The sequence below is a fragment of the Bombina bombina genome, chromosome 3 (assembly GCF_027579735.1).
Source record: "Bombina bombina isolate aBomBom1 chromosome 3, aBomBom1.pri, whole genome shotgun sequence".
Classification (NCBI taxonomy): Eukaryota; Metazoa; Chordata; class Amphibia; order Anura; family Bombinatoridae; genus Bombina; species Bombina bombina.
Genome location: NC_069501.1, coordinates 872,490,946 through 872,563,034, shown reverse-complemented (window position 1 = coordinate 872,563,034; position 72,089 = coordinate 872,490,946).

The following is a 72,089-nucleotide window of genomic DNA, read 5'->3' as shown; positions in this document are numbered from 1 at the left end:
AATTAAAATTTTTGGTTGGTTAAATTTAAACTAATGTTGTTAGGGAGATATCAGTGGTGGCAGTAATCACAGCATATGGTGTGAGCCTTAAACACACAGGCTGAAAGCCAAGTAAAATGCTAATAAAAATACGGAAAAAAAAATGGCTTGAATTATAGCCCTAAAAAGGGCTTTTTGGGTGCTGTCCTTGCAGCAGAGATGAGTGGAGTCCTTCTGGACTGTAGTGGACACTAAATACACTAGGCTAGCTATGTATTTCCCTATAATGTAAGCAGCACAAACACAACACTTCCTCTCACTAAGAAAGCAAGGTCGTTATGAGTCTAAAATGGCGGCTTCCGAGTAGCTGGGAGGGTCTGTGAGGGAGTGTCTGATGTTAATTGGCTCTAATGTGTCAGACGGCTGTGACATACAGGGTCAAAGTTTCCTCAATGATGACACATAGGGGGCGGATCGAACATCGCATGTGTTCGCCGGCAGCCGCGAACAAGCTATATTCGCTGTGAACCGTTCGAGCGTGAACAGTTCGGGACATCACTACCTGGATTGTTCTTGCTGATTGGTGGATAAATTCACCCACCAATAAACAAGTGCTGTACAGTGTTCTGAACCAGAAAATAGCTTAGATGCCTTCTTTTGCAAATAAATATAGCAAGAGAACGAAGAAACATTGATAATAGGAGTAAATTAGAAAGTTGCTTGAAATTGCATACTCTATCTGAAAAATCTTTGTCCGAAGTAGATCTTTCAAATAAACACAAGGTTACATTAATCTGGATATATTTTGAAGGATGCATAAACACGTGACACTTTACTTTAATAGATGTTTATTTAATATATTGATATAAAATCAAAGACTCTAAGGGCTAGATTACAAGTGGACTAATCTTTACAAGTGAGCGATATTGCCATTTTTGGCTTTTATCACATGTCAAAAAGAGTGTATGTATTAAAAGTTGTAAATGTGTTCACTCATGCACAATCGGGATTTACTCTCGTCGGGTTAGTGCGTCTGAAGGATGTCTGAAGTTATATGGTATGATGTGTTTGACATAAAAAGGGTTATAATATATATATATATATATTTATATCTACATACATAGACAAGTCTAAATATGTGTGTGAATGTATGTATATATACTATATATGTGTGTGTCTACAGATGTATTTATATGTGTGTATATATATATTGGAGCCCTATAGCAGTCAAATACCTGAATCCATGAAAAACCATTTGTATTCAATTTAATAGTGAATAATGAAATAATGAAAGTTCTGTTCTGTTCTCAATCCTGTTAGGGTTTGCATAGTATATATCCAAAAAGTCTCCCTTTTTCTTAGTTGAAGTTGCCTATTTCCCCCTCTCTTGTTTCTTGGAATATATTCTAAGATAGTACCTCTTAAACAAGATGGGTTTTATTGTGGTGTTCTCTATAGTGTTCAGGTTATGTGTCTTCTCCCGATTTTCAATATTTGTGATGTTTTCTGCCAGTCTTTTCTTGTAGGGCCTAGTAGTGTGCCCTACATATTGAAGTCCACAGCCCCATTGCAGAAGATAGACTACATTGTCCGTTTTGCAAATGCAAATTGAATTTATTTCATATTTTTTGTTTGTGAAGCTAGATACTATTTCTCTAGTAGGTTTACTTCTGTTATAATGATGTGAACAGGCTAGACAATTCAGTCTGTTACATTTAAAAAAACATTTTGTTGTTTTTCCTAGCCAATTAGTATCCATTTTTTTCTGTTTATTTCTTAGTTGGCTTGGGGCAAATATGTTTTTTAAATTCTTATTCTTCTTAAATATAATCTTTGGTTCTTTAGTGATTTTATCTTTCAAAAGTTCATATTTTCTTTGCAGATGCCAATGTTTTTTTAAGAATTTATTTAATCTCTTTAGCCCCTTCATTGTAAGTTGTTATAAAATTAGTAGTATGCATTATTCCTTTCTTATCTTTTATTTTGCTCTTTTTATTTCCAAAAGACCTTGTTCTGCTTCTTGGGGATGGTAGAATATTCTCCCAATTGTATGTTCCATATCACATGCAGTGGAAATAAGAAAGCAAAAATAGTGCAATACCGTAATTTTATTGACACTTAAGCACAAACAAACACTCACTTACAATATTCAACCTCAATCTGTTATGAGGTAATGTACAAGCTCTATTAAAAACCAGTTGAACTGGTAAATTCTAAATGAAAGTTCCAATATAATTCAAAGTTCATTTGGCTATAACAGAAAGACGTTCTGTTCTCAATCCTGTTAGGGTATGCATGATATATATTTAAAAAAAGTCTCATTTTTCTTAGTTGAAGTCCCCTATTTTCCCCTCTCTTGTTTCTTGGAATATATTCTAAGATAGTACCTCTTAAGTAAAATGTATTTTTATTGTGGTGTTCTCTATATTGTGCTCTATAATGATGTGAACAGGCTAGACAATTCAGTCTGTTACATTAAAAAAAAAAAAAACCTTTTGTTGTTTTTCCTAGCCAATGGTATCTGATGAAGGGATGGTATCTGATGAAGTTGAATTACTGATTCCCACAGGGCTAAAGCCACCATCAACTTTTTTCCCCATTCATTCAAAAGGAAATCTAATCCCGGTATTCGGGAACCTAGTACAATAAAAAGATTTAGATCAAATGTGTAAAAATTATAGAATAAAAAAGGATAATATGAGTAAAACAGAAAAAACAATTCTAAAAAATTTAGAAGAAGATTTAAATATAATAATTTGTGAGGCGGACAAAAGAGGAAGCATAGTGATTCAAGATAAAAAGGACTACCTTTTAGAAGTGATGAATTTATTACAAGATATCACAACATATAAGAAATTACAAGGAGATCCCACCTCCCAGTTCACCAAAGAGTATAAAGATCTTTTGGATGATGCTAAGGAAATTCGAATTCTAAATGAAAATGAAGAGATGTACCTGAGAAATAATACTCCAACAACAGCAATATTTTATCATCTCCCTAAAATACATAAGAACACCACAAAACCACCAGGGAGACCCATTGTCTCAGGTATTAACTCGTTAACATCAAAATTGTCAGAATATATTGGCACATATTTACAACCCCCTGTACAATAACTTGAATCCTATTTAAGAGACACTCCGGATACAATTGAAAAATTCTCAAAACTCGAATGGAAACCGGGTGCTTTCTGGGTTACCTTGGACGTAAGTGCGTTGTATACCAATATCCATCATAATAAAGGAATTTTGGGTATAGAATATTGGCTTAAGAGAAGAACTAATTTAACAGAAACCCATAGAAAATGTATTAGTGAAGCTATCAAATTCACTTTGGAAAATAATTATTTTCTATTTGAGGATGAATTCTACCTTCAAACAAATGGCACAGCTATGGGGACACGTTTTGCCCATCGCTATGCTAATTTATACATGGGATGGTGGGAAGAACTCCATGTTTTGAATAATAACCCCTATATAGAGAACATAAAAAAAATGGGGAAGATTTATAGATGACATCATCTTGATATGGGAAGGAACTGAATTTGATTTGAAGAATTTTATTACAGCCATCAATCAAAATTATTTTAACTTATCCTTCACTAGTCATATAATTCAAACAGAAATAGAATTTCTTGATGTGATATTTTTCCAGGAGAGCACTACCATACAGATGAGATTGTACAAGAAAGAGACAGATAACAATGGATACCTACACGCTAAAAACAATCATAACGAACAATGGATATCTAACATTCCATATGGTCAATTTCAGCATGTTAGAAGAAATTGTTTAAAGATTGATGATTTCAATAAAGAAGCTGCCGAATTGGAGAAAAAAAATTGTAACAAGGGAGTATCACCGCAGAAAAAGTTAAAACAGCTTTGAATAAAGTGAAAGCTAGTGATAGAAATGACTTACTCAAGGCAGGGATGAGGTCTATGAACAATCAGAGCAAAATAAAAGATAAGAAAGGAATAATGCATACTACTAATTTTATAACAACTTACAATGAAGGGGCTAAAGAGATTAAAAATATTCTTAAAAAAACATTGGCATCTGCTTAGAAAAGAAGAACCAACGATTATATTTAAGAAGAATAAGAATTTAAAAAACATATTAGCCCCAAGCCCCATAAAAGAAAAAAAATGGATACTAATTGGCTAGGAAAAATAACAAATGTTTTTTAAATGTAACAGACTGAATTGTCTAGCCTGTTCACATCATTATAACAGAAGTAAACCTACTAGAGAAATAGTATCTAACTTCACAAACAAAAAATATGAAATACATTCAATTTGCAATTGCAAAACGGACCATGTAGTCCATCTTCTGCAATGGAGCTGTGGACTTCAATATGTAGGGTGCACGACTAGGCCCTACAAGAAAAGACTGGCAGAACACATCACAAATATTGAAAATGACACATAACCTGAACACTATAGAGAACACCAAAATAAAAACCCATCTTGTTTAAGAGGTACTATCTTAGAATATATTCCAAGAAACAAGAGAGGGGGAAATAGGTAACTTCAACTAAGAAAAAGGGAGACTTTTTGGATATATACTATGCATACCCTAACAGGATAGAGAACAGAATGTCTTTCTGTGATAACCAAATGAACTTTGAATTATATTGGAACTTTCATTTCAAATTTATCAGTTGAATTGGTTTTTAATTGAGCTTGTACATTACCTCATAACAGATTGAGGTTGAATATTGTAAGCAGTTTTCTTTTAGAGTTTGCTTGTGCTTAAGTGTCAATAAAATTACGGTATTGCACTATTTTTGCTTTCTTCTTATTTCCACTGCATGTGATCTGGAACATACAATTGGAAGAATATTCTACCATCTCCCAAAAAGCAGAACAAGGACTTTTGGAAATCCTTGGGATTTATCCTTCTTATGGTGCGGAAGTTACCTCATAAGATTGGGGTCAAGGAATGTAAGTAGGAACCCCGATGTGGACTGTCACTCTTTACTCCTATCCGACTTTGGATTATTACAACAAACTGTACATTACAATAATATTTCAATATCAGATTGTTTGGTGTTTGCAAAATAATTGGAAAATTATTTATCTATAAGGAGGTTAACCATCCCTTATAAGAGTTTTTCTAATATTATTTGGGAGTATACATTTATATACACATTTTATTCTAGACAATATTTGACTATAAAACAGGATATATAGACAATAGACATATGGTTTTTTGCTAAATCAATTCATCATAAGACTTAGGTATTTTCTAACATAGCGCTGTACCCTCACTTGCAACACATTTTTTCCTTAGTATTGAGAGTACCGTAGAGGGCTTGTACACAATATACTCCATAAGTAATAGCTGCTGTTGGAAATACCGGGTCTTTTCAAGTTATTATTACTAAGAATACACTATCCAGCGTTCTTTATATCTCTTGGTGCTTATATATATATAATGGTAACAAGAACTTGAACTCGCTGGACTTTTTCAAACACCAAAAAAAATTTAATGTGACGTTTCAGAGACAAAGTATCCCCTTCCTCAAGTTCTTGTTACCATTATCTACTACCTACTAGCACCCTGGCAGATGAAAAGTGAGAGTGCTCATCCTGGAATTACACACACACAGTTCTGTCTTTCACAAAGGAAAACTTTGCTGAAGCATATCAGTCTGATCCCGCCAAGTAAGGTCAACCCAGCCCCGAAATACCAGACAATTCTTCTTTGAACAAGGAACATAACAACCCCAGACAATTATTTTGGGGCCTCCTATGAGCCTCTCAGTGAGGTGCAGCCATAGTTCTCTTAGTTTCACTGGGCAAGGAGTCAGTATTATCTATAAGAAACATGTTTTGACCTTTTCCTGGGATGTGATGTGTACATTGTCTTTTTTGGATGCCAAATAAATACCTTTGCTTTTATCTGATCTAAGAGTCCTGTGATTGTTGGAGACCACTATAACAAGGATGAGAAGAGGTGCACAAATGTGTGTATCTGAAAGCACAGCGTGAGGACGAACTACAGATGATCTTTACACAGGATACTCACAATAGTTCAAAGCACACCAGTGTGCTTGTGGATATGAGCTGGTAATCAGAGCTGACCAGCTGGCTCTCTCCGGTCTGCAGTCAGCGTCTGGTAGTGAGGCTGCTTGTCGTATGTGAATCAAAGGCACCAATTATAATAAAAACAACTTTTTATTGCAAGCTCTGCAAATTGAGCCTTAGCAAAGATAAAAATAACAAGCATATGATTTGGTATATAACAATTGCAACGCGTTTCTCGGCTCTCCTGGCCGTTTCATCAGGCATACTTAACACAGTTTAAAAACTGGCTTTTATTGCCGCCACTACCAGACTGAATATGACACACCTCTAAGAAGGTGTGTACCAACTAACCAATGTGAATGTAGGACTCCAGGGAAGTATGCAATACCAGATGTGACAGATTACAATATCCAAAAGAAATGAGGGGTTCATATACTACAAAATTTACTGTTATTAAATGCTTATTTTTCTACATATAAGCACAACCCCAGCATTCGCTATATGAGATTGCAAACTACTCCGGTGCATAATATAAACTCTGTAACATTACCATTGGGATAAACAATTTTGTACACAATTTTATACAACTAATGTCGGATCTAACCCGATGTTGGGATATTAATGACTTTAAAAGTAAAATATCGGGTACTTTTAAAGTCATTAATTTCCCAACATCGGGTTAGATCCGACATTTAGGGTTCAAGTTCAGTTATCAAACAGTACTAGTTTATAGTAGAGCATCGTAAGGTTATAATTTTTAACGGCCATTGAGTATGGTATTTTATATTCAATATAGTGTAGTCTATAATGTTGTCTTAATATATACATGATCTGTGTATAAAATTGTGTACAAAATTGTTTATCCCAATGGGAATGTTACAGAGTTTATATTATGCACCGGAGTAGTGTGCAATCTCATATAGCGAATGCTGGGGTTGTGCTTATAGGTAGAAAAATAAGCATTTAATAACAGTAAATTTTGTAGTATATGAACCCCTCATTTGTTTTGGATATTGTAATCTGTCACATCTGGTATTGCACACTCCCCTGGAGTCCTACATTCACATTGGTTAGTTGGTACACACCTTCTTAGAGGTGTGTAATATTCAGTCTGGTAGTGGCGGCAATAAAAGCCGGTTTTTAAACTGTGTTAAGTATGTCTGATGAAATGGCCAGGAGAGCCGAGAAACGCGTTGCAATTGTTATATACCAAATCATATGCTTGTTATTTTTATCTTTGCTAAGGCTCAATTTGCAGAGCTTGCAATAAAAAGTTGTTTTTATTATAATTGTGCCTTTGATTCACATACAACAAGTAGCCTCACTACCAGACGCTGAATTCTATCCAGGATAGCTGCAGACCGGAGAGAGCCAGCTGGTCAGCTCTGATTACCAGCTCGTATCCACAAGCACACTGGTGTGCTTTGAACTATTGTGAGTACCCTGTGTAAAGATCATCTGTAGTTCGTCCTCACACTGTGCTTTCAGATACACACATTTGTGCGCCTCTTCTCATCCTTGTTATAGAAGTGTTGTTCCTGCTGGACAAAATATGGAGGGTGCGGCTGAATTAAGTGCATTAACTGAATAGTTAATCTGGAACTTGGGACACAACAATCTGATATCGGAACGTTTACACGTTGGAGTCTAATGGACTTATCTCACTGATGCTTTTAAACATCCAGCTTTAATGAGGTTCCATTTTGTATTATTACAAACAATAGAAGTGTAATTTCTTGATATTTTGTTTCAATATATATCCCGATACACTTAGGTATACAATATCCAGTCAATTGTTGTATGTTTATCTGCACAACAGCGCCCTCTGGTGACTGAGGTCAATTTGTTTTATTGTTGGAGACCAGGTGCCTTTCCACCTTATTATTTGTTTTTGTTTTTCCAGTTTGCACGCTCCATTAAAGTCTATGGGGAGAAGAAGTTAATGCAGTTGCAATATCCGAAGTCCAACTCTTTTTGCACATGTTTCACGTGCATGATAACTTTTTACTTTCAACTTGTAATACGCAGCCAACCTGATGCATGCCTAAAGTTAACTTCTAGGGTAGTTAACACACAAGTGGGAGCAATAAATAACGCACCACTTGTAATCTAGCCCTAAATAGGGTGCATTTTAAAAGCATTCTAAAAGCTATAATTGTAGGTAAGATGATAAAATTTAAAAACATCCATATGTGTGGCTAAAACCATATGCGTTGTTAAAATATATAATAACATCCAGGTAAACGTTTTCATTAAGATTTGTTCTTTGCCAGGATTTAAAAACAATTTCATAAACAGAAATTTTTACAAGGTTAATGAAACCACACAATGCACTAGAAGGGTACAATGATTAAAGAAGGAGTAATGAACACCTAAGGAGTTTCTACATATCTATGAATGGAACAGAGAATAGAAAAGTCATATGAATAACACAAATACACTCATAACAGAATTGCTTAATCAGCAACCATTAATGAGGGTATTGGCTCACCTCAAACTTTCCATGGACGGCAGAGTGATGCAATATATTTTAATCATGGGCAATTACAGTGGAATCTGCACAGACATAAAATAATATGTCTGAAGTGATCTGCAAACATATACATACTGATAGATTGAAGCTACTTGACTTTCCTTTAAAGTGCCAGAATTTCTTGTGGTACCCTGAATGCAGCATGGGTGTAATGAATTGCTTTCAAGTGATACAACTTTCCACACTTTGCAGAAAAGCTCCTCTTTAGGATGTAGAGTGAAAAAAGACCTCTGGTGGTGTTCCTTCAAACCTGTCAGGAAATCATTTAGAAACATTAAAAAACTGGGAAATGTTGTTGACACTATTATTGGTCAACAAAAAGCTGCCAGTGGCAGGAAAATCACTACAGCCCAACCCCGTTACAGCCCTGTTAGCTTACAATATTGGTTCTATGTCATGTTTTAATAGATTAAGCAGGTAATATTTGAACTGGTCAGGCAATATATATATTTACATTCCCCAGACCCAGAAGCAGAACCCTTTGATTGAGTATTTTTGTAGTTTTTTTTTTACCTAATGTACCTCTTATTTGCCTGGTATGGTTCTTCTCCAGCATACATTAAAGGGACAGCAGAATTTGTGTTGTTTAAAAAGAAAGATAATCCCTTTATTACCCATTCCCCAGTTTTGCATATCCAACACAGTTATAATAATACATGTTTTACCTCTGTAATTATCTTGTATCTAAGCCTATGCTGACTGCCCTCTTATTTCATTTATTTTGACAGACATGCAGTTTAGCCAATCAATGCTCACTCCTAGGTCACTTTACATGAATGAGCTCAATGTTATCTATATCAAACATGTGAACTAATGCCCTCTAGTGGTCAAAATGTATTCAGATTAGAGGCAGTCTTCAAGGTCTAAGAAATTAGCATTCGAACCTCCTAGGTTTAGCTTTCAACTAAGAATACCAAGAGAACAAAGGAAAATTGGTGATAAAAGTAAATTGGGAAATTGTTTAAAATTGCATGCCCTATTTAAATCATGAAAGTTTTTTTTGGACTTGACTGTCCCTTTAATGTTGTATGTCCACCCACCAAAGATGAATTCACTGAAGATTTACATTTTTAGAAGCATGCCATCCCTCACCCAGTACATAAATTCTAATCAAATAATCTTGTCTTTGAGCTGTATGATAACTTGCCTGACAAAGTAATTTAATAATATTATAGATGATGATATCATTTACCTGAATATTTGATCTATGTCAATTTCATGAGGATGAAATTAAACAACAATTAAAGGGACAGTCTAGGCCGAAATAAACTTTCATGATTCAGATAAAGCATGTAGTTTTAAACAATTTTCCAATGTACTTTAATCACCAATTTTGCTTTGTATCTTGGTATTCTTAGTTGAAAACTTAACCTAGGAGGTTCATATGCTAATTTCTTAGACCTTGAAGCCCACCTCTTTCAGATTGCATTTTAACAGTTTTTCACCACTAGAGGGTGTTAGTTCACGTATTTCATATAGATAACACTGTGCTTGTGCACGTGAAGTTATCTGGGAGCCATCACTGATTGGCTAGACTGCAAGTCTGTCAAAAGAACTGAAAAAGGGGCAGTTTGCAGAGGCTTAGATACAAGGTAATCACAGAGGTTAAAAGTATATTATTATAAATGTGTTAGTTATGCAAAACTGGGGACTGGATAATAAAGGGATTATCTATCTTTTAAAACAATAAAAAATCTGGTGTAGACTGTCCCTTTAATTGTATTTGGGACTTCTAGCAAGCAGTGTAGGTGTGAGGTCAAGTAAATTGATAGAATTCTAACATCTCTTTACAAATATAGGTCATGGGTAAATAAGTTGTTTAATATATATTTATATAAACACTATATATATATATATATATATATATATATATATATATATATATATATATATAGATAGACAGACAGACAGACAGACAGACAGACAGACAGACAGACAGACAGACAGACAGACAGACAGACAGATAGATAGATAGATAGATAGATAGATAGATAGATAGATAGATAGATAGATATACAAAATAATGAAGAGTGCACTCGCCAGGACGTTTTAGAATTTTATTCCAAATATGTGAACGTTTTCGGGGGATTAGCCCCTTCCTCAGACATACAAAAATACAATGTGAACAATCCCACACCGGACACCCTTAAGAAGGTAGGCCAGCCAATCACACGCTCTCCAGTGTAAGGTGCCACCCACTAATGAAGTCACCCCACTGGCAACGAATGAGGCTGGCTAAACATAAATATATGAATGTGAACAGCAGGAAATTAAGGCATATATATACACAGAGATACACAAGAAAAGTCAGGCCCATGTTATGTGTGTACCTAGCAATAGCTAAATGGCACATACTAAATGAATATAACATGATAAAATAAAATACAAGGTCAAAAAATAAAAAAATAAAAAAATCAGAACAAGGTTAAACACATAGTAAACACATAGGTAAAGAACAGCATTATTGGTGAATGTTAAACACAGAATAGCCAAACATAATGAATGTACATGTGTCAAAAAAGTGTGTATATGTAGTACTGGCATTGCAATAAGATTCACAAAGTAACGCAATAAGTTGGGATATAGCAATGTAACCAGAAACGTATAACAGTGTAATGCAGTCAAATGATAAAATGGGCAAACAAAGGCTGAATAATCACATAAACGAACCGGCATATCAGATCAATCAGTTGAAACTTCAAAGGGGTCAATCAGCTTACAGAAAAGAACCGGGAACATTAGTATATTCAAAAATAGAGTGCAAACTGAACGGTTGCCATGGCAACCTGGTATACACAAGGAAATATGTGAAAATTCAAAGGGCTGAGGCATAAAAACGAGCGGCATATGTACAGACTACCAAGGGAGACAACAACTAGATCACATCAAAAAGCCAGTGTATAACACAAATAGAGGCGAGTGCATATAACAGTGTCACTAATTATCCGTGAGCGCTGTCAAGTGTATGTGTGTAGCAAACAGCAACATAATAGCAGCAGAGACAGCACGAATCATGTAGCATATAAGGAAAGCCCTGTCCCACATTTCAAACTAGGGGGAAGAAGCCTCTAAGGCAAGCCACAAAGAAAACAAAGGCATCAGCAATAATCCTAGTGTGTATGGGAAGAGAGGCATCATATATGTAGCCACTAGGGAGCCCACCTTGTTAACCCGAAAAAGCAAAGAGACCGGTAAATAAAAGAACAACTGGGACATGTAGCATATAAGTGTAACTGACCGGCTGTTATGGAAACCCGGTCAATCATACAGCGCAGGTATTGAGCATGTACAAAAATAGTGTGTGCCAAATGTATGCGTACTGGAAAAACGATGTAAAAAAAGAGGTATAGGCCAGATGAGCCAAAAAATACAAAATTAGACCGGTTACTGCGTAGCCAAAAGATGCACTAAATTTTGTAAAAAATGCAAAAAATATGCAAAAAAATTATTCAAGAAATTATTAATAAAGTAGTAGGGGAGCAAGACTAGCACCAAATGAGCGCAAGTATAGAAAAAACTGAGTAGCCAAGTGTGTAAAAACATGGTGTGAGGGGATCCTATAACAAAAAAAGCAAAAGGAACACTGAGTAAATAATATAGCATAGCAATTCTGTAGCAATAGTATACTACTACCAAGCACAACCTGGTAATCACAAAAAGGTAATGGTGGTACAAAATAGGAAGCAAGTACATAAGTAGTGCTCAGTCATATGAGGACAAGTTAAGGATGTAATATGATAGGTAACATGTAGGAGTCTATTAGTCACAAGGCTTGTATCACAAACACACCTGCCAGTCTAGGTGTGCGTTGAGCCCTTTTGGTATGAGGGTCTCCAAGACAAAAGTCCAACGGGCTTCCTTCCTCAGTAGAAGGGTATTTCTGTCTCCTCCCCTACTGAGTGGGTGTACATGGTCAATAATAGTATACCTGAGGTCTTTGACCGTATGGTTGTTGTTAACAAAATGGCATGCCACCGGTTGCTCTGAAGTCCCATTTTTGATAGACATTCTGATGGCCGACCGATGGTTGGCCATTCTTGTGTGGAGGTCATCAGTAGATTTGCCCACGTAAAAAAGGCCACAAATACAGTGTAACAGATAGATTATGTGGGTAGTTGTACAAGTCAATCTGTATTTGTGGAAGTAATTTTTCCTTTTGTGTGGATGCGTAAAGTAATTGCCGGTTATTAAAGCGCTGCATGTGGTGCAGCCAATCCACCTGAATACTCATTTCTTCTCTAAATTGAGCCAAGTACCTTTATTGTAACTTCTTACCGGATCGTTTTTTACTGAAATATCCCTTAAGGATCTGGATCTCCTAAAGCCAATCCTTGGAGGGGGCATCTGTTGGAACGGCAAGGCAGGATCTGTGTTAACAACATGCAAATTATCCTGTAAATGTTTGTTGATTCTTTGTTTATCCCCAGTATATGTAGTCACAAATAGTCATCCTAGGGATATTTTTGTCTTCCCTGCTGGTGTCCTGGTGTCCTGGTCAGCCAGTAGTTGTGATTTTTGTTGTTTCAACAGTTTTGGAGGATAGCCCTGTTTTGCAAATCTATTTTCCATTTCTACAAGTTGTTTGTCTTTATGTGAGTCCAGTGTGTTATTTCTAATGACTCGTTGTAGTTGTGATTTAGGCAGAGCACTTTTAAGCGCTGGAGGATGGCAGGATGTATAGGATAAAAGAAAGTTCCTGTCGGTTTCCTCTCTGAATAATGTGGACTGGAGTCATTCAGAATCCTTAAATAAGCGTACATCCAGGAAATCTATTGTAGCAATTGAGTAATTCATTTTGAATTTGAGAGCCATAGATGCGCTGTTAAGCTGTTGGAACCAGATAAGTAGTTCCTGTTCTGATCCGCTCCACACCAGCAGCAGGTCATCAATGTAGCGTTTGTAAAACATGATCCTCTGGTCTTTAAATAGGTCTGTGTCCTTAGTCTCAAATTGTGCCATGTAAAGGGTGGCATATGAGGGTGCCACATTAGACCCCATGGCGGTCCCCTGTTTTTGTAGGAAAAAATGTTTTTCAAACTTGAAATAGTTGGTTTTTAGGCAGAATTCCAGTAGATGGATTAATATCTCCACCGGTGGCCCCACAAAGGGGTAATGGAGCAGATGCTGTCTCATAGCTTCTATACCTTCATGGTGGGGTATTACAGTATAAAGGCTGGTGAAATCCAAGGTCACCAGCAGGTCCTCATCGGTACATGATATGGTGGATAAGCAATCCAAAAGCATTGATGAGTCCCGTAGGAAACTCTCCATATCTCTGACCATAGGCTGCAAGAAGTAATCCACAAATTGTGTGATGGGTTGAAGAATAGAGCCCATAGCGGAGACAATGGGTCTGCCAGGAGGGATCTTGGGGATTGGAATAATGGGGTGACTCACTAGTAAGAAATCCAAAGTGGTCTGGGAGATGATATTACGCTCCAAAAGTTCCAAAAGATAGGAGTCGATTTCCACCTTGTAGGTGCTAGTAGGGTCCCCGGGTAACCTGGAGTATGTACGTGTATCACTTAATTGGCCAATAATTTCGGTCCTATAGTCGTTGTAATTCAAGAGTACCAGGGTAACACCCTTGTCCGCTTCTCTAATGATTATAGAGTCATCCTCAGTGAGGAGTTTGAGAGCCAGTCTTTCCTCTTTGTTTAAGTTGTGAAAGGTGCTGTATTTGTGTTCAGCAATGGATTTTTCCATACCGGAATATGCCAGGTGTGCATAGGTCTATATACTTGCATTCTGTGAGCCAGGATCATAGGTAGATTTTTTGCGAAAGGGTTCTATTTCAGATTCCTGTCCCTGGAATCTTTCTTTGAAGCGAAGTTGTCTCTGGAACCTTTGTTGATACACAAATAAGTCAAAACTGTTAGATTGGCATGTTGGGATAAATGAGAGTCCTTTATTAAGCACACAGTGTTCTGTTGCAGTCAGTATGTGGTTGCTAAGGTTAACCACTATGTCTTCTGCTAATATCTCTGTTGCCGTGGGGGTCTTCTGTAAGAAACCCCCCTGCCTTGTATGGGCCCTCGGATTAGCCCATTTTTTTACTGTGTCTGCACCCCACTAGGCACTTCCAGGGTATCCCTGCTGGGGCCTGCTGGCTGTTCTCCTTCTGAGCCTGTGCCAGAGCTGTCCACTGTGTTTAGATTGCGTGGTCTTTGGTAACGTTGTCGTCTTGGCCTTGAGTAATGGTCCCTCTGCCTTTCTTGAACAGTCTGCATCCATCGATACACGCTTTTGTCATGATAGTCCTCGATCACGATCTCCAATTTCTTATTCTTAAAGTCCAATAATTCGGTCTCATACTTGGTAAGATCCTCTTTCAGTGTATTCATCCATTCTGCTGAGGTATCAGCCAGAAGTTTGTTTAGTTGTAATTGTTCATACTGTGTAATTTCAGCCCTGGTTTGGGCCAGTAATCTTGAGACCTCCTGGATAACCAACAGGATCAGGTCCATAGAGCATTTATTGAGGATTTGGCACCATCTGTCGCAGAAGGCTGTATTGGTTCTGCCCAGTGTAGGTATATTACGTATCCTAAATCCCCTGGGTATGTAGCCCTTTCTGTGGTATTCAGACAAAAAAGTACCATGTAACATTAAGTCCTGTTCCCTCTGCTTTAATTTTAGCAGATGTTTGTAGACATAGAGTGGTTTCTCAGTAGTTGATCCTGTTGTCAGGGCCCCAAAGAGAATTTGGGTGGTGTCTTCCTCAGTGAAATGGAAGGTAGTAGCTCCAGCTACTACACCCTCAGTTATGTTTAGGCCAGTATGCCCTTAAAGTCCTGCTGTGTAGTGAATATACCACCACCAGATAAAAGCAATGTAGCAAATGAACCAATATGTCTGATGAATCAATGGTGACGGGTGCTATAGCCAAAGTATAGGTAAAAGTTCAAAGTAGACAAGCACTCCAGAAATCCAGTTTCAATGCCCAGGGTGCAACAGATAGGCAAATAGAAAATAATGAAGAGTGCACTCGCCAGGACTTTTTAGAATTTTATTCCAAATATGTGAACGTTTTCGGGGGATTAGCCCTTTCCTCAGACATACAAAAATTCAATGTGTCCTGGTTAGCCAGTAGTTGTGATTTTTTTTGTTTCAACAGTTTTGGAGGATAGCCCCGTTGTGCAAATATATTTTCCATTTCTACAAGTTGTTTGTCTTTATGCGAGTCGAGGGTGTTATTTCTAATGACTCGTTGTAGTTGTGATTTAGGCAGAGCGCTTTTAAGCGCTGGAGGATGGCCGGATGTATAGGATAAAAGAGAGTTCCTGTTGGTTTCCTTTCTGAATAATGTGGACTGGAGTCATTCAGAATCCTTAAATAAGCGTACATCCAGGAAATCTATTGTAGCAATTGAGTAATTCGTTTTGAATTTGAGACCCATAGATGCACTGTAAGCTGTTGGAACAGGTCATCAATGTAGCGTTTGTAAAACTTGATCCGCTGGTCTTTAAATAGGTCCGTGTCCTTATTTTCAAATTGTAGATATATATATATATATATATATATATATATATATATATATATATATATATATATATATATACATACAGATAGATATATATATATATATTTTTTTTTATTTTATTTTTTTTAAAGAGAAAAAAATGTATTCTACTCAGAGACATGGATGTAAATATGTTTATTTAAATTTGTAGTGTGATGAGCTAATTTATGCATATTTTACTTTTTATTTTTATCTCCCTTTATTTTTTAATTATTTCTGTTACTTTTGAAAATAAACTGACTTTTTATTTATATCTAAATTTTAAGGTTTGAAATATGTGAATATTTGTTTCTTTTATGCCTGCTTAGGCTATAATAAATTATTTCTGTATTGTTTTCTTTGCTTGTTATTTGGCTTGGTAACTACTATAATCTAATATCAATGGCTGTTTTTGAAGTAAATTGTTTGAGTTAAAATGTGTTTTGATTAATTGTCTTCACATAAACAATGCATTTTTAGGAAAACTAGGCTATGATAAATTGTTCCAACAAAATCACTGTATTTTTTCGATAATGCATGCTCTGATTAATTGTCCTTACCCAACCTCTGTATATCTTAAAGAGACATTCTAGTGTACTAATAAAAATGCTGTAATTTGTATTAAGGTTTTTAGACAGCATTAAAGGGAAATGTTATGAACCTGATCATAAAGACAGACCTAATCGTGTGGTGTATTCTCTGTTATAACTGAGAATAAATCTCTAGGAATACATTTATATACATATACATACATAAATACATATGTACACACACACACACACACACACACACACATGTCTATATTCTATGGGGGTGGTAAACACATAGGTATACAGGCCTGCTCCACATATCAGAGATAATCATAGCTCTGAGTAGAATGAATACCCATTTTGGAACGTTGAGTGTTATACTGTAAATTATTCAGAACATGGAGTGAAAACAAGTAGTACACATATCCTTTTTTATGCACTTTAATTTTGTTATTGTTTCACATTTATATATATATTTTTTTTTTAACAAACACCTAGGGGTAGATTTAACAAGTAGCGGGTGCTGCTTTCTACGCCCATTGTTTCAGGCTCGCCGGAAATGTAAGTTAGGTTGCAGACTACAATCATCTTGATCCGATCTGGATGATTGACACCTCCTGCTAGCGGCTGATTGGCCGCAAATGTGCAGGTGGTGGCATTGCACAAGCATTTCACCAAGAAATACTTGTGCAATGTTTAATGCCAACAGCGTATGCTGTCGGTATTTAGTGATGTCGGGCAGACATGATTCGCTATATCGAATCATGTCTGCCCGGCACTTGGTAAATCTACTCCCTGGAATGCTTGCAGCTAGCCCATGAGTGTGCCTTTAATTTTATCCAGCAAGAGGAATTGACATTGATAAAACACACCTGAAAGTGTTTTACAAGTGTTGTGATTGCAGTTAGTGCTTTCCACATTGCTAGCAGTTGTCACTTGATGTATGAGATATTGTGTATTGTGCACCCTACACAACTATATATGTTAATAGCTGGAATGCCCACCAATAAAATGCTGGAAAGATACAGTAGGTAAAGCAATGCTCAAGGAATAACACGATCTTGCACTCATAACAATCTTTTAATATTATTTGTTTTAAACATGGCTTATGAAGACCGCTTTGGGCAACTTTATTTACTTATTAATGTGAGCACGACTCATTAACAAATCTGAAGATTTGCGTGCACTGTTTAACATGAATAAAAAGCTTACAATTAAAGAAGCGAAACTTTAGTGGATATTGAATTTTTTGAAAACATATCCGGTTTCAACCCTATCTAAGGTTGAGTTTATGAAGTAGTGGAAACAGATGCTATTTAAAACTTAACATTAATTAATCAGATACTTAGAGATCAAAAAGGAGGAAAGAGATGCCTTATTGATTGATGTATCTAAGTTACAGGAGCTTATAGGAAAACAGGATGATTATAATTTACAATGATGATTAAAATTAGTTATACAGACTGCATGAAGAGTTTATTACTCACAACATAAATAAATATCACAGGGATTGTAAGGAATATGAGCTAGATACAGTGTATAACTGGGATATACAACCTGGGCACTGATCTGAGAAAAACAAATATAAGAAAAATGATAGTAGAAAGGTGTCTTTTAGAAGCTTTAAAACCAATATCACTATTTCATCAGCCCCTGTTAAGTCAAGTGATTAATCTTTGGGAGCTAGATTGAAGGACGGTAGTGGTACACATAGACCTCCCTCTTAGTTAATAACATCAAAAGGAGATATGAATGCTGTTATTGTTAAAAAAAGAAAAGCAGGTTCAATATTAAAAAAGGACAACATGGGTTCAAGGTATCCAAATTGCTTGACAAGGAGAACGAGGAAAAAAGGGACTGAATTTAATTAATATTTATTTAGCTTTATTTAATTAATTTCAAATTTGAGCATTGTTGAAAGGTCTTGGTTTTGCTCTTTCTTCCATTTTCAATCAACCCCATGGTAGACAATAATGTTTATTTGTTTTTTTTTTACACTAAAACAACATATTATTGTTGCTGAATTGGCTTAAATAGTAAAAGATGAAGCTTATAGTATTACTACTACTGACGTTCTTCTAATTATGAGCTGGAAACTGTCTTTTGATGAATTTTGTGAATTATCCTTATGAGATTACTTTGAGTGTTTGAGATCATGTACTGAACAATAAGTTGTCCTTTGAGTTAAACTGTTTAGGGTAGTATCTAACAGTCATGTTTACCATATTCAATACAATTAATGATTCAATTAGAGTGATTGAGGAGGTGATTACCTGATTGTTTAATTAGGGAGTTCTATCATGTGATCATGACCATTCAATGAATATGAGTAAGAAGGAATATTGGGAATTCCGTAAGGCTTTGTAAAAGAATTTACTGATAGTCAAATTTGACAACAGATAGTTAAGTTGTAGTTATGCACAGGGATTATTATACTCAAGAGGCATATCAGCAACTTTTTGACTCTGATAGGTATCAGCTACTTAACTTTATCCCCACATCAAAAATTTAAGCTTAAGGGCTTGAAATCCATACTATTCTAAGGTGATTCTTTGGAATATTTTGACATTTCCTTATTTGAATATATATTTGTAAAAAGTCTTAAAGCGTCCTTGAAAAAGTTCCTCTCAAGAAGAATAAAATGTGTAGGGACACTGTGCCCTCGAAGGCTACAGTACTCAACCTGAAGTCACTGCCTAAATCAACATATGCTGCCAGATATAGAGCAAGGTGTTTCAGTGAACAGGACATTAGAATACTGGTTACCTATAGGACTGTATAGGCTCTTTTTATACAGTGATATGATCTTTATTTTTTACAATATTGTAAGTGTTTGTCCAGAATAAGCGTTTTGTCAACCTTAAGTTGTGGTTTTATGCTGCTCTTTTACTTTTTAGGTTCTTCATCTGGTGGTTTGGAATTACCACAGGGTGCAGCAGCAATCCTACTGCAAATCCATCTGAGGAGGATTACACTATATTCTAAATAATTTTTCAAAACATAGTGCTGTATGAAATTACAGAGCCTCTGTTTTCTTTCTACCAAAAAATGGTAGTTTGTCCTACATACAGTGTTATTTGGTTGTTATATTTTTCAAGTGAACTATTATCTTTTTGAGTGAACTATGTTTCATATTTTTTATTTCATGTTTACATATTTTTTTATTTTATAGAAAACATTTCTTTAACACATGTAACATATATTACATTAAAGTCACATTCCTAGCAGTACTTTTTTTTGTTTTGCTTAGTTATATCTGTATATACTGAACTTAGAATATTATGTGCACGTTCACATATTCCCCCATAAAAGTCAACCTCTAGCACAAACCCGATTGCATATTCTCATGTTCGATAACCTGACATGAGAGAGAGAGAGAGAGAGAGAGAGAGAGAGAGAGAGAGAGTAACTATACATTTTATTGGACTAACTATACATTTAGAAGTTGACAAGCTTTCAGAAGAGTTCCTTCCTTTATCAAGTCTGAAGCAATACTGACCAATTCAATGGAATTTACAGATTATATCTTAAAACACAGAATAGCTAAGAAGACAGAAAGTCCAGGGAGAGGAGGAGGTGTCGTAAAAATCATGAGGGGGGCTTAGGTAACAGGCAGACAGTGTCCAGTGTAGGAGAACAGACAGGGGAAATATATAGCTATACATAGAGCATATACTGACATAAAGTTATATATCCACATTGAATCAATATCTATAAAGATGTGAAATTGTATATACAGGGGGAATACAAAAGTTAAAAAAAGACAAAAGTACGGACATAGGCTTACCTGTGTACCTATGTATAAAGAATGTGTAATATACAATGTAATTGACTAAATGAAAGTACATTTGATAATGTGTTAAGAATCCAGAGTACACATATTGGAAAGCATCACCATTACTGACAGTTGTTTTTAACAAGGAAATGGCAGCATGGAGTACAGCCGTGCCGTGTATGTGTCTAAAACAGGACTTATTAACTCACAACTCCCTTAACCTGTATTTAAGTTATTTAATCGCCTTGCTAAATGAACATTTGTTTGTGCCTTCTTTGCACAATTTAACAATTGTATGCAGATATTCTACAGTATTACCTAATTTGAACTACTTTAAGGAGTGCTTACAATTTTAACAGTTGTTATTCCGAGTTAAATGCTTAGTAAAAGAGTTGCAACTTTATTTGCTGTGTTTGTGTCTAAAACAGGACTTTATTATCTCACAACTCCCTTAACCGGCTAACAATTTTAACAGTTGTTATTTGGAGTCAAATAAAGATGTGAATCTTTAACTAAACACAAATTAAAGTGTTATAAAAATAAGGGTTAAACACTTAGGCCTAGATTTGGAGTTTGGCGGTAGCCGTGAAAACTAGCGTTAGAGGCTCCTAAAGCTGGTTTTAGGCTACCGCCGGTATTTGGAGTCAGTCAAAAAAGGGTCTAACGCTCACTTTTCAGCCGCGACTTTTCCATACCGCAGATCCCCTTACGTCAATTGCGTATCCTATCTTTTCAATGGGATTTTTCTAACTCCGGTATTTAGAGTCGTGTCTGAAGTGAGCGTTAGAAATCTAATGACAAAACTCCAGCCGCAGAAAAAAGTCAGTAGTTAAGAGCTTTCTGGGCTAACGGCGGTTCATAAAGCTCTTAACTACTGTACTCTAAAGTACACTAACACCCATAAACTACCTATGTACCCCTAAACCGAGGCCCCCCCACATCGCCGCCACTCGATTTAATTTTTTTAACCCCTAATCTGCCGACCGCCACCTACGTTATCCTTATGTACCCCTAATCTGCTGCCCCTAACACCGCCGACCCCTATATTATATTTATTAACCCCTAACCTGCCACCCACAACGTCGCAGCCAGCTACCTACAATAATTAACCCCTAATCTGCCGACCGCAAAGACCCGCCACCTACATTATAGCTATGTACCCCTAATCTGCTGCCCCTAACACCGCCGACCCCTATATTATATTTATTAACCCCTAATCTGCCCCCCTCAACGTCGCCTCCACCTGCCTACACTTATTAACCCCTAATCTGCCAAGCGGACCTGAGCGCTACTATAATAAAGTTATTAACCCCTAATCCGCCTCACTAACCCTATAATAAATAGTATTAACCCCTAATCTGCCCACCCTAACATCGCCGACACCTAACTTCAATTATTAACCCCTAATCTGCCGACTGGAGCTCACCGCTATTCTAATAAATGTATTAACCCCTAAAGCTAAGTCTAACCCTAACACTAACACCCCCCTAAGTTAAATATAATTTTAATCTAACAAAATTAATTAACTCTTATTAAATAAATTATTCCTATTTAAAGATAAATACTTACCTGTAAAATAAACCCTAATATAGCTACAATATAAATTATATTTATATTATAGCTATTTTAGGATTAATATTTATTTTACAGGTAACTTTGTAATTATTTTAACCAGGTACAATAGCTATTAAATAGTTAAGAACTATTTAATAGCTAAAATAGTTAAAATAATTACAAATCTACCAGTAAAATAAATCCTAACCTAAGTTACAATTAAACCTAACACTACACTATCAATAAATTAATTAAATAAAATACCTATAATTATCTACAATTAAACCTAACACTACACTATCAATAAATAAATTAAATACAATTCCTAGAAATAAATACAATGAATTAAACTAACTAAAGTACAACAAATAAAAAAGAACTAAGTTACAAAAAATAAAAAAATATTTACAAACATTAGAAATATATTACAACAATTTTAAACTAATTACACCTACTCTAAGCCCCCTAATAAAATAACAAAGCCCCCCAAAATAAAAAAATGCCCTACCCTATTCTAAATTACTAAAGTTCAAAGCTCTTTTACCTTACCAGCCCTGAACAGGGCCCTTTGCGGGGCATGCCCCAAGAAGTTCAGCTCTTTTGCCTTTAAAAAAACATACAATACCCCCCCCCAACATTACAACCCACCACCCACATACCCCTAATCTAACCCAAACCCCCCTTGAATAAACCTAACACTAAGCCCCTGAAGATCTCCCTACCTTGAGTCGTCTTCACCCAGCCGAGCCAAATTCTTCATCCAAGCGGAGCAAGAAGAGGTCCTCCATCCTGTAGAAGTCTTCATCCAAGCGGGGCAGAAGAGGTCTTCCATCCGATTGAAGTCTTCATCCAAGAGGCATCTTCTATCGTCATCCATCCGGAGCGGAGCGGCAGCATCCTGAAGACCTCCGACGCGGAAAATCCATCCTGGCCGACGACTGAACGACGATTGACGGTTCCTTTAAATGACGTCATCCAAGATGGCGTCCCTCGAATTCCGATTGGCTGATAGGATTCTATCAGCCAATCGGAATTAAGGTAGGAATATTCTGATTGGCTGATGGAATCAGCCAATCAGAATCAAGTTCAATCCGATTGGCTGATCCAATCAGCCAATCAGATTGAGCTCGCATTCTATTGGCTGTTCCGATCAGCCAATAGAATGCGAGCTCAATCTGATTGGCTGATTCAATCAGCCAATCAGATTTTTCCTACCTTAATTCCAATTGGCTGATAGAATCCTATCAGCCAATCGGAATTCGAGGGACGCCATCTTGGATGACGTCATTTAAAGGAACCATCATTCGTCGTTCAGTCGTCGGCCAGGATGGATGTTCCGCGTCGGAGGTCTTCAGGATGCTGCCGCTCCGCTCCGGATGGATGACGATAGAAGATGCCTCTTGGATGAACACTTCAATCGGATGGAAGACCTCTTCTGCCCCGCTTGGATGAAGACTTCTACCGGATGGAGGACCTCTTCTTGCTTCGCTTGGATGAAGAATTTGGCTCGGCTGGGTGAAGACGACTCAAGGTAGGGAGATCTTCAGGGGCTTAGTGTTAGGTTTATTTAAGGGGGGTTTGGGTTAGATTAGGGGTATGTGGGTGGTGGGCTGTAATGTTGGGGGGGGGTATTGTATGGGTTTTTTTACAGGCAAAAGAGCTGAACTTCTTGGGGCATGCCCCGCAAAGGGCCCTGTTCAGGGCTGGTAAGGTAAAAGAGCTTTGAACTTTAGTAATTTAGAATAGGGTAGGGCATTTTTTTATTTTGGGGGGCTTTGTTATTTTATTAGGGGGCTTAGAGTAGGTGTAATTAGTTTAAAATTGTTGTAATATATTTCTAATGTTTGTAAATATTTTTTTATTTTTTGTAACTTAGTTCTTTTTTATTTTTTGTACTTTAGTTAGTTTAATTCATTGTATTTATTTGTAGGAATTGTATTTAATTTATTTATTGATAGTGTAGTGTTAGGTTTAATTGTAGATAATTATAGGTATTTTATTTAATTAATTTATTGATAGTGTAGTGTTAGGTTTAATTGTAACTTAGGTTAGGATTTATTTTACAGGTAAATTTGTAATTATTTTAACTATTTTAGCTATTAAATAGTTCTTAACTATTTAATAGCCATTGTACCTGGTTAAAATAATTACAAAGTTACCTGTAAAATAAATATTAATCCTAAAATAGCTATAATATAAATATAATTTATATTGTAGCTATATTAGGATTTATTTTATAGGTAAGTATTTATCTTTAAATAGGAATAATTTATTTAATAAGAGTTAATTAATTTTGTTAGATTAAAATTATATTTAACTTAAAGGGGTGTTAGTGTTAGGGTTAGACTTAGCTTTAGGGGGTTAATACATTAATTAGAATAGCGGTGAGCTCCAGTCGGCAGATTAGGGGTTAATAATTGAAGTTAGGTGTCGGCGATGTTAGGGTGGGCAGATTAGGGGTTAATACTATTTATTATAGGGTTAGTGAGGCGGATTAGGGGTTAATAACTTTATTATAGTAGCGCTCAGGTCCGGTCGGCAGATTAGGGGTTAATAAGTGTAGGCAGGTGGAGGCGACGTTGTGGGGGGCAGATTAGGGGTTAATAAATATAATATAGGGGTCAGTGGTGTTAGGGGCAGCAGATTAGGGGTACATAGGGATAATGTAAGTAGCAGCGGTTTACGGAGCGGCAGATTAGGGGTTAATAATAATATGCAGGGGTCAACGAGAGCGGGGGCGGCAGATTAGGGGTTAATAAGTGTAAGGCTAGGGGTGTTTAGACTCGGGGTACATGTTAGAGTGTTATGTGCAGACGTAGGAAGTGTTTCCCCATAGCAAACAATGGGGCTGCGTTAGGAGCTGAACGCGGCTTTTTTGCAGGTGTTAGGTTTTTTTTCAGCTCAAACAGCCCCATTGTTTCCTATGGGGAAATCGCGTCCGTAAGCAACTCTGGTATTGAGAGTTGCATTTGCGTTAAATATGCTCTACGCTCCTTTTTTGGAGCCTAACGCTGACATTATATGGACTCTCAATACCAGAGTTATTTTAAAGGAGCGGCCAGAAAAAAGCCAGCGTTAGCTACGCGGGTCCTTACCGACAAAACTCTAAATCTAGCCAACATATAGTTAGATATAAAATTAATTAAAATCGCTACTAATGTATTGAGATGTAGAAATAGTCTGTTATCATTTAAATCTTTTCAATCACATGCAGCATATATTGCATCTATAATACAACTGATAATAATCCTGACTGTAAAAGGAAAAGTGGAGATGTATAGTGGACAACCCTCAGACAAAGTTAATTCAATTCACGAAACACATAAGGGACACTCCCACAAAGTGATTCCAATTCCGGTCCGGCGAGACCAATGAGGAAACGGCGGGAGAGAGTACAGCCGTGCCATGTTTGTGTATAAAACAGGACTTTATTATCTCACAACTCCCTTAACCTGCATTTAAGGTATTTATTAGCCTTGCTAAATTGACATTTGTTTATGCAAAAAAGGACTGTTATTGTTAAAAACACTTAACAATTGTATGCAGATAGTCCACAGTTTTACCTATTTTAATGAGTGCTAACGATTTTAACAGTTGTAATTCTGAGTCAAATAAAGATGTGACTCTTTTACTAAACTCAGATTAAAGAGTTTAATCAAGATAAGGAAGTGATCATACTCCAGAGAGCTTATAAAACCATACTCTATTTCATACCTCATATGTTTGATATAGGTGAGCAAGTTATCAACCAAACTGATATGAACGGATTATGATAGCTTTGGTGACTCTATAGTCCCAGTTTTATTAAAGACAGGAAGCGAGTATTTTGCTTTACTTTCTTTACTTACTAACACCTAGATTACGAATTTTGCGTTTTGAGTCAAATAGCAGCTTTGCGGCCCATAACGCATCATTTTCCCTAACGCAGCCATTACAAGTCTTGTCGGTATAGCTGTACCACAATCCTTTTAGCCTGTACCGCAGTGTCAGTACCGCACTCCTAAAAATTATGTTTTTTCATGGGATTCCCATAGCGCCGGTATTACGAGTTTTGTGGTGATGCTAAAAAGCGAGCGTTACCACCTAAAATGAAAAGATTTGTACTGACATCTAAAGTCAGTAGTTATGAGTGTTAGCCTACAAAGCTGTAACATAAAACTCATAACTAATGTGTTAAAAAGTACATTAAACACCCAGAAACTACCTATTAACCCCTAAACTGAGGCCCTCCCTCAACGCAAAAATAAATTTATGAACCCCTAATCTGCCGCTCCCGATATCGCCGCAACTTTAAAAAAATATTAACCCCTATTCCGCCGCTCCCCAACATTGTCACCACTATAATAAACTTATTACCTCCTAAACCATCACCCTCCCGCATCACAAACACTAATCTGCTGCTCCCGATATCGCCGCAACTTTAAAAAAATATTAACCCCTATTCCGCCGCTCCCCAACATTGTCACCACTATAATAAACTTATTACCTTCTAAACCACGACCCTCCTGCATCACAAACACTATTTAAATATGATTAACCCCTAATCTGCCATCCGCCCACATCGCCCCCCATACTAAAGTTATTAAGCCCTACACCGCCACAACTATAATAAACCTATTAACCCCTAAACCACAAGCCCCCCACCTCAAAATATACTAAACTAAACTATAATAATTGGAGTAGTGGATGGTTGGTGGATGGCCACCCTGTTCCAACAAGGCTGCAACGTCAGCAAGGCAGTGGTGGAGTCATGTTTTGGCCGGAATCATGGGAAGAGAGCTGTTCAGCCTCTTTAGGGTCCCCGAAGGTGTAAATATGACTTCTGCAAAGTATGTGGAGTTCCTGACTGACCACTTCTTTCCCTGGTACAGAAGGAAGAACTATGCTTTCCATAATAAAATCATCTTCATGCATGACAATGCACCATCTCATGCTGCAAATAATACCTCTGCATCAATGGCTGCTATGGGGATAAAAGGAGAGACCGTCATGGTGTGGCCTCCATCCTCCTCTGACCTCAATCCTATTGAGAACCTTTGGAGCATCCTCAAGCAAAAAGATCTATGAGGGAGGCAGTTTACATCCAAACAGAAGCTCTGGGAGGCTATTCTGACATCGTGCACACAAATTCAAGCATAAACTGTCCAAAAACTCACAAGTTCAATGGATGCAAGACTTGTGAAGCTGCTATCAAATAAGGGGCCCTATGTTAAAATGTAACGTGACCTGTTAAAATGTTGTTCAAAGTTTCATTGAAATAGCTTTTGATTTCAGTAAATATGCTGCAAACACAACGACATTTTCAGTTCTTTACAACCTGTAAAGTGTTTTGAAACTTACTGTGCATAATAATTTGGAACAGTGCATTGTAAGTTTTTTATCTAAAAAAAAAATACTGTTATCATTAGGAGGTTTTTTCAATAAAATTTGAATTGTACTCTTAATAGTTGATAACATGAGAATTATGCTGACTGTTGTTTACATCAATTATTTAGGTAAATGAGAAAGATATCATTGGCATAATAATTTGGAACAGGGTGTAAACTACACATTAAAAAAATCCTAACACTACTCTAAAAATGACAAAGTATCTAATTACAAAAAATACTAAGTTACAAAAAATAACAAACACTAAATTACAACAAATAAAAAAGAATTACACCCTATCAAAATAAAAAAGACCACCCAAAATAAAAAAACCTAGCCTACAATAAACTACCAATGGCCCTTAAAAGGGCCTTTTTTGGGTCATTGCCCCAAATATATCAGCTATTTTACCTATAAAAAAACACAAAGACTCCCCCTACAGTAAAACCCACCACCCAACCAACCCCCGAAAATAAAAAACCTAATTCTAAAAAAACCTAAGCTACCCATTGCCCTGAAAAGGGCATTTGTATGGGCATTGCCCTTAAAAGGGCATTTAACTCTTTTACTGCCCAGGCCCTAAACTTTAAAAAAAAAAAAACACCCAATAAACCTTTAAAAAAAAGCCTTACACTAACCCACTGATGATCCACTTACAGTTTTTGAAGTCCCGCTTGAACGATCTTCATCCCAGAGTTAAAGTTCTAATCCAGGTGGGGAGAAGTCTTCATCAAGACTGCCTCCTCAAACTTCATCCCGGCGGTGACGTCCTGATCCAAGCGGTGAGAAGTCTTCATCTAGGTGGCCTCTTCAATCTTCATCCAGGCGGCATCTTCTATCTTGATCCCGGAGGCGTGGAGTGGTTCCATCCTGATGTCATGGTGCCAGGAATCAGACTGAGACGAGAAGTGCAAAAATAATCACACCTTTATTAATGGCAAAAAATAATAAAAAGTCCCCAAGTCAAATAACAAGCCAGGAGTCAAAACCAGAGCTGGTAGTCAGACGAGCCGAGTCAGGAGCCTAAGCTAATAGTCAGACGAGTCGGAATCAGGAACAAGGAAACAGCAGAGTCAGGAACAAGCCAGGGATCAGGAACCAGGAAGGACGTCAGGCAGCCAGGTAATACACAGGAACTCTCACAAACAGGTCTGAGAAAATGCAAAGGTAAAGCATACTGAACAGAGGCCCTTTAAATAATAAGTGATGACATCACAATTCTGAGACTGCATCCTGTCTCACACAGATGATGTACACCAGTCTGGCCATAAAAGGAAGTGCCGGAAATGAGCAGCATCCCCCACAATGCACCATAGTCAACAAGAGAGGTGAGTAAAATGGCTGCCAGCAGCACATGGCAAACAAAACAGGGATAAAACCCTGACAGTACCCTCCCCTCAATGACCCCTCCCCCGCGGGAGGACAAAAGTCTTATTGGGGAAACGGGCATGAAAGGCACAGAGGAGAGCGGGAGCATGAACAGCAGAGGAGGGAACCCAATAACGCTCCTCCAGACCGTAGCCCCTCCATTCAACCATATACTGTACACGGCCCCTGGACATACGAGAGTCAATAATGCTGCTAACCTCATGCTCCTCATGATTGTCAACAAAAGATAGGATGGGGGAGTGGTAAACTGATTACAAACCAATGGTTTCAAGAGGGAGACATGAAACACATTGGAGATGCACATAGCAGGAGGAAGGTCAAGAGCGCAGGCCACAGAAAACTGTCTGAGTATTCGAAAAGGACCAACATAATGGGGAGCCAATTTATTGGAAGGCACACGAAGGTTCAAGTTGTGGGAGGACAGCCAAACTCTCTCACCAATTTGGTAGGAAGGTGCGGGCAGACACCTACGATCAGCCTGGAACTTTTGGCGCTGCATAGAACTATGAAGGCAATCCTGAATCTGCACCCATGTGGAATGGAGTTGCCGGAGATGTTCCTCCAAATCCGGAATACCCTGAGACAGGAATGAATCAGGCAACAAGGATGGTTGAAATCCATAATTCGCCATGAACGGGGATAACTTGGAGGAAGCATTAATAGCACTATTACGAGCAAACTCTGCCCAAGGTAACAGTTCAGACCAATTATTGTGGTGATCTGAGACATAGCAACCTAGGAACTTTTCCAGAGCTTGATTAGACCTTTCCACAGCCCCATTGGATTGAGGGTGATATGCCAAGGAGAAGGAAAGCTGGATCCCCATTTGAGCACAAAAGGAATGCCAAAATCTGGAGACAAACTGGCTACCCAAGTCCAACACTATCTCCTTGGGTAACCCATGTAAACGGATGACCTCCCAGGCAAAAATAGAAGCAGGCTCCTGAGCGGTAGGCAGCTTCATCAAGGGAATGCAATGTGACATTTTAGAAAAATGGTCAACCACCATAAGGATAACAGTATTGCCATTAGAAACAGGGAGCTTGACAATGAAGTCCATGGAAAGATGTGTCCAAGGACGCTCACCATTAGCAATAGGTTGAAGAAGACCCACAGGAAGACGTCGAGGAGTGTTATTCTTTGCACAAACTGAGCAGGAGGCAACATACGCAGCAACATCAGAACAAAGACCTGGCCACCAGAATTGTCGAGTGACAGACCAAATCATTTGGTTCTTGCCTGGGTGACCTGCGGTTTTAGGATAGTGGTAAGTGTGCAAAAGTTTAGTTAGAAGATTCTCAGGAACAAAACACTTACCACTAGGTTTCTCAGAAGGTGCATTGGTTTGTACATCCAGGATCTCCTCCCCCAAGGGAGAAGTCAAATTAGTACGTATGGTAGCCAAAATATGGTCAGGAGGTATAACAGTAGTAGGTGCAGACTCCTCCTTGGACAGAGGCGAAAATTGTCGAGAGAGGGCATCAGCCCTAACATTCTTACTACCAGGTGGGTAGGAGACCACATAATTAAATTGAGACAAAAATAGCACCCATCTGGCCTGTCGGTACGACAAACATTTTGCTTCAGATAGATAAGTTAAATTCTTGTGGTCAGTAAGAATGAGCACTGGCACACTAGCACACTAGTACCTTTGAGTGACAAAATTATGGCCAGTAATGCCCTGTCGCCAATTTCATAATTGCACTCCGCTGGAGACAATGTCTTAGAGAAGAAACCACACGGATGCAAGGAACCGTCAGGCGTAGGACGTTGAGCAAGTGGACACCTACTCCAGTCTCAGATGCATCGACCTCAAGAACGAAAGGCAGGACAGGGTTAGGATGAGCCAGAACTGGAGCAGCAGCAAAGGCGGTCTTAAGACTATCAAAGGCCTTAATGGCAGTAGGTGACCAATGGAGTGGATCTTTCTCTTTACGGGTCATGTCTGTGATAGGTTTGACCAAGGAAGAAAAGTTTTTAATAAACTTTCTATAGTAATTGGTGAACCCCAAAAAAACATTGAATAGACCGAAGAGCAACTGGGCGAGGCCACTGCAGAACTGCAGATATCTTGTCAGGATCCATGGAGAACCCTGCAACGGAGATAACATAACCTAGGAAGGTTACTTCAGTCTGATGGAACTCACATTTCTCGAGTTTACAAAACAGGCCGTTCTCACGTAGTCTCTGAAGAACCAGTGTAACATCAGAACGATGAGCCTCAAGTGTGGGTGAGTGTATGAGGATGTCGTCTAAGTACACCACAACACACTGTTGCAACATATCTCGTAGGACATCATTAATAAATTCCTGAAAAACAGCAGGAGCATTACATAGGCCAAAGGGCATTACAAGATACTCATAATGCCCGCTCCTGGTGTTAAATGCTATTTTACATTTGTGGTCCTCCTTAATCTTAACAAGATTGTATGCTCCTCCCAAATCAAGTTTAGTAAAGACCGTAGCTCCCTTGAGGTGGTCAAAGAGTTCCGTAATGAGCGGAATAGGGTAAGCATTCTTAATGGTAAGATGATTAAGACCCCTATAATCGATGCATGGTCTTAACTTGCCACCCTTTTTCTTCACAAAGAAGATGCCAGCCCCTGTAGGAGAGCAGGATTTGCGGAAGATCCCCCGCGACAGAGCATCGGCAACATACTCCTCCATAGCACAATTCTCTGCAACAGACAGAGGGTACACCCAGCCCCGAGGAGGAATGGCTCTGTGTTGCAGGTCTAGGGCACAATCGTAAGACCGGTGAGGAGGCAACGTACTGGCACACACCTTGTCAAATACATCTAGGAACTCTCGGTACCCCTCTGGCAATTGAGATACTGAAGAAGTGCACAAGACTTTAACTGGTTTCCGAAGACAAGTGGAAATACATTGCGGGGACCACATCAAAATTTCAGAACTGCGCCAGTCAAGACTGGGATTGTGCTTTTGGAGCCAAGGATAACCCAGAACAACTGGAAAATGCAGAGAGTTTATCACTTGGAACTGGAGGGTTTCAAAATGGAGAGCCCCAACAGCCATGGACAACGGAGCAGTTTCGTGAGTAACGAGTGCAGGCTGAAGGGGCCTGCCATCAATGGCCTCAATAGCAAGCACAATGGACTGAGGAATGGAGTGCTTTGATACAAAAGCACTGTCAATGAAATATGCAAGGTAGAGGTGAGCGCCAATAGAAGGCTGAGGGTAGGGTGGGGAACGCTAAAATAGGCTAAAATTAGCTGATAGAATGTAAAATTAAAAATTACAAATTTTTTTATTCCATACAATAATTATAATAATAAAAAAGAACAATATACACTGATAGTTGTTCATGGATCCATGTTACAAATGGTAGCAAATTACAGTGTTAGGTAAAATACAATACAATATAATAATAAAAACAATTGTAAATACTGATAAATTCAGTGGCTGATGATATAGCCTTTTATGCTGAGTATCTGTTAAATGATTAACACCTTGGTTGAGTCCAGTAAGTGTAAGATGCTCCTGGTAGATAGTGTAGGGTTAATTGTAATCCAATATTGTGCAGGAGAAAAAAGTAGCAAGATTTGGGTGTGATCAGTGTCCAATACAACAATTTAGAAAAAAGTGGTAGAAAAAATGTGTGTTCACTCTATGTGATGAAAAAATGATGATAAAAAATGATGAAATCCCTCCAAAAAAATGTTATAAAAAAATGAAAAAAGGTGAAAAAGGATAAAATAGGATAAAAAAATAGTGTCAATTTCGAAATCCGAAGTGATGTTGGTGATGTCAGTGCAAATCAATCAATCAGTGGTTCAGTATTGATGCAATGTTTTGAAAAAATAAGATTATGCAAAAAGAAAAAATCCTGAAAAAAAGAAAACAAACAATACTCTAATATATGCAATCTGTACAATAGATATATCAGTATTATGCTTACTCAGATCTGTCGACGCGTTTCGGCCATATACCTCTGGCCTTTATCAAGACTTGATAAAGGCCAGAGGTATATGGCCGAAACGCGTCGACAGATCTGAGTAAGCATAATACTGATATATCTATTGTACAGATTGCATATATTAGAGTATTGTTTGTTTTCTTTTTTTCAGGATTTTTTCTTTTTGCATAATCTTATTTTTTCAAAACATTGCATCAATACTGAACCACTGATTGATTGATTTGCACTGACATCACCAACATCACTTCGGATTTCGAAATTGACACTATTTTTTTATCCTATTTTATCCTTTTTCACCTTTTTTCATTTTTTTATAACATTTTTTTGGAGGGATTTCATCATTTTTTATCATCATTTTTTCATCACATAGAGTGAACACACATTTTTTCTACCACTTTTTTCTAAATTGTTGTATTGGACACTGATCACACCCAAATCTTGCTACTTTTTTCTCCTGCACAATATTGGATTACAATTAACCCTACACTATCTACCAGGAGCATCTTACACTTACTGGACTCAACCAAGGTGTTAATCATTTAACAGATACTCAGCATAAAAGGCTATATCATCAGCCACTGAATTTATCAGTATTTACAATTGTTTTTATTATTATATTGTATTGTATTTTACCTAACACTGTAATTTGCTACCATTTGTAACATGGATCCATGAACAACTATCAGTGTATATTGTTCTTTTTTATTATTATAATTATTGTATGGAATAAAAAAATTTGTAATTTTTAATTTTACATTCTATCAGCTAATTTTAGCCTATTTTAGCGTTCCCCACCCTACCCTCAGCCTTCTATTGGCGCTCACCTCTACCTTGCATATATCTTTTACACATTGGGCACGCTAGGGTACCCATCGAGGAGAGCTAGAGGCATCCCCCACCCCCCTTCCCCACCTGTTCTTTGCGCAGGATATACACCACCTTTATTCAAACTGTCAATGAAATAGCCTGCAGCACCGGAGTCAATAAGAGCATGAGTGACTATGGAGGAGTCCACCCAGGAAAGGACATCTGTGACCAAAGGTTTCTCCTTAAGCAGTTCTGGGGACGAGGATAAACCAACCAAGGTCTGCCCCTGACAGGACCTTAGGTGTGAGCATTTCCCAGCCGTGTAGGACAAGAAATCAAAAGGTGGCCCTGTAACCCACAATAGAGGCAGAGCCCCTCCCTCCTCCTAAAGGCCCTCTCCGCTGCGGAGAGACGTGTGAATCCCAACTGCATCGGTTCAGCAGTACCTGGTGACTCGGGACCAGGAGTCATGGGAGGAGAGTGAGGCATGGGTTGGAATGAACACATAGGAGACAACGGAACAGGAGGCTTCCGCAAGCGCTCCTTGAAAGAGGGCCTCTCTGAGTCTGATGTAAAAAAAGACACCAATGCCGCGAGATCCTCAGGTAAATCTCTGGCAGCAACTTCATCTTTAATCACATCAGAGAGCCCATGAAAGAAGGCGGCAACAAGGGCTTTATTGTTCCAACCTACCTCTACGGCAAGCGTACGGAACTCAATAGCATACTGAGCAACAGATCTTGTACCTTGCTGAATGGACATGAGTCGTTTAGCAGCAGAGGAGGAACGAACCGGAACATCAAATACCCTTCGAAAGGAGGTCACAAATTTAGGGTTTATTAGTCTCCCACAAGGGATTTGCCAAGGCAAGAGCTGTGTCAGAGAGTAACGAGATGGGAAATCCCACTTTAGCTCTGTCAGAGGGAAACGCCTGAGGTAACATCTTAAAGTAAATGCCCACCTGTTTCAAAAACCCTCTACACTGAATAGGATCGCCTCCATATCGCTGAGGTAGAGGTGCAGAACCAGACATGCTCCTGATAGGCATAGGTGCAGCAGGAAACAGGAGCAGCCATAACTTGCGGGACACTTTGGTCCAATGTGCAGTGTGAGTCAGCAGGGTTTGCAAGGCTAGTGCAAATTGATCCAAGCGGTAATCCTGTACATCCATCCTGGAAATGATGGCAGGTAAAGGTGGATTATTAGCATCATCAGGATTCATGGCCTTTGCATAATGTCAGGGTGCCAGGAATCAGACTGAGATGAGAAGTGCAAAAATAATCACACATTTATTAATAGCAAAAAATAATAAAAAGTCCACAAGTCAAATAACAAGCCAAGAGTCGAAACCAGAGCTGGTAGTCAGACGAGCCAAGTCAGGAGCCAAAGCGAATAGTCAGACGAGCCGGAATCAGGAACAAGGAAAACAGCAGAGTCAGGAACAACAAGCCAGGGATTAGGAACCAGGAAGGACGTCAGGCAGCCAGGTAATACACAGGAACTCTCACAAACAGGTCTGAGACAAAGCAAAGGCAAAGCACACTGATGACACCACAATTCTAAGACTGCATCTTTTCTCACACGGATGATGCACACCAGTCTGGCCATAAAAGGAAGTGCAGGAAATGTTCAGCATCCCCCACAATGCACCATAGTCAGCAAGAGAGGTGAGTAAAATGACTGCCAGCAGCACAGGGCAAACAAAACAGGTAAAAAACCCTGACACCTGAAGACATCCGGCGTGGAGCATCCTCTTTATATGGTCGCCGCCGTACACTGAATCTTCAATGCAAGGGATTCCATCCAAGATGGTGTCCCTTGCAATCCTATTGGCTGAAAATATTGAATCAGCTGATAGGAATTAGAGCTGCTAAGATCATAATGGCTGCCAAAAGGATTTAAGCAGCTTTCATTCTATTAGATGATGAATCAGCCAATAGAATGAGAGCTGATTAAATCCTGTTGGCTGATTTAAACAGCCAGTAGGATTTTAGCAGCTCTAATTCCTATTGGCTGATTCAAATGTTTCAGCCAATATCTTGGATGGCATCCCTTGCATTCAAAAACTTACAAAACTGTAAGTGGATTGTCCGGGGGTTAGTGTTAGGCTTTTTTAAGGGTTCATTGGGTGGGTTTTTTTCTTAGTGTAGGGTCTGGGCAGTAAAAGAGCTAAATACCCTTTTATGGGCAATGCTCATACAAATGCCCTTTTCAGGGCAATGGGTAGCTTAGGTTTTTTTAGACATAGGTTTTTCATTTTGAGGGGTTGGATGGGTAGTGGGTTTTAATGTTGGGGGATATTTGTATTTTTTTACAGATAAAAGAGCTGATATCTTTGGGGCAATGCCCCAGAAAAGGCATTTTTATGGGCCATTGGTAGTTTATTGTAGGCTAGGTTTTTTTTATTGTGTGTGAGCTTTTTTTATTTTGATAGGGCTGTTAGATTAGGTGTAATTCTTTTTTATTTTGGATTATTTCTTTTTTCATTTTGTGTAATATATATTTTTAGGGGGTGTTTTATTTTTTTTGTAGCAAAAGAGCTGTTTAACTTAGAGCAATGCCCTACAAAAGCCCCTTTTAAGGGTCTCCCAAAAGGCCCTTTTTATGGGCCCTTAGTAGTTTGGGGGGTTGGGGTTTGTATAGTGTTAGGGGTTGTTTGTATTTTTTTGGAGCAAAAGAGCTGTTTATCTCAGGGCAATGCCCTACAAAAGGCCCTTTTAAGGGCCCTTGGTAGTTTATTCTAGATTAGGCTTTTTTATTTTGGGGTGGATTTTTTGTTTAAAAGGGTTTTCGAATAGGAATAATCTTTTGGCTAGATTTAGAGTTTTGTCTGTAAAGACCCACGTAGCTAACGCAGCTTTTTTTCCTACCGCTGCTTCCAAACAACGCTGGTATTTAGAGTTGTCTGAAGGGCTGCGTTAGGCTCCAAAAAGGGAGCATTGAGCTGAATTTACCGCCACTTCAACCCTCAATACCAGCGTTGCTTACGGTAGCGGTAAGCTGGCAAAATGTGCTCATGCACGATTCCCCCATAGGAAACAATGGGGCAGTTTGGTCTGAAAAAAAACCTAACACCTGCAAAAAAGCAGCATTAAGCTCCCAACGCAGCCCCATTGTTTCCTATGGGGAAACACTTTCTAAGTCTGCACCTAACACCCTAAAATGTACCCCGAGTCTAAACACCCCTAACCTTACACTTATTAACTTTGTAAAGGGAATATCTTTAGCGCCTACTATATCAGACCCTTAGCTCCAATAGGATGACCCCTAGTGGTCAAATGCGAAATGTTTAAAGATCAAAAATACATCAGAGCGCCAAACTTTGAGGCTGGGTCTATGTTGCACTTATGTATAAAACTCCACAAATTTGAAATTAAAAAATTATAACAATTTATTGGTTTTAACAATATTTTAAAAAGTTACAATCAAAATTCATGGATCCATGCAGTTAACAATTAAAAATATAAAATGTGTTTTAAAATCACAAACAATTTACAAACTTGCTAGTTGATGATTGGATATGCACTCTTTATAATAGTTGATATTTCAAAAATGTTAGTAGTATACAATGACTATCAGCCAATGTTAATAATGATGTGCAAACTTGGATAAATTCAGTTATACATGTAATCCATAATAAACACAGAATCTCAATGCGCTTATACTGGATTATGTGAGCTGAAAGATTTTGATTGTTATGTGTCAATGTTATGTGCTGGTATTTGTGACCAGGTGAATGTGCTGGGCAAAAATAATAATTTGTGTGCAGTGTGCCCGTGATTGAATAGTTAATGATTTTTTGGGTTCCTAAGGTGTAGGGCAAATCAAAAAACTTCCCTTGTGATTTTCCTCTACGGAAAATATATAAAATAATACCGGCAGTTTTCGTTAAATGTAAGAGAACATGGTTGAAAAAATATATAGTGGGTGTTTAAAAATGTGATGTTCAGCACAAACGAAATTAATAGCAAAAAATATAGGCAGCGATAAAAATATATACCAAAAGGATATAATAAAAAATATATATAAAGTGTATATTCGGCAAAAGTATATATAGTCAATAAAAAAGAAGCTGGTGTGCGGCAAAAAATAGTGCGGCAAAGTTATATGGTGTATAAGTGACAGACAGATCCAAAACTTTAAAACGAAACTGGTGCCAAAAAATAAGTGAAAAAATGTGGAATTCACAAGTTAGGTGGTCCGGGACCTTAAAGTCGTTATAGCTGATTCTGTTCCACAGATGCAGATAATCCCCAGTTAAGGTAGTGTGTGTCACAAAACGAGCCCAATTCTCTATGTGCAGATTATTTCTGAACACTGTGTGCGGACTTCATAGCGTGGATCAAAAATGTGGTTCGATAATAATTCCCTCTGTTAAAAGAAATATATAATGGCTTTAACTAGTTTAATAATAGGAGAGCTACTTACCAGTCAACGCGTTTCGGTCATACACTGACCTTTTTCAAGACTGGTTTTCTTATGCATACAGGGATCTTTAAATACCCTTATATTACTGTGTGTATTTCATGAAATTCTAAGAAATTACTTCCGGTGTCATGAAATACACACAGTAATATCAGGGTATTTAAAGATCCCTGTATGCATAAGAAAACCAGTCTTGAAAAAGGTCAGTGTATGACCGAAACGCGTTGACTGGTAAGTAGCTCTCCTATTATTAAACTAGTTAAAGCCATCTACACTATTATATATTTCTTTTAACAGAGGGAATTATTATCGAACCACATTTTTGATCCACGCTATGAAGTCCGCACACAGTGTTCAGGAATAATATGCACATAGAGAATTGGGCTTGTTTTGTGACACACACTACCTTAACTGGGGATTATCTGCATCTGTGGAACAGAATCAGCTATAACGACTTTAAGGTCCCGGACCACCTAACTTGTGAATTCCACATTTTTTCACTTATTTTTTGGCACCAGTTTCGTTTTAAAGTTTTGGATCTGTCTGTCACTTATACACCATATAACTTTGCCGCACTATTTTTTGCCGCACACCAGCATCTTTTTTATTGACTATATATACTTTTGCCGAATATATACTTTATATATATTTTTTATTATATCCTTTTGGTATATATTTTTATCACTGCCTATATTTTTTGCTATTAATTTCGTTTGTGCTGAACATCACATTTTTTAACACCCACTATATATTTTTTCAACCATGTTCTCTTACATTTAACGAAAACTGCCGGTATTATTTTATATATTTTCCGTAGAGGAAAATCACAAGGGAAGTTTTTTGATTTGCCCTACACCTTAGGAACCCAAAAAATCATTAACTATTCAATCACGGGCACACTGCACACAAATTATTATTTTTGCCTAGCACATTCACCTGGTCACAAATACCAGCACATAACATTGACACATAACAATCAAAATCTTTCAGCTCACATAATCCCGTATAAGCGCATTGAGATTCGGTGTTTATTATGGATTACATGTATAACTGAATTTATCCAAGTTTGCACGTCGTTATTAACATTGGCTGATAGTCATTGTATACTACTAGCATTTTTGAAATATCAACTATTATAAAGAGTGCATATCCAATCATCAACTAGCAAGTTTGTAAATTGTTTGTGATTTTAAAACACATTTTATATTTTTAATTGTTAACTGCATGGATCCATGAATTTTGATTGTAGCTTTTTAAAATATTGTTAAAGCCAATAAATTGTTATAATTTTTTAATTTCAAATTTGTGGAGTTTTATACATAAGTGCAACATAGACCCAGCCTCAAAGTTTGGCGCTCTGATGTATTTTTGATCTTTAAATCTTCAATTTATTAACCCCTAATCTGCCGACCCCGCTATCGCTGACACCTGCATTACACTATTAAACCCTAATCTGCCGCTCCGTACACCGCCGCAACCTACATTATCCTTATGAACCCCTAATCTGCTGCCCCCAACATCGCCGACACCTACATAATATTTATTAACCCCTAATCTGCCCCCCAATGTTGCCGCCATCTAACTACAAGTATTAACCCCTAATCTGTCGACCGGACCTCACCGCTACTATAAATGTATTAGCCCCTAAAGCTAAGTCTAACCCTAACACCCCCCTAAATTAAATATAATTTTAATCTAACAAAGTAAATTAACTCTTATTAAATAAATTAATCCTATTTAAAGCTAAATACTTACTTGTAAAATAAACCCTAATATAGCTACAATATAATCAATAATTATATTGTAGCTATTTTAGGATTTATATTTATTTTACAGGCAACTTTGTATTTATTTTAACTAGGTACAATAGCTATTAAATAGTTATTAACTATTTAATAGCTATCTAGTTAAAATAATTACAAAATTACCTGTAAAATAAATCCTAACCTAATTTACAATTAAACCTAACACTACACTAGCATTAAATTAATTAAATAAATTAGCTACCAATACCTACAATTAAATACAATTAAATAAACTAAACTAAAAAAAACAAAAAAAAAACTAAATTACAGAAAATAAAAAAATATTGCAAGAATTTTAAACTAATTACACCTAATCTAAGCCCCCTAATAAAATAATAAAAAAAAACAAAATAATAAAAGTCCCTACACTATTCTACATTACAAAGTAATCAGCTCTTTTACCAGCCCTTAAAAGGGCTTTTGCGGGGCATGCCCCAAAGTAATCAGCTCTTTTGCCTGTAAATAAAAATACAACCCCCCAACATTAAAACCCACCACCCACATACCCCTACTCTAACCCACCCAAACCCCCCTTAAATAAACCTAACACTACCCCCCTGAAGATCTCCCTACCTTGAGTCGTCTTCACCCAGCCGGGCCAAAGTCTTCATCGGATGGGGCAGAAGAGGTAATCCAGACCAGCAAAAGTCTTCATCCTATCCGGGGAGAAGAGGACATCCGGACCGGCAGACATCTTCATCCAAGTGGCATCTTCTATCTTCATCCATCCGGAGCGGAGCCATCTTTTTCCCAGCCGATGAGGATCCATCCTCTTCAACCGATGCCTACTCGCCGAATGAAGGTTCCTTTAAATGACGTCATCAAAGATGGCGTCCCTCAAATTCTGATTGGCTGATAGGATTCTATCAGCCAATCGGAATTAAGGTAGGAAAAATCTGATTGGCTGATTCAATCAGCCAATCAGATTTAGTTAATAATTGTAAATTTATTTTAGATCTATTTTAATTATTTAAAAGTTAGTGTGTTAGGGTTAAGGTTAGGGGTTAATAGTTTAATTAAGTTTATTGCGATGTGGGGGGCTGGCGGTTTAGGGGTTAATAGGTATTATTTAGTTAAGAATTGTAAATTTAATTTAGATCTATTATAATTATTTTAAAGTTAGGGGTTGTTAGGGTTAGGTTTAGGGGTTAATAGTTTAATTTAGGTTCTTGCGATGTGGGGGGCTGGCAGTTTAGGGGTTAATAGGTATTATTTAGTTAATAATTGTAAATTTAATTTAGATCTATTTTAATTATTTTAAAGTTATGGGGTATTAGGGTTTAGGGTTAGATTTAGGGTTAAGGGTTAATAGAATAATTTAGGTTGTTGCGATGTGGGGGGCTGGTGGTTTCGGGGTTAATAGGTATTATTTAGTTAATAACTAATTTAGATCTAGTTTAATTATGTTAATGTTAGGGGGTGTTAGGGTTAGGGTTACGTTAGGGTTAGGAGTTAATAGTTTAATTTAGGTTGTTGTGATGTGGGGGGCTGTCAGTTTAGGGGTTAATAGGTTTTTTAGTGGTAGTGATGTGGGAGGCCAGAGGTTTAAGGGTTAATAGCTTTATTTATGTGGCAGCGATATCTGGAGTGGCAGAATAGGGGTTAATAACTTTAATATAGTTGTGGCGGTGTTGGGTGCAGCTGAATGGGGTTAATAACTTTAGTATAGTGGTGGTGATATCAGGAGCAGCAGATTAGGGGTCAATAATTTTATTTAGGTGACGGTGATATCTGGAATGGCAGATTAGCCATTAATACCTGTAGGCAGGCGTCAGTGATGTAAGGGGCAGCAGATTATGGATGCTTAGACTCAGTAATTATGTTAGGGTTTAAACTGTATTTTCTTTTTCCCCATAGACATAAATGGGGCTGTGTTACGGAGCTTTTCTTGCCGGCTCTCCCTATTGATGTCTATGGGGAAAGCGTGCATAAGCACGTCAAAACACTGCTGCTTTTGTGTGCGGTATTGAGCTCAACACAGCCATATCGCCTGCACAAACAGTTTTTTATAAACTTTTAATGGCAGCGCTATAGGGGGCTAAATAACGCAACTTTTGTAGCGTTCTTTACTTTCCCTATAGCGCTCAAAACTCATAATCTAGGTGTAAAACTCCAGCAGTAATACAAATACAGCAACATAGTATCTCAGTACAACCAATCAGAACATAGTCCATATTAATAAAACAGGACTCTGGACAATCCTTTTCCTCTTTCTTTACTAGTCTCAAAACTGGATAATAAATATTTTCCCTTTTTTTTAGGGAGGAAAGAAACATATAAGGGGGGCAAAATACTCGCCTCCTGTCTTTAATAAAACTGGGACTATAGAGTCACCAAGGCTATCATAAGGCTATCCTATTTTGCTTTTTTTAAAGCTTAATCATCTAACAAAGACAAAGCAGCTTGAGAAACAGGTTTAAAATAAAATTTACGAAAAGCAGTATCAGAAGACCAGTCTGCTGCAGCCAGAAGATTTTTCATAGAGCACCCTTTCCTAAAGGCACATGATGCTGCTAAACCTCTTCCTGAGAAGACATGACCCAGCAAACCCACCTGGCAATGGTGGAAAACGAAATTGGATGAAGGGGTTGAACATAAGAAATCAGTAAGGGGCCTGATTCTGGCCTATGTAAAGGAGATGTACGGTAAAATATTCCTTAAGACACCTGGCTACACACAAAAGATGTTCTGAATCCATATAAGGATATATGAGGGAGGACGAAAAGGCTTTTGTATGTCTATTAATGTGAAACTGAAGACCTGCAGGGAAAAAAGAAAATCCATCTAAATCTAAGGCTTGAACATCAGAAGCTCATCTAAAGGATAGGAGACAGAGAAGAGCTTGGCTGATATTTGTTTCAGGGATAACAGAGGGTTATCCGGCCATGACTGAAACAAAGATGAAATCTTAGAAACATTCCAGAGTGATTTATATTTAGATTGAGGAGGAATCCTAAGTCAGATGCCCCTGAAGAGACGAGAGATGAGGGGATCCTTACCTAAGGTTACTCCATTTATAGGAAGATGAGCGGCTGATATGGCCGAATGGAATAGGTTTATCATATGGTAAGTCTTTCCTTGTTCAAAAAAGAGTGCCAGAAAGTTGGCTATCATTACTAGAGGTGCTGAAAAGGGATCAGCATGTTCTTCCAGGAAACAACTAATTCAGTCTGACCAGGCGGCCAAGTAAGACTGACGGGTTCCTGAAGATCAGGAGTCTCGGTGAAGACCTTGAGCTGTGCTCAAAAGGCCTTAGGTATGCCCAGGAGTCCCTGAAACAGTCCACACTAGGAGATAGAGGGATCCATCTAGGACCAATGGGTGAGGGGCTCCTTCCATGTTCTTCAAGAGATCCTGAAAATGCAGGATTAGAAGAGGTGGGTGAGACAAAAGTTCTAACAGGGCTGAAAACCAGGCTTGAGCTGGCCAGAAAGGAGTGATGATCACTATAGAGATCTGGAATCTGCAAATGAATGCTAGGACTCTGGCGATCGTGGCGAATGGGGGAAAGGCATAAATCCTGTGCATGGGCCATGACTGGGAAAAGGCATCGGAGGCTTGAGCCCCTGGGTCTGGCAAACAACTGAAGTAAGTTGGGACTTGGTAGTTGGTTCGAGACGTGAAAAGGTCTATGGATAAGGGACCTCTGAGCGTGAGAATCTGGAGAAAGATCTGACTGTTCAGTTTCCAACCGCTGGCGTCTCTCCAGTATCTGGAAAACCAGTCCGCTATGACATTGGGCTGTCTTGGAAGATATTCTGCCACTACTGATATATTGTTTGCAAAGCAGATGTGGTAGAATTGTCATTGTTAAATTCGACAGGGTCAGTGATCTGGTGCCCCCTAATTTGTTGATATACTGGACAGCCAAGATGCTGTCCATCCGGAGGAGGACATAGCAATTTGATAATGAGTCCATGAAGGATTGGATGGCAAAGGAGCCTGCTATAAGCTAAATGCAATTGATATGGAGTGATGACTCCTCAGGGGTCCATTTGCCTCCTGTAGTTTGAAAGTTGCAGGATATGCCCCAGCCAAGGAGCTGGCATCGGATTCTATTATAAAATCTGGGGAGAATCCAAAAATTGCCCTTCCATTCCAGGCTTCCTTGTTGTGAAGCCACCAAGAAATATTTTGTCTGACTTTTGGGGAAAGAGTCACCAATTGGGCAAAGGAAGGATCTTTGTGAAGGTGAGAATGTTTCAACCTCTGCATGGCCGTGTAGTACAGGGGTCCCAGGAAGATTGCATGAATAGAAGATTACAAAAGGCCTATAATTCTGGCTAGTTGTCACTGTTGGATATGTGGTTTTCTCCGACATGCTCTGAGTTCCTTCCTGATAGTGGTCAGTTTCTTCTCTGGGAGAGTGAGGGTAGCTGACACTGAATCTACCGTGAAACCTAGGAATTCTAGTGATTGGGAAGGGGTTAGAAGAGATTTGTCGAGGTTGATAAAAAAACCCTTGTTTTGTTGGAGGTTTATAGAAAACTTGTGATTAAGAAGATATTTGTTTTGGGCCAGAATAAGAATATTGTCTAGATAGAGGATAAGCCTGATGCCCCTGCTTCTGAGAAAGGCAGCCACCAGTCTTATAATCTTGGTGAAACACCAGGGAGCTGAACTGAGACCGAAAGGAAGGCATGTGAATTGCCAGAGATCCCCATTCCATAATGATGGAATACTTAATGCATAGGGACTATTGAGTAAGCATCTTTTATGTCTAGGTGAACCATCCAGTCCTGGCTCTGTAGGGTATCTCTAAGGAGGTGTATACCCTCCATCTTAAAGTGGCAATAAACTAGAAAAAGGTTTAATTCTCTCAAGTTGATTACAGGGACAAAGCTCCCATCCTTCTTCCTGACTAGGAAAATATTGCTCAGAAAATCTTGTGTGGAGATTCATTCTATAGCTCCTTTTAAGAGGAGTTGATGTAATTCTGCATCTTTCACTTGCTGCATCGACGGAAGAAAAGGAATCAGGTTGGGTGGGAGAGGCTGAGATGGAAGTTAAAAATTTCTATGTGGAATCCTAGAACTGTCTGCAAGACCCACTGATCTGAGGTTATGGCTTCCAAGGTATTGAAATAAGAGGCAAGCCTCCCCACTAACTTTACAGGGAAAACAAGCAGTAAAGGACTCAACTTGGTTAGTGGTGATTGGAGGGGTCTGTTGGTGACCTCAAGCTCTGAAGGGAAGCCCTTTTGTGGGGAATAGAGGTCTGATGTGCGGTACATATTGTTGGTTTTGGAAGGAGCCTCTGAATGCTGCTCTGCTGGGTGAATGGCGCCTGAATTGGCTAGCCCTGGCAAAACCCCTCTGTTGTATAGTACTCTACGTACATTAGCCTGTGCCCTGTCTAGGGATGTAAAGGTTGATACGAATCTGTTTAAATCCCTTATGAAGGATTCACCAAAAAGCAAACGCTTGGAGGAGCCCCCTTCTATTTTAGCCATATCCGCTATTTTGGGGTCCAATCTAGATAATGCTGCTCTGTGTCTCTCTGTATAGAGGGTCACGTTAGTATTTCCTAATAAGCATATAGTTCTTTGGGCCTATTCCCTAACCTAATTAGTGTCTAGGGGTTGTAACGTTATAACTGCTTGGTCTGCAAGCTGAAAAATTTGGGTAATGGGACCCACCATATCTAAAAGCTTGTCTTTTGCTGATTTAAGGAACTGATCTATACCCCATCTAGGGTCTCTCCGACCCCTGGTCAGGAAGGTAACCATAGTGGAATCAAATTCTGGGGTGGAAGATTCCCTGTCTGGGAGGACCGGTCTAGGACATTCAGCCCTCAATTTATGGTCCGGTTCAAATATGGGTTGACCTATGGGGTATATTATGTCCTGGGCAGAGTATTCAGTATTCTCTTGGGAAAGGTGAATTTCAGGGAGCTACTCTGGCCAGTCCTCCTCTGACTCATTTTCTGATAAATACCCTTCAGGGTAATATTTTTATTTTGCATTGGAAGGATCAGAATTATCATTTTCCTCATCATTATCATCCCTTATTGTTACCCCAGGGATAGGGGTTATGGCAGGCTTATTTCTTTTAATCAGGGGGTCTCCCCTTGATGTTTTGATTATGCTCTGCGTTTCTTTGAGGGCTCTGAGGATTCAGGGGGGTTTTGTGTCAGAGCTGAAGGGTCTAGTGTCTCCTGTATTATATTCTTAACTATGGAGGAGAAATATTTTTTCCATCTATCCCTCTCAGAAAACTTCCTTTGTTTCACATACGACACTTTGCCCATTATTCGTACAGAACAACAGATGGATCTTACAAAACCTCTACAGGTATTACAGTTGAAGTCCGATGGTTGTTATTATCATGGCTCCCGCTTGTACATTCCACCTATACTTCGTCTATCATTTCTTAAATCAATACATGACTCTCCACTTGCCGGTCACCCTGGTATGAAAAAGACCCTAGATTTAGCAAAAAGGTTCTATTGGTGGCCGAATATGACTACCGATATTTCCCAACATATACTCACCTGTACCATATGTACCGTTTCAGAGGAAAGAGGAAAAAACAACCTCCATACGGTTTTTTGCTACCCTTACCAACTCCAAAGAGGCCTTGGACAGAAATAGCTCTCGACTTTATAGTCGATCTACCTCTTTCCTTGAGGAACAACACGATCATGGTTGTAGTGGATCTTTTCACAAAGATGTGTCATTTTATTCCATACAAAAAACTACCAACCTCAATAGAAACTGTCCAACTTCTCATCTCTAATGTCATCAAGCTACATGGCCTGCCAAAGACTATTTTGAGTGATATAGGCACTCAATTCTCCAGTAAACTCTGGTTGGAGTTCTGTAAACTTTTTCATATTGACAGACGGCTCACAATGGCATACCATTCCCAGACGAATGGGCAGACCGAACGCTGTAATCAATGGCTGGAACAATTTTTAAGGTCTTTTTGCTCCTCTGAACAACATCTATGGGCGGACCTATTACCATACGCAGAATTTTGTTATAACAACACCTTACATGCCACTACTAATCAAACTCCATTCTACTCAAATTACGGATTTCATCCAACATTCCAATTGTATCCTACTCAAGAGTCTTCTTCTCCTACCATCGCTGAGCTTTCCGACAGCATTTCCTCAAATTTCACTCGTATTGAGTCCTCAATTGAAAAATGCAAAGAAGGTCTATAAACTGTACTATGATAGACGCAGGACACCTCCACCGAAATATGATGTAGGTGACTTGGTATGGCTCTCTACGAAACATTTGCGAATGAACACTCCTTGCAAGAAGTTATCCCCACTTTATGTCGGTCCTTATCCGATAGCATGTGTAGTGAACGTGAACGCTGTTCCTCTCACCCTACCTGATACTATGAAGATCCACCCGACATTTCATGTCTCTCTGCTAAAACACTATCGTGCAGTGAGGGATTCTACCACGGATACTTCTCTTCCTCAGGTCTCTGTTGACCCGAATATTGAATACGAGGTTTGATCCATCAAGGATTCCCGAATGTTACATGGGGCATTACAGTACCTGGTTAGCTGGAAAGGTTACCCTCCTGATGATGACTCCTGGGAACCCGCTGTTAATATCTCTGCACCCAGGTTGGTTTCTCGTTTTCATCAATGACATCCCGACTCTCCTGGACCCTGAGCTCCGGAGTCGCTCCCTTGAAGGGGGGATCCTGTAAGGATTTGCCTCTTAGCCATATACACTATCCTTAGGTTGTACTGTTCCTTTAAGAATCATTGCTTCTCATACCTGTCTCCACCCTATTTAAGGCACAACTATGTCATTCATTCTTTGCTTAGTATTGAAGTGTTACTACAATAGCCTAGCCCTCATTTGTGTGAACGCTGTTCACTCATTTTTGCTGTAACTTCTACCTTTCAAGTTTAAGCTACTGTCCTACTTTGTTTCTGTGTTGCTGATTTCCCATAACCTAGGATTTCACTGAAGCATTTGAATTCTACAATCTTCGGAAGCCGCTATTACCTGAACTTGAGCCGCTCCTAACTCCCCTCACACCGCTACTACGGAGCTCCACAACTATCGCGGTGACGTCACACGCTAGCTGCTCTCCCGCTCAGCCAACTGCTCTAGCCAGCTCTCCCGAACAAACTGTAAGTTTTCTGACATTGCTATTCCGCCTGACTAAATCACCTCTATAACGGTTATCCTTGAATCATTTGCAAACTGAATATTATTCTATGTCAGTGTTCCGTTGGTTATGTTAGCGCAAATCCAAACCTTGTTATAACCGTTACCTCAAGTCTGACACTTATCCTTACTATTACCATAACCTGCTGCTATTCCATTTATTTATTGATCCTTTATAATATAACCATTTCTTACATGTAAGAGTCTATGTATATTTGTGAATATCCTATCTAAGGAACTATTAGCAACTATTATCCCTGCAGTCTATAGTGTACCCACTTCAACAGTCTGCAATAGGGTTAACATTGCTAAACACTTCCTAAACAATAATTACAGCCTGCTGATACATGAAATCCATCTTCACACACGCTGTGACTATTGTGGTTTTCAGTATCTTCTTGCTACATACATTTACTTATATATTGTTGCCATTTCCCCATCTCAGCAGTTGTGATTCAATTATCTTATTTAAAATACTCTATCTTTATTGTAGATTTTCTAACAAGTGTGACACATATATATATGTGTATGTAAGATATGTATAGGGATGGCGCTGGATATAGCCTAGTATGAAATATAGGTAAAATTGCAACCTAAGAGTAACTATCTAGATGATAAGGAACCCTAATACCCTATCTTTAGATAGATAATAGTAATTGTATATAAATGAAAGGGAAAGGGGGATAGACAGATAACATATAGTGGAAAAAAACTCAAATGGCGCAATCTATATTATAGAGTAAGAGATAAATAAAATATATCAAAGATGGGGGACGGAGCCAGCAGCCGATCTGACAAGACATGCAGGGACAGAGCTCTGCTCCTAAAAAAGTGTAATTAGGTCTTCTACATTAACCAAGAGCAACGAAACTGCTCACAAACCACCTCAGTCAATTTGCGGGGTCGCCTAGAGTTACCCCTTACTTTTTTTGTGGGATATTTTGAGGTCCGAATTCAGGCCGACCGGGAGTACCAGAGCATTTTGCAGGAAAGGCCGCGGTCGCGGCCTACATCGGCACTCGATTTTGGGCCTGATTGCCAAAAAGTTTCCCAACACCAGCAAACCCTCTGACTAACCCTCCGGACCAACAATCACCCTATAGGAGAGGGTGAGGATTGATGGACAGTGCTTTCTTTCAGTACAGAAGTCAGGCTGACATATTACAGTCAGCAAACATCCCACGTGGCAATATGTGAGCAGAAAGCTGTTAACCCCTGATATTAGTGTCACTCAATATGTGCCTCTGCCAACAGTACAGGATACTATCATCCCTGTACCATAGGCTAATGACACAAACCCACAAGGACTTTTACAGATCAACATATATCACTGCCCCACAAGTGTTTTCCCTGCGTGGATGTTCATTCAATAACATACAAAGCTGCAGATTCTGTTTCACTTGCAATAGCTGGATTGGTATTTACCGTGTTTCTCTCTTCATCTATGAACTAGAGATTAAAATTTGGATTGGTATTTACCGTAAATTACATATGGTCCTGATTCCTAAGCTGCTTTCCCTAGTTAGTGGTGCTATGTATATGTATCCTGAATGAAGATTGATAATAACATCTAATTCTCAAAACTGCATACTGTAGGTGTGGGCCCTACGCTATAAGTATACAACTCTTCTGGACAGCTATTAAATCTTTAAGCAGGGCTACAAGGCCCTTATATCTCCCACTATGTAAACTCACAGGCAGTCTGGCGAAAGGGGGAAATAGTTAAGGGGGCCTGGTCCCTCTTCCCTTCTACTATGTTTTAAAGCTTCTACACCTGATAACTATTTTACCCTGGGTTATGGCTCACTTTTAAATATATATACTGCATACAGTTTGAGCGAGAGCGAACTGCAAACAGTTGTTTATCATGCCACTGGGCTCTAGACGAAAGACTGTAAACCAAGCTGAATATAAAAAGTCCATGTCTGACCACTTTAAGCCTAAATCCCAGGCAGATAGACAGCCAAGCTCAGAGTCTCTGAATATCCCTCCACACGCCGAAAGTGAGCTGTTTGACCAGTACTCTCAGACAACAGGAGAACTTCCATCTACTATGGCATCTGAAATTGTCAACACAATCACCCAAAAAATCACTAACCTGCAAGAATCTCTCACTAAGACTTTTAAAAGCTCTATTGCAGATCTGCGAAAAGACATAGGCACAATCAACGAGAGAGTTGAGGCCCTGGAGCAAAAACAAGAGGATCTGGCGGTAGAACAGGCACATCTCTCTAACCATTCCCATGTATTAGTTGATATGCTAGACACAGTGGAAGCAAAGATGGCTGACATTGAGGATCGCTCCCGCCGCAACAACCTCAGATTCCAAGGAATCTCAGAAGAAATCACCGCTGCTGACCTAGAATCTTTCCTAGCCGAATTCTGCGGCCATCTCAAAGCACCACAACTACCTAATGAAAATTTGCTTGACAGAGTCCATAGGCTACCTAGAGGGCGAAATATTCCATCTGAAAAGCCCAGAGATGTGATAGCCCGTTTCCATTTTTTCACATATAAAGAGCAGATTGCCAAAGCGATGTTTTCCAACCCTGCTTTACCCAAAAAATTCAGGGACATTCAAGTCTTTCCAGACCTCTCTCAGTTTACCATCCAAAAGGGAGCCACATTTAGAGAGGTTACTAAAATCCTACGACAGCAGGGAATTAAATACAGATGGGGGTATCCAACAAAGCTCCTCATCCACAAAGATAACCACCTTTTGGCTGCTAACACCCCAGATAGAGCTCGTCAATATCTCAAAGACTGGGATCTACTTCACACACCAGGGCCTAGGGGTCACCCTCCGCCTTCAGGGGAGAAACCTTCTGCAACTCCACAGGCTGCTCACCTAAAGACCCAGTCTACACTTATTAGACCTGCTTCTGAGTGGCAACCTCTGCCACAGAGATCACCTAACCATAAGACACCATTTTTTGCCTCCAGTCTTCCTTCAGACCCTACTTCATCCTCTACGGCTGGTTTACTCCGGCCGGAGTCTCCTGTTCCAGATTCTGATTGACTGATTAACCCAGGACGATAAGTATCCTAGTTGGTGAAGGGGGGACTGTATGTTTTTGTGCTATGTTTTTGCTTGGATCCATGTTTCTTTCTCCTGACAGGGTGGCTGGCAACCCAATAGACTGTTTCTCCCTGGTGGAAGAAGACCCCCTGATATTATTATTTGGAACCCTGGCCAATTTCCCAACAGTCTATGGGCCATAATGACTCCCCAGGACCTGAGGTCCACCAGGTTGTGGAGAGAGAGGGGTGGAGGGAACGATAGAGGGGAAAAGAAATGTATCAAGAAATGTAAAAGTTCCATTTTGCTGTTGTGATGTGATGCATTTCATTCTCTGACTTAAATACCAAAGTTTGAATTTAACTCAATGATTTTTTTTTCTCTTCTCCCCACTCTCTCCTCCTCCCTCCCAATATTGAATTATTGACCATACCTTTAAGCCTCCTCACAATTTGATACATATATGTGATACGCTAATACCCCACAATTGACATAGATTTTAATATCATGAATGCCACTCCCTGAGAATAGCCCTTCCCCTCCCCTTCCCCCCTCCCCCCCCCCCCTTTTTTTTTCTCTTCTTCTAGGTTGCAATGCATTGATTTGTATATGTTTTTACTCCTATGCAGGTTCCAAAGGTATATGTTTTCTCTGTTTTGCACACCATTTTGTAAGTGTTTAGGCTGGTATTATGACTTTTTAGTCTATTTAGATATAGATCACGACCTACTCACTCCTCCCTAAAGCCTTCACAATTGGTGACTACCTACCCCAATAAACCTCCACATACATCAAGTTAGGTCCCACAGGTTGAGTCCTGCCATCACCATGAGTCCAAGCTTATTATTACATATGAACTGTCCCCCCTATACCCCTAATTCAACTAGTTAATTGTTTCTTGTTTCTTAGTAATGTTTTTGTCAGGAAGTTTTAGAATTCATCTATGTTAAGTACCCCGTAGCTGCTGGCTACCACGACTATCTACTTAAAAACATAAGTAACCCTATCCAACGGGTTCTCGCCCCCCCCCCCAGAATTGTAGTTTACATTGTAAACACGTGATTGATTCTAAATTTCTCCCTTATTTCCCTACATTTTTTGCTAGAATCCAGACCTGATTTCATACTTGATTAGTACTCCATTGGCTGGTCCCTAACTCCTTGCAGGGATCTAGCTCTTGGATAACACATCTTCCTCTGTATTTCTGTTTCTTATCTCTCTGCCCCCTATTCTTCCTTCTTACCCTTTTCTCTTCCCCCCCCTTTTTTTTTCCCCTTCTCCCCCTTCCCTTCCTGAACGGTGCAAAACAGAAACGAGCCTACTATGGCGCTAACCTTCCTCACTTTGAATGTGAAGGGTCTGAACTCCCCTAACAAACGTAGTCTGTTGAGGAACTTTCTTAAATCTCGTAACCCGGATGTAGTTTATTTGCAAGAGACCCACTGGTCGACTGCCCATATGCCTACACTCAAGTTCTCAGATTACTCTGAAATATTCCATTCTACCTATAAAGATAAAACGAGAGGTGTTTCTATCCTGATTAACAAAAGGATTGCATTCCATTTGGTTCATGTGGAAAGAGACGTAGAGGGGCATTTCCTTATCTTGATAGGGAAACTTAATGAACAATTGGTCACTCTAGCCAATGTATACAGCCCTAACCAAAGACAGGTTTCCTTCTTGAAAAGGACTCTTTTCTTAGTTGATAAATTGAAGCAAGGCACCCTGGTCCTAGGGGGAGATTTCAACTTGGTTTGGGATCCTCTCCTCGACAAGAGGGTCCCTTCCAACAAACGGATTGACCCCTATACCATATCAGTGGCCCAGAAGTTTCAACATTTGATTGCACAACATTCTCTCTTTGATGTATGGAGGGCACACCATCCTGAAGTGAAAGATTTCACTTACTTCTCAGCCTCCCATAGATCCTACTCCAGGCTTGATTATTTTTTTGTTGATTCATGGACGCTGAACTCTATCACTGAGGCGCGTATACACTACTGTACCTGGTCGGATCATGAAGCCGTCACATTCCAGGTGTTTGGCCCGAGAACGTCTATAGATAGGCCTTACTGGAGGTTCCCTCGGTTCTTGTGGAAGGATACTTCCTTCCTACTGGGTCTCGAGGAGGAAATAGCTAAGTTCCTGCAAGACAATCGAGAGGGGCAAACGTCCCATCAGATTAGATTTGCGGCCTTGAAAGCCTATCTACGAGGTTTTTGTATTACTAAGGTGGCAGAATTACATCGTACGAAGGGAGCTCCCTTGGGTAAGCTCCATTGTGATCTCCGGGTGGCCGAAACACTTAACAGACAAAACCCCACCCAGGCACTCTCTACTAAGGTACAGGGTCTGAGAAGTCAGATTAAGGAACTGGAATTACAGAGAATTCAAAAGGCTCTCAGTTTTCAAACAACTTCTATATCACAAAAGTAATAGGGCGGATACGCTTTTGGCTGGTAAATTGAGAAAGCGAACAGCTACAGCAAGAATACCTTACATCACACATGATGGAAAGAGAGTCTATGCCCCAGCAGACATTGGATCAGCTTTTGCTTTGTTCTATGACAAACTATATAACATTTCCAAAAGCAAGCTCCCTCGATCGGCCACGACTACGGAAATTGGCGACTTCCTTAAAGAGATCGGTTTCCCAGCGCTTTTGGAGGAGGATGGTGAATCTCTCCTAACACCGTTCACTGACAGAGAAATTTCTTTACTCCTTAAGAACTTGAAAAACAACAAAGCCCCGGGGCCAGATGGTTTCCCTGGAGCCTTCTATAAGAAATTTTCGAGATTATTTACCCCGGTGCTAGGTCAACTCTTTAACGAAATTAAGTCAGAGGGCCAAATAGTCGCTATTCCTAAACCGAATAAAGATGTGACGCTATGCAGTAGTTATCGTCCGATCTCGTTAATAAACGTTGACACGAAACTCTATTCGAAACTCCTGGCAGACAGGCTAGTTAACCTATTACCTTCCCTTTACTAAAGGTCGCCAGGGGCCGGACAATACGAGGCGCCTAATTACGATCTTTTCAGACGCCCAAAGGAAGGGCACCCCACTGGTGGCCCTGTCCTTAGACGCAGAAAAGGCCTTTGATAGGGTACGGTGGGAGTACTTATGGGAAGTCCTCAAAGTGTTTAACTTTCCTCCCCAAATCGTTGTAGCCATCAAGGCCCTCTACACATCACCCCATGCTCGTATCAGGGGCCCAGGTTTCTGCTCACCGGTAATAAACATCTCTAATGGCACCAGACAGGGGTGTCCCCTGTCCCCTTTAATTTTCTCCTTAGTGATGGAGCCCTTTGCTCAAGCAATACGTCTATCAGAAGGTATTACTGGTGTTACATACCCGTCACGTGAAGAAAAGATTGCCCTCTTTGCGAATGACGTGACTCTTCTTTTGACTAACCCGGAGTCTTCGATCTTGAGGGTCTTTGACCTAATTGATAAATTTTGCCGATATAGCTATTACAAGTCTAATGTAGCTAAGACTGAAGCATACGCCATGAATATTCCCACAGAACGACTAAATGCACTGCGGGACAAATTTGACTTCGAGTGGTCTACAAATTACCTAACTCACTTAGGTGTAATGCTCAGTGACAATACAGACACCATGATCAAACTCAACTTTGATAAGTTGACGGCCGAAATTAAATCCTTGGCGATATCATGGGACCATCGTGAGATTTCATGGCTAGGCTGTGTCGCCACGCTTAAGATGTCACTCCTCCCGAAGGCCTTATACATATTTCGCTGCGTCCCCTTTAATGTGCCTCATCGGATTCTTCAACAGATCCATAGAGTCTTCCTCAGATATGTGTGGGGACGTGGGATTCCTCGAATAGCATATAAAATCCTCCAGAGACCCTTTTCCAAGGGAGGTGTTGCATTTCCAAACATATATCTCTATTATGAAGCAACGAGACTTACACATATTACCGCATGGGGAGTAGAGACGGATAGACCAGGCTGGTATTACTTGGAACAACTAGCTCTGCCAATAGATCTAGACCTTCAGGATGCCATCTAGGTTCCCAAGCACGTGAACCTCTTGGCTAAGATCCATAATCCTATTGTCAGTCAATCTTTATGTATCTGGTACGAACTTCGCCACAGACAGGGTGTTTCACCCTACCCTTCTCCTATTCAGAGCTTGAGGGGTTTACTCTGGAACTCACCGGAGATTCATTTTGATTTCTGGAAAAGTAAAGACATCACAAAGGTTTCTGGTCTGTATCACTCGGGTACCCTTACGACGGCTTCAAAACTAGCGGAGCCCGGGGGGGACAACCCCCTATGGTTCCGCTTCGAGAGCTTCAGAGTGCTCAGTGTGGTCAAGGCTAGGAGATTCCCCATGACTGCTCTCAGAGGAAAGACAGGATGGGAGTCTAGGTGGTGTACGGGAGCGCTGAGATCCCGTCCCATCTCGTTTCACTATATCACACTTCTAAACGACTGTACACCAGGGGTCCCATGGCAGATATGCGCTTGGTGTCGTGAGCTCAACATCTCTATTCCTGAAGAAAACCTTGCCTATGCAATTACTCTCACTAAAAAGACGCTTCACTGCGTCACAGTCTTTGAGACATATATGAAAGGAGTGTTGAAGTGGTATAGAGTCCCAACTCGACTGGCGGCGATGTTCCCGTCCTCTACCAGAGAGTGCTGGAGACAGTGCAATGGCGAGGGCTCTGACATCCATGTCTGGTGGAGCTGTCCGAAGATCACCTCCCTATGGAATGAGGTTGAATTATTGCTCAGCTCCATGAATCTCGATGTCCACCTGACGCCTGGGATGGCCTTGCTCCATATTCTTCCAAGGTCTTTCTTCTTGAATAACAAGAAGTTCCTAATTTACGTCCTGGCCGCGACTAAACTGTGCATAGCTCGGGCTTGGAAACAAACAGAGCCTCCAAATCTAAATGAGATCTGTGATGTGATAAATCATTTCGCTACGATAGAGAGATATGTCGCCGGCGAAAATGGTACCTTGGACTCTTACTGGGAGACGTGGTCTGACTGGTTCGAACTCCGATGAGTGAGTCCCTTCAGTAGCGCGATCTACCCCTGAAATAGGAGGAGAGAGTTCATACTCCCTCCTCCTCTGCTCCGTTCCCTTTCCTTCTTCCCCTCCCCCCCTTTTTTTTTTTTTTTTCTTCCCTCTCTATCTCTCTTTCTCTTCCTCTGCCTCCCTCTTTCTTCTTTGTATCTCTTCCTTTATTCCCTATCTGAGGGAGATGTGTATAATCCCTATTTATTCAGTTGTCTGACAAATTTGTACGTGGGCTCGGTTGGCTCACTTTCTATTCACCCCTCTTCTAGGGCCAAATAATGCCCGATACCTATCTTTTTTTTTTCTCTTTGTTTCAATATTGACTACTATGAGACTGCACACTTATGACACACCTACTTTACTATTTCTGATTATTCCAATATATGCAATGTATACTTTTGTAAACCAAACATACTGTTATACTGTGTTATCTGTTATGTTCTGATGTAATGTTACTCTAATATTACTGTACAGTGCGTTTCTATTCAATAAAGAAAAAAATATTAAAAAAAAAAATATATCAAAGATGTTAATCTAAGATATGTGCAAATAGATTAATATGTGTGTGAATACACTTCCCTATAACCAATGATCACATGTGCAATGTAACTGTTGCATATACAAAAAGAGCAAAATATAGCAAAATATACAAATGCATCAGGGTCAATAAATAAAACTTGGTTACAGTAGATCAATAGCAATTAGCCACTCTAGAGAGAATATAGTGTTCCTTATATAAAGGAAATACAGTGTTAACAGTACATAAACTAAAACAACAATATGAAGAAATTGCTTAAATAGTTTCCTTTTTTATATGGAAGTCAGAATCCAAATTAACTCTTCATAGTTCCTAAATTAGTGACATATAGCAGAACAGACAATAACGGCTCCCTTTGGGAGTTTACTCACACTCCTTCACCTCAATCATATGAGGTAAGTGCCGCGTAGTGAGAGGGAAAAACCTTTGGGGATGTGGATCAATATCGTCTGACTGTATCCTTAGAACTTGCTGCTTCTCCTCCAAGAAGGACGTCCTCCAAACATATATTGTGTAAAAACACAAGAAGAGAGAAAATAATAGTGCAACCCTGTGTGTTCTAGTTACACTAAATTTTATTTCAAACGATTATGTGCTTACAGTGTAGGACCTCAATATAGTATGAAGTAATTAAAAGCAATAAAGATATATACAAAATGCCTTTTACAGCATCTACGATAATGGAAACGTCCTTTTACATAGAGTGAGCACTTGTTGCAAACAGATAGATAGTATCCTAACGCGTTTCAAAGGGATCACGTCTTTCACTATTCTTCCTCAGAGGCTATGAACATTTGCTGTTCAAGGATTGTTAAAAAGTCTTTCCCGGGGCGGCGGCATGACCCCCCTTGTAATTCATTGGTTAGTTGTGCTGTGATGGACCACGTGATCAATGTCACGTTGTACTTGATTCAAGTGATTGGTCAAACTACCTCCCGGCATCGTGACTGCACGCCCCGGTGTCAATCTCAGAGTGATGTTATGCCATACGGAGTATACCATTGTTAAATCGTTTAGAGCATATGGTATATATATATAGAAGCAAATATATCATTGAGCCTTTAGAAATAAAATGTAAACAATACATATTAGTATTAAAAAAAAAAAATCCTCTTTATCTTTATTTGTAAACTACATATTTAGAGCTATGGAATAAATGTGTTTAAATAGTTAAAATAAACTGATTAGTTAAGAACCTGCTTAGTTAAAAGCTATTTTTTTATAGTTGTGAACTATAGCTTAAAGTCTCCCTAATTTGTTGTATAATGTTGGATACAGGAGAACAGAGAGAAAATGGTGAAATGCACTAGACAAGAAAAGCAGCCAAATCAATCTCTTTGTTTAGTCCTTGTGGTACCAGTGTTTTTAGAGTGTATATCCAGAAAGTTTCTTTCTTGCAGAGTTCCAGTTCTCTGTTTCTGCCCCTTTTTCTTTCTGGAATAAATTCAATAACTATCCCCCTTAGACAACTAGGATTTTTGTTGTGTTTTTTCAGGTAGTGTGCTGAAAGGTTATGGGACGTAACCCCTTCTGTTATATTGTTTAGATGTTCCGACAATCTTTTTTTTAAAGGGAATAGGGAGCTGACCAAATCCCTCCCTTTTGGTTAATGCACGCCACCCAGCCCAGGTGTGTTCCAGATAATGTAATTGTGATATACTTAATAAGCTAGAAAGCTTCACACTGTAGACATGACTTGCTGCAGTGTGGAAACTGGTTAGAGTTAGGACCAGTCTAATGTGGGACTCCTTGTAAGTGGTGACTGGCTTAGCAGAATAGGATTATATTGTGTGACTTAGATCCCATTTCATTTAAAGGCATTTTTAACAGGCACTTTTTTTGCAGCATAAATATAAATCAATATTATTGCGAGATGTTAATCCCAATTGTATTTGAACTATGTAAGTATATTTAGCAGATAGAAGTATATTTGTTTTGCAGCTCAATCTTATTAGAAGCTATGTAAGTATATTTGGCAGACAGAAGCATATACAAATATGCCATGAAAGAGTGGACTTAAGTGGTTGGATGTGCACCAATACTTTTTGTTGTTTTGGAATACATGCACACGCACAGGATAAATTAACCCCTTAAGGACCGGGTATTTCAGACTAAAACGTCCATATTTTTGCCATCACTCCATTTAAACAGAAATAGAGCCTTGTTTTTTTTATTTACCTATCAAAACTATATATATATATATATATATATATATATATATATATATATATATATATATATAAATTTTTTAGTAGACAACCCAAAGACTTGATCTAGCCCATTTTGTTTTATTTCATGCCACTACTTTACTGCCAAATGTGATAACAAAAAAATTGTTAATGTTTTCACAAACTTTAGGTTTCTCACTGAAATAATGTATTGCTGTAAAAGCTTCTCTGGGATTCAATTTGTTCAGAAATTGCAGACATATGGCTTTACAATTGCTTTTTGGTAATTAGAAGGCTGCTAATTGCAGCTGCGCACCATACTTTTATTATAGGCAGCAGGGAAGGGGTTAATTTGGTAGCTTGTAAGGTTAATTGTAGCTTTGGTGTAGAGATTGGCCTCCCACCTGGCATTTCCCACCCCCTGATCCCTCCATGATCCCTCTCAAACAGCTATCTTCCCTCCCTCCCTCTCCCACCTCCCACCCCACTGGTCACCCCTATCTTAAGTACTGGTGACCAGTACCAGTACCTTCCCACATCCCTGATCCCACTAACCCTCCCCCCTATAAATAATTTCCACCATCTTAGCCAGTTTTCCATTATTTGTAAAGTTTATTTAATAAAAAACCACACATTTTTTTCAGTAGTATAGCTGCCCCACTCCTCAATTACAACCCCACCCATCCCCATTCCCCTCCCAGATTGATTTCCCACCCTTCTACTATATTAGCCTCCCTATCCCTGCTTCTCCCTCCTCCCCCTCCTTTCTTATCTCTCCCTGTCAATCTCAGAGTTTTTTTCTGTAGTTTAACGGCCCCACCCGTTGCTGCCCCTCCAGCCCCCCTAGAGCAATGGGCCGCCCATCCACCACCCTCCTAACCCTCCCACACTACCAGCAATCAGCACCACCACTGCCCGATGCAACTCTATTTCTGCACTGCCCACACGTGGTGCATGCAGAAATAGCGAAATCTCGCTACTTTTAGTGAGATAGTGACAGAAAGAGGCCCAGGGCAGTGCTGGTCGTTAGAAGGTTAAATTTGTTTTTTTGCTCTGTTTGGGTTAATGCTAGCGCAAAATAAGCTTTTTTGGAACTTGTAATATGAATGCAACACGATTAACACAACATTTTAAATCCTAGCTGAGTTTTTGCTTACGCAAAAATAATACTGAGCCACTTGTAATCTAGCCCTTTGTAATGTATTTTTGATCCGTTTTGTGACACATTTCTGTTTTAGGAAAGAGTTAACCAGTGCTTTCTCTGAGGACGTGGTAATCATTCTAAGGTAAATCATGATTGCGATCAAGCAATTGCGATTACTTTCAACTAGTGATACCAGCAGTAAAGACGACAAGTGAAAACACTCAAGATAAACCCCTTATCACTTCTGCACAAATGTTTGCACCCCACTCGTAATCTATCTTAAAATATGACACACATTATTATCTCCATGTTACTTAGAAGATCATTACACTCAATTCAGGAAATGAAAACACTATTAGAATTAAATTCTACAAAAGGATACATTCATTAAATTTGAACGACTTGCAGATTTACTTCACAATTCCTGCACAAATGTTTATAGAATATGGAATAAAAACATCTCACAGTTTTTAAAACAAACCATTCTATCCACTCCTCTTTCATTTAAAATTACCTGTTCAATTGCCTTAAACTTCCAACTCCTAAAGTTATTTATTATGGCATTTTTTGAAGTGTTTATATACGTCATAGGCTACATTCCCTAATTTAATATTTTTTACATGTTCTGAAATACGTTTTTTCAAAGTCTGTTTTGTTCTACCGATATACTGTTCTTTGCATGAACATTAAAATATGTAAACAACATATTTAGATTGACGGTTCTAATAGGATTTTATCTAAAAGGTTTTCCTATTGGAAATTGAATTAACATATTTCCCTACTGGATCTGGATCTGCATTAAAAAAAAACAAAAAAAAACTTTACACTCTCTATTTAACCAATCATTTTCATTTTTGTTTCTTTTTAGCACACTGGGGACATTTATTTCTTCCTCTGATAAAAATGTGCCATTACGTCTTTTTTATTTGTTCTAGTGTTTCAGCTGAACTATTGTATTTTTTAAGGAAAAAGATATTTCTAACCCCCTTTTCTTCTGTTTTTGTTTTTTTCTGTACTCAAGTTAACAATTGTCTATGCAAAGCTTTAGCCTTATTAAAACCTGACTCAATAATATTATTTGCTCAATATTTTTCACTTAATTGATTTGCCTCTAATTCAAAAGTTTTCAAATAGGAACAATGTCTTGTTACCGTTTTCAATTGTCCATAACGGATATTCCTAATCCAGTTTTTATAATGACAACTTCTTGCGTGCAAGCAGTTATTACAATGGGTTTCTTTTTCATATTATGAAGTAATTACATTATTTCCCTCATTAGAGAGAAAGATGTCTAACAATTCTCTGCATTAGTTATGTGCATATCTTAAATTCAAATAATTTGTGGTCACATAGTCTACAAATGAGAGAATAGAATGATTATCTCCCTTCCAAATCACAATAATGTCATCTATGAAACAATGCCATTGTACAAAAATTATTTTTGTATGAGTTATTATGTCATATAAACTTATCTTCCCAATATTATATATAAAGATTGGCATAATTAGGGGCAAACTATGTCCCCATTGTCACATCTCCTATATTTAAATAGAACTCTTTCTTGAGCAGGAAATACTTATTTATGAAAACGAATTCAGTTAAATGTAATAAATAAATGTAATAAAAATACTTTCTGTGCATCAGGTAAGTGGTCATGTTTTCCTAAAAATAATTTTAAACCTGCAATTCCTTTGTCATGGTGATAGTAGTATATAAAGTAGTTATTTCTAAGGTAAGAAATTTATATTCTTGCTCCCATTTTATAATTTCTATAATATTTAACACATGAAGTGTGTCTCTCATGTAAGAGTTCAAAGTTAGCACTGTAGTTTTAAAATAAAAATCTATCTATCCCAAGAGATTGCATGTAGGGGATTCTATCTCTGATAATATGGTTCTTACTGGGGGTTTATTCTGATTCTTGTGGATTTTTGGCAAATGGTAAAATATGGCCACTGTACATTTGTCATTAAAAAGGAACTACAATGCATCTGTTTTTAATTTGATATATGTATATTTGTCATTAAATATATATTATAGGCTTCCTCAATGTAATCTTTACTGCTGCCTTTATTGGACTCCCTTATGGAGATAGAATTGTCTTTGAAAGTCTGTAAGGTGCTTTTTTAACCCCATATATTTAAATTAGTTTTAATTCTCTACCCATCCTTGGAGTTATTACATAGTTGTACAAAGTAACTTTCCACTCATTTTTGAAAAACTGGAATATGATTTCACTTTTAATAGTAAAAGCGTATATAGGTATCCAAACCATTATCCCAGCTTCTACCCTCTTTAGTTTCTGATTCTAAGGACAGCAAATCATTTTTTTTTTTAAAAATGTCTTACAAGGGTACGTTTTCTTATGAATTTGTTTATATCTTTAAAAAGATTAAAAAAAATAAGGACTCTCCATAAGAGAGAATGATAAACCTTTACTAAGTAGGCTCAGTTCTGCAAGACGTAACACTTTTTTTAGATGGATTAAATATTTTTGATGTTTCATTAACTGCAGTTCTATTTTCCTTTTTACTTCATGCAATTCTTCCTCCTCTCTGTCCACTTCTGATTGTATATTTATTTAATGTCTGCTCATGAAATGTGTTATTGGAATATTTATTTCTGCCTCTTCTCTTATTGGAGCTCTGGTTAATCTCACTGATTGTTCTAAAAATCACCCTATGTCTATTTTGCTCTTCTAGCAAACAAACAAACACATTAAATTGTATATACTGTTTTTAATGTGTTTTTATTTTTTTAAATAGAGGGGATTGTGAGCAGCTATCTATCCCTGACAAAGTGCCCTTCTGAGCAGGAAAAGGGTTGGATCAGCTGTTGTTGGGCTGTGGTGTATGATTCTTGTTTCAAAGTTTTTTTTACAATAAATTGAATGTTGGCACCTGAGAAGTCTCTGTATTGGATTGCATTACATTCTTTCACTCACAACAAAGTACCTTGATAACTTCACATGACAGGGAGAGATGATTTAAGTAGTTTAGAAATATATTTTTAAATGTAAACAAGTAGATGCTTTCAATGAATGAGGCTCCTGCTACTGGTTCTTAGTAACGAAGGTATGATAAGAAAGTATGTTGCATTATAATTGTAGGAGAAAAGTGCTTAGAAAAAGTGATTCAGTCTTAAAAGGGTTATTTCATTAAGGAAGCCTTTCAGTATTAAGGGGTAATGTCCTTAGGGTTATTGTGCAAAAACTAGTAGGTTTAGGAAGCTTAAAGAGCACACAAATTAAAAAACAAAAAACTTTCCAAATAACTTTACATTTTCAAATTGTGCATAATCTTCTTCTAAGCACACTTTCTGAACTCTTACTGAGCAAGAATTTACAGTGTATATGATTGTCATTTGCTTATAGCTATCACATAATACACTGGGCCAGCAAATTGAATAAAATTAATTTATCAGAAGAAAAAAAACTCCAGATCTTATGAAATTCAGATTAAGTATTATAGTATTACCTTTTTACAATGCATTTGTTGATTATGGAATTCAACTGTAATAAAAAGCCATTTAATACTGTTTATTTGGTCATATACGTATGCTTCAATGTTTTTTTTTTTACTTTGGAGGGGATAGTGAAGACTTGCTCAAGGTGTAAAGGATTGTTTTGAGGAATCCCCAGGTACACAAAAGGGCATTATTGCAGAGTGAGTAAAGAGTAAATTTGAATATTGCTGCATCAAGACCTGTTATTGCTGATACTGATTGTGTATCTTGTAAGCAATCTGTTGATAGGTGCTACACTGAAGACATTGATTTAAGTTGTGTGTGGACCGCCACTTCAGTCTGGGCTTCTGTTATGTTCATTAAAAAGAAACAACATTATTTATTTCATTTTTGCCTTATCTAAGTGTATTTGTTTTTATTACATTGACTCAGTTATACTAAGCGTGTTGGGCTATGTTTAAAATTTGCCAAAATAGAGTGAAATATCAGAGTGATCTTCTCATGTGCATCCCTCCCTCAACTATCTAATAAAGGGAGCTGAACCTGGAAGGCCTGAGAAGTGGTGAGCAGGCTGCCATAGGATGTAATATAATAATATTATATATATATATATATATATGTTACATTATATATGATATATATATATATATATATATATATATATATATATATATATATATCATATATAATGTAACATCTCAGGGGAGAGCTAATGTGACAGGGACCACCCAACACTAGTTTAACCCCTTAACAACAGAGGATGTGTCAGGCACATCCTACAAAAAACGGTTGTTAAAGACCAAGGACATACCTGTCATGTCCTCAGGGGTTATAAGCTCTGGGAGTGATCGTGATCGATTCCAGCCACTTTTAGGGTATTGCAGCAATGCCTCGCTAGTGAGGCATCCTACAATACCCTCTGATAAGAAACTGATGCAGAGAGGGACACTCTGTGGCCCTCTCTGCAATGGCCAGAGGTGGTGCCAATCATTGGTGGAGTGGGAGGGATAGAGGGGAGGCAGGTGAGTGGCCCATCGCTGGTGGAGGTCCGGTGAGCACTCATGACTGGTCCGGGAGTGGTATTGGGCCAGAGGGGGCAGGAGCGGGTGGGACCGCTATACTACAGCAAATGGTTAAGTGAATGGGAAGGAGGGAGAGGAGGGATAAGTGTTGGGAAAGGGAAAGGGGGGGTAGGGTATTGGGGGGGGCAGCTACACTACAGAAAATATGTTGTTGTTTTTTATTTTTAAAAGCCTAGTTGTTAGCAAACTGGGTACTGGCAGACATCTGCCAGAACCCAAGATGGTGAAAAATAGGTAGAGATTTAGCGAGCTGTTTGGGGAGGGGGGGTCAGGGAGGTTGTGGGCTAAGGGGGAATCCTAAACTGCAGAATATATCTATAAAAAATATATATATTAAAAAAAAAAAATTATTTTAGTACTGGCAGACTTTCTGCCAGTACTTAAGATGGGGGTGACATTTGTGGGGTGCTGGAGGGAAGAGAGCTGTTTGAGAGGGGTCAGGGAGGGATTAGGGGATGGGATGTGTCAGGTGGGAGACTTGTCTCTACACTGAAGATAAAATTAACCCTACAAGCTACCTAATTAACCTATTCACTTCTAGGCATAATACAAGTGTGGTGCAAAGCAACATTTAGCGGCCTTCTAATTACCAAAAAGCAAAACCAAAGCCATATATGTCTGCTATTTATGAGCAAAGGGGATCCCAGAGAAGCATTAACAACCATTTGTGCCATAAGTGCACATAATTTAATGTAAATAATTTCAGTGAGAAACCTAAAGTTTGTGAAAAAGCTAATGTTTTTTTTTTATTATTTGATTGCATTTGGTGGTGAAAGCGTGGCATGAAATATACCAAAATGGGCCCAGATCAATACTTTGGGTTGTCTACTAATATATATATATATACATTTGAAGGGTTATTCAGGGATTCCTGACAGATATCAGTGTTACAATTTAACTATCGCTATATCGCTATTTTTTTTTTTTAAATGGTTTGGCAATAGCAAAGTTCTACTTGTACTTATTGCCATATAACAAAACAAAAAAAAAGCAAAGAACATGTAAACATTGGTCTTTCTAAACTCAGGACAAAAATTAGAAACTATTTAGCATGGGTGTTTTTTGGTGGTTGTAGATGTGTAACAGATCTTGGGGGTCAAATTTAGAAAAAGTATGTTTTTTTCAATTTTTTCATCATATTTTATAAATTGTTTTATAGTAAATTATATGATATGATGAAAATAATGGTATCTTTAGAAAGTCCATTTAATGGCGAGAAAAAAAAATATATAATATATTTAGGTACAGTAAATGAGTAAGAGGAAAATTACAGCTAAACATAAAACACAGCAGATATGTAAAAACAGCCCTGGTCCTTAACGGTAAGAAAATTGAAAAATGGTCTGGTCACTGAGGGGTTAATATACAATTAAAGTGTTATTAATTGACCAGGGTACAGGATAATGCACAATCTGATGTTTCAAGTGAATGATAAAAAATTCAACCAGAGAGTGTTATCAGAGCCTACATTATAACACTAAAATCTTTAGCGCACCTGGAGACCTAAAGTAAAGTATATTAATATACACACACAAACAGTTATACACCTTTAAGCCCTTCCCAGTGCAACACCTTATCATTTAACCAGATCTCTTTAAATCACTGTTAAAGGGACAGTCTACACCCTTTATTACCCATTCCATAGTTTTGCATTACCAACACAGTTATATAAATATACTTTTTTCTACCTCTGTGATTACCTTGAATCTAAGCCTCTGCAAACTGCCCCCTTATTTCAGTTCTTTTGACAGACATCCATTTTAGCCAATCAGAGCTTGCTTACTGGAACTCCACGTGCGTGAGCACAGTGTTATCGATATGATAAACGTGAACTAACACCCTCTAGTGGTGTTAAAATTCCCTTGGAGAAGAGGTGGCCTTCACGGGCTTAGAAATTAGCATATAAACCTCCTAGTTTTAGCTTTCAACTAAGAATACCAAGAGCACAAAGCAAAATTGGTGATAAAAGTAAATTGGAAAATTGTTTAAAATTGCATTCTCTATTGAATCATGAAAGTTAATTTTGGACTAGACTGTCCCTTTAAAACACTTTTATTAATAGACTAGGTGATGAGCCTGCCCAGAGGGCAGTCTATTTTTTAAAAAACTATAAACCCCAAAGCTAATAATACAAAAAATAAAAAATGTAAAATTACAGAAAAAATAAACAAAGCTATCCAAAATATTTTTTTTTAAACCTAAACTAATACCCCTATAAAAATAAAACTCCCCCCAAAATAAAAACACCCCCTAATCTATCAATAAACTTCCAATAGCCCTTAAAAGGGCCTTTTATAGGGCATTGCCCTAAATAAATCAGCTCTTTTACATACAAAAATGAAACCCCCTAACAGTAAAAAACCCCACCCAACCAATCCCCCCAAAATAAAAAAACTAAGTCTCAAAAAACCTAAGCTACCCATTGCCCCTAAAGGGGCATTTGTATGGGCATTGCCCTTAAAATGGAATTCACCTCTTTTACGCCAAAAACCCTAATCTAAAAAAACACCCCAAAATAAAAACTAAGACTAAGCCCCAAATAGAGACTCACCATTCCTGAAGTCTTGTGGTGGAGGTCTTCTTCCAGGCAGCTCTATCATCCTCTATCTTCATCCAGAGAGAAGGCGGAGCGGAGGTGCGAAGCGGTCTTCCCCGATGTGCGGATCCGGAGTGGTGGTTCTCAACGGCGGTCCTCAGCGGTGGTCTTCAGCGGTGACGATGCTCAGTGGCGTGGAGGCTCCTCTTCATCCGATCTATGGGGTACCTTGCATTCAATTTTCAATGTGCGGCAGATGATCACATGAAGAGGAGCCTCCACGCCGCTGAGGACTGCTGCCGCTGAGGACTACCGCTCTGGAAACCAGCTCCGCACCTCCGCTCCATGCCGCCTTTGCTCCGAATGAAGATAGAAGATGATGGAGCCGCCTGGAAGAAGCTATGAGTACTGCAGGTTTTTTTAGTGTTAGGTTTTTTATTTTGGGGGTTTGGACGGTGGGCGGGGTTTACTGTTATGAGGGGAATTAGTATTTTTATATGTAAAAGAGCTGTTTAACTTTTAAGGGCTATTGGTAATTTAGTTTAGATTAGGGGGTATTTTTTATTTGGGGGGGCTTTTTTATTTTCATAGGGGTATTAGATGAGGTTTAATTTTTTTTTTTTTGATCATTTTTATTTTTTTCTGTAATTTTAGACATTTTTTATTTTTTGTAATTTTAGATAATTTTTTTGTAATTTAATGTTAGGTTTTATTTTTAAATATTTGTTAGGATTTTTTATTTTAAAGGAGGTTGTTAGGTTAGGAGGATTAGTAATTAAATTAGTTATTTGCATTGTTGGAGGTTGGCGGTGTAGGAGTTAATATGATCATTTGGTTTATTGCGATGTGGTGGTTTGGTGGTTTAGGGGTTAATAGATTAATTAGGTTTTTTGACGATGTGAGGGGTTGGCAGATTAGGGGTTAATATTTTAATTATTATATTTTTGTCATTTAATTTGTGGATAAGGGGTTAATTACTTTATTATTTTGCGATGTGGGGCTTGGCGGTTTAGGTATTTGTTAATATTTCTTGCGGTGCTTAGGTTTCTTTTTGTTAATACTTCGTATGGGCGGCTAGGTTTTTTTTTGTGTTATACTTCGTTCGGACGGTTAGGTTTTTTTTATTATTTCATGATGGCAGTTAGTTTTTTTTGTTATTTTGTGCTGGTGGTTATGTGTTTTTTTTGTTATTTCTTTTTTTTTTTTTCTTAACGCTTTGTTTGCCCACGCTGCATCCAGGTGGATTTCGAAAATGGCAAGGTGATGTAAGAATCCACTTGCGGTGGATTCTTTCACCACCCTGCCATTTTCGGAATCCATCTGGATGCAGCTTCGCGCTGCGCTATTAGACCTCCAGTTGTTGACTCTTTACTTACACTTATAATATGGAATTAAATATGGGAACGCGCCCATTGTTACTCTCTACTGGTAATCTAGGCCACTAGTAATAACTTTTTTATGAAGCAGATAAACATAAAATTATGCTTTTTTCAATGCTCTTTAATTTGCATAATTGTGAGGCAACTTCAGATACAAGAAACAAATACCCCTGTTCAGCCCACTTATTCAAAATGTGGCTGAAAAGAAATACAAAGTACTCTTTTTACTTTGGATTACAAATACAGTACAATATTTAAATTGCATTATGACATTACATTTTTTTACTTTGGATTACAAATTATAATTTTTACTTTGTACTATAAAATTATGTTTTTTTTTTCTTCTTTTCTTTGTATTATAAACCTATGAATATTACATTCTACTTTCTGTAAATGTGTATAGTGTTTATTTTCCGGAGTACTATATTGTAATATATTCATCTCGCCTTCGCATAAAGAAATGCAGAAAACTGCTATAGCAAGGAAACAAAGCAAACAAGGTAAATGATGCATTTCTTTCTCTTCTCCTTCAAGTTTTATTGCTGTTATTGGGCATATTTGCTACATGTTAGATCAGATATTATGTAAGCAGACTATAGTTGTACCTAGCAACTATATTTAATACTTTATTTAACTCTTTAATATTGTGCAATTGTAATAAATAAAATGCTTATTGTTCTTTATCAGTGTTGTGGCTATGTGTCACTCTTGGGTATACACTTTTTTTTTTTTTCTTTAAAGTAAATATAATCATTTAACACACTTTGTCCCTTTGGAAGCATGTATACACAATACATTATAAAACAATAAGACTCAGACAGTGCATATGGTATCAACTATATTAATCACCTAGACCATTGTTTCTCAACCGCGGTCCTCAAGTACCCCCAACAGGCCAGGTTTTCTTTTATAGCGGAACCTGTGCACAGGTGAAATAATCAGCTGATACGTTAGTAACCATGGTATTACTGACCAGCTGATTACATCACCTGTACACTGGTTCAGCTATAATGAAAACTTGGTCTGTTGGGGGTACTTGAGGACCACGGTCAAGAAACAATGACCTAGACTACCACAAACCAACCTCTACTGTGTGTTATACATTGAAGAAGAAAACAATTGAACAGGTAGTTTGGAACAGTTCATGGTTATCTTGATATTACAGAAGACTAAACAATAAATAACTGGATTATTTCCCTCATATATACAGTAGATATTCCTCAAAAACTGTGTAAAAAGTGCTACTTTTTAATATAGTACTCAATAAAATAAGCAGTTTAAAAACTGCAAAGTACAAATTAAAAATCATACTGAAGGTATGCATTAAAATCGTATTAGTAGAATATATATATTAGTATATATTTATAAATATATATTTATAAATATATATTTATATATAAATATATATATATATATATATATATATATGCTGTGTATGTATATATATATATAAATATATATATAAATATAGTACCGTGTTAATCTCATTTTGAAAAAAGACCTGAGAGTGCTGTCATTTGTACAGGAAATATATATAAATATATATATATATATATATATATATATATATATATATATATATATATATATATATGCTGTGTATGTATATATATGTATATATATATATATATATATATATATATATATATATATATATATATATATATATATATATATATATATATATATATATATATATATATATATATAAATATATATATATATATATATATATATATATATATATATATATATATATATATATATATATATATATATATATATATATATATATATATATATTCAAATTGAAGGCAGTAGCACTCTCACAGACTCCAGAATGTATTCACACCAGGGTGCATAAAATACATCTCTCAGCCTTGACAAGTGGGCCAATATATATGTACCATGGGTATCCCTGAAGTTCTCTCAAAGGTCCTTTCATATTTTCTAAGCCTATTTTCACCTGCAGTTTTCACTATTTTCTCTTGCCAAATGTAAGCTTATATTGTCACAAAATATACAATGCACTTACTATACTGATTAAACTAGATTTGCACTACCCTCTCTAGAGCGTTTTTTTGCTTTCTATGGCAAAATTAAAAAAGACGGCAGCACCTAATACTTATTTTAAAAGGAATTTGGAATGATCCTGTCTTTAAAAATGTTTGCATTGTTCTTTGGGGTTGTTGTGCATAACCTGTAGACAAGATTTGCCGCCTATTTATTGAAATATGCATGTACTTGACATCTTGATTTTATTTTGTTAAGAGCACTGCCGGCCCAATTATTAAAAACTTGTGAACATGGAAAGAGATCCAGAAAACCTTTTTTAAAAAAAAAAAAAAAAAAAAAAGCATTAAATTATAATGTATGCAGCTCTCCTTCACACCAAGAATCCTGCATACTGAGATAAACAGCTTGGATGCTAAAATTTGCCTTTCTAAAATTCCTAAAGGGACCTTGTAATATTGGGCATATTTTCTTAATTAATCTTTCCATATAAGAGAGCTTTAGAAATCAGACACTGAGGCTTGGCCATAAAAGAGTCAGTGTGATGATTTGACTCATTGCTGGAGATTTTCTAGAGATTTGGGGCCTTAATGATTTAATAAATTAACTAATTTAAAAAATGGCTCAGCATTTGCATCAAAAGAATGACTTGAGTGGGTTCTTATTCCTGGATATAATGAGCAAAATTCCAGTAAGGCTGCATATAGTCCACACCATACATCTATGATAGTTAAAAAATAAAATAAGCGTTGCATGTTCAATGCATGGTTCTCTTTATTCAAAATAAATATAAATATATATATATATATAATAAGAGGCATTTTTGTTATAAGGGAAATAATAGATAACGTTTAGCCATTATCTCCATGAACTAAATAACAGTGGTTTAGAGGTCCATGAACAGCTGTAAGCAATAATAGTAAAACAATATTTAGACTAAAATATAGCTGCTAAAGCACACTACTTGTCAAAATTGTGTTAGAAGTCAATGAGTAATACAATCCACATGCACCTAGATTAAGAGTTTTGAGCCCTATATGGAAAGTTGCGTTGTTTAACCCCCTATAGCGCTGCCATTACAAGTTTTAAAAAAGCCGGGTTGCGCAGGCAATACGGAGATTTTGAGCTCCATACCCCACCAAAAACAAGTGCTGATTTGACGTGCTCGTGCAGGCTTTCCCCATAGACATTAATGGGGAGAGCCGGTACAAAAAAAAATCTAATACTTGTGATCGCGGAAACAAGAGCTCAGTAACGCATCCTCATTGATGTCTATGGGGAAAAAGAAAATACAGTTTAACACCCTAACATAAACTCTGAGTCTAAACACCCCTAATCTGCTGCCCTTGACATCACCGACGCCTGCCTACAGTTATTAACCCCTAATCTGCCGTTCCCAATATCACTGGCACCTAAATAAAATTATTAACCCCTAATGTGCCACTCCTGATATCCCCGCCACTACACTAAAGCTATTAACCCCTATTCTGCTGCACCCCAACATCGGCGCAACTATACTAAAGTTATTAACCCCTATTCTGCCACTTGACAACATCGCCACAACTAAATAAAGTTATTAACCCCTAAACCTTTGGCCTCCCACATCACTACCACTAAATAAACCTAAATAAACCTAATAACCCCTAAACCGCCAGCCCCGCACATCGCAACAACCTAAATTAAATTATATTAACCGCTAACCCTAACATAACCCTAATCCTAACATTAAACCTAACCCTGACACACCCTAACTTTAACATAATGAAATTAGATCTAAATTAAATTTACAATTATTAACTAAATAATTACTATTTAAAACTAAATACTTACCTGTGAAATAAAACCTAAGGTAGCTAAAATATAACTAATAGTTACATTGTAGCTAGCTTAGGTTTTATTTTT